The sequence below is a fragment of the Rhinopithecus bieti genome, unplaced genomic scaffold, assembly GCF_001698545.2.
Source record: "Rhinopithecus bieti isolate Rb0 unplaced genomic scaffold, ASM169854v2 scaffold_42745, whole genome shotgun sequence".
Taxonomy (NCBI): Eukaryota; Metazoa; Chordata; class Mammalia; order Primates; family Cercopithecidae; genus Rhinopithecus; species Rhinopithecus bieti.
The window spans coordinates 4106849-4178937 of record NW_016819184.1 but is presented as its reverse complement, the minus strand read 5'-3'; the positions used below and the strand labels follow the sequence as shown (position 1 = coordinate 4178937).

At 43.0% G+C, this 72089-nt stretch overlaps 1 protein-coding gene and 1 pseudogene across 1 annotated transcript; both read right to left on the bottom strand.

Annotated features, from left to right (window-relative positions):
* Positions 1-31252: 31252 nt before the first annotated feature.
* Positions 31253-58843, bottom strand: TEX36 (testis expressed 36). Its single transcript, XM_017858616.1, has 4 exons — positions 58613-58843; positions 37279-37410; positions 36451-36531; positions 31253-31742 (listed from the first exon to the last, which is right to left on the bottom strand). Exons 1-4 carry the CDS (start codon positions 58661-58663, stop codon positions 31509-31511), a joined length of 498 nt encoding a protein of 165 aa, XP_017714105.1. The 5' UTR covers positions 58664-58843; the 3' UTR covers positions 31253-31508.
* Positions 42275-43398, bottom strand: LOC108519535 (fructose-bisphosphate aldolase A pseudogene; annotated as a pseudogene).
* Positions 58844-72089: the final 13246 nt, after the last annotated feature.

Sequence of the window (72089 nt, the reverse complement as noted above, 5' to 3'; positions counted from 1 at the left end):
AATCCCCCTGGCCTTTATAAGCGGGCAAACGTCATACCTAAAAGTAACTGAGTTTATCTTACTTTTACTAGTTACAAAGCGCATCTTTGTTTTTGTTTTTTGTTTTTTGTTTTGAGATGGAGTCTCTCTCCGTCGCCTAGGCTGGAGTGCAGTGGTACGATCTCGGCTCACTGCAACCTCCACCTCCCGGGTTTATGCCATTCTCCTGCCTCAGCCTCCCGAGTAGCTGGGACTACAGGCGCCCGCCAACATGCCCAGCTTATTTTTGTGGTTTTCGTAGAGACAGGGATTCACCGTGTTAGCCAGGATGGTCTTAATCTCCTGACAGCGTGATCCGCCCACCTCCACCTCCCAAAGTGCTGGGATTACAGGCGTGAGCCACCGCACACGGCCTACCTTTGATTTGTTTATCACATCTGCTAAAACTTCCAGAACATGTAGGGTTTTTTACAAACGGGGTGGGGGGAACTATATAAAACAAAAGTAGAAGAAAATGGCTAGATTTCATTTGGGTTGTAAATTTTTTTCAATCATAAATTTTAAAAGATATCTGGATTGTCTCCTGATGTGCACACAGAGATAATTTCCATCATTTTTATATCAATACTAAAGGCAGCCACCAGCCACCCCCACCAAAAGCCTGCTCTGGTCTCTTTGCACCACTGCAGGAGTCCAGTGTTCCAGCTGGAAGAAAAGTCCTGCCGCCTCCAGCCAAGAGACTGAGAGCAGAACAGTAGCAGAGTGTGGTGTTGAGGTGCCCCGCCCAGCTGCCAGGAAAGCTAGAGTCAGTCCCAGCTCTGCCGCTGGGCTGGCACCCTGTTTTGGACAAGACTGTCCTTCTCTAGCTCTCATTTCCCCACTTCCTAAGGGAGGTGCCTGCCTCCCAGCTCCCCAGCCTAGGCTCCTGATACAATGGCCTTCAGCTAGTGCAGGTCCTGCCCACCCTCCAGACCTTAATCTCCAAGAAAGGTTATCTTTGCCAGAATAGATGCAAGTCAAGCGATACTTAAACACTGACTCACAAGCCTGCTGCAGTGACGGTGTTAAAGAGATAAGCCTTGGAGAATATCTGTTATTGGTTGAGTCGAGCCAAGATAGATCATGGAGAAAAGTAAACCCTAAAGCACCGTAAACCTATCACAGAAACAGAGCATCGAAGACAAGCAATGGCGGGAAAGAACAAAATCAACAGGAGGCACCACCACCAAGTGCAGGGGAAGCAGAGGCAAGGGTGCAAATCCTCCAAAGCCATGCAGGCACAGCCTCTGCAGGGCTCCATCCCTGGTACCTGCCCCAGCGCCACCACCCACATTCCCCTCTCCTCATAGTAGAGGTCTCCACCACCATGCCTTCTGCTCCTTGAGAACACAGACCATGCCTCATCATTTTGTGTCTCCAAGCACTTTCTGGATGCTCAGATGTTGAAGTAATTTGTTTTTTGTTTGTTTTTGAGATGGAGTCTTGCTCTGTAGCCCACGCTGGAGTGCAGTGGTGCAGTCTTGGCTCACTGCAACCTCTGCCTCCTAGGTCCAGGTTCAAGCAATTCTCCTGCCTCAGCCTCCTGAGTATCTGGGATTACAGGTGCGCACCACCATGCCCAGCTAATTTTTGTATTTTTACTAGACACAGGGTTTCACCATGTTGGCCAGGCTGGTCTTGAATTCCTGACATCATGATCCACCCACCTCAGCCTCCCAAAGTGCTGGGATTACAGGTGTGAGCCACCTCACCCGACCATTTTTTACTATTTATTTATAAATATATATATATATATGTGTGTGTGTGTGTGTATTATATATACATGTATGTAACACCTAGTTGCATGTATCATTGTAAAAAATTTTCACATCATTAAATATTCTTGTAAAATATGATTTCTCAGTAGCTACAAAATGTTGCGTCTTATACCTAAGCATTCTCTATTTTGCTAGGTATTTAGCTTTGCTCTTTGAGCTGTTATAAGTAACTCTGTAACATGCATCTTTGCCCCTAAATCTTTGTCTGAGCATCTTGTCAGTCCCCTAGGATTTGTCCTTCTTGGGTCAAAAGCTATGAACATTTATAGGGCTGCTGATATATACTACTACATTCCTTACAGGAATGAACCAGCGCTGTCTGAAGTTACCCATCTCAGGTAGGGTACCACTGCTACCCTAGTGCCAGCACTAGGTTTTTAAATTATAATAATAAAAATCTTTGCTCATTTTGTCGAGAGAAATGGAAACTCATTGTTGCTTTAATGGCCTTTTCTTTGATTACTAGTGAAGCTGAACATTTCCTCTTTTGGCTACTGTCCATTTGTAATTTATCTTTTGTGAGTTTTCTGTTCATTCCTTCTTTCCTTCCTCTCTGTCTCCCTCTTTTCCTCTGACATTCAGTGAAGATGTGCTGAGCATCGATTTGTCAGACCATGGCAGACGGAGATCAGGAAGATACAGTCAAGGACTCGCAACACACCCCAGGCCAGAACACTAGCTGGAGCCAGTGACAGTTGCTGCCAGGAGGCAATCACAAGTCAATTTGTTTTTAGTTCTGGTAAAATGCATATAAAATAAAATGTATCATCTTAACTATTTTTAAATATATACTTCAGTAGTGCTAAGATAATTTACATGGCTGTGCAACCCATATCCAGAACACTTTCATCTTGCAAAACTGAAAATCTGTACCCATTAAACCATAATTCCTCAGAACCTCTCCCCCCAGAACCTGGCAACCACCATTCCAGTTTCTATTTCTGTGAATTTGACTACTCTGGGAACCTCAATTAAGTAGAATCATATAGCATGTGTCTTTTTGTGGCTGGTTTATTTTATTTAATATAATATCCTCAAGATTTATCCATGTTGTAGCATGTGTCAGAATTTCCTTCCTTTTTTAAAGTGAAATAGTAATCCATTGTATGGACTGACCACATTTTGTGTATTCACTCATCCATCATGGACACGTTTCTATATTTTGGCTGTTGTGAATTGTGCTGCTATGAAAATAAGTATACAGATACAGTATCCCCAAACACCTGCAAATATCTTCTGTGTATATATTCAAAATATTCTTTGGGGATATATACACTCCTGAGTATATAGAATATATAGAGTAGATATCCAAAGAATATTTTGGATACATACCCAGGAGCGAATTGCTGAGTCATGTGGTAATTCGATGTGTCATTCTTTGAGGAGCCACCGTGTGTAAGCAGTCGCACTATTTTACATTCCCTCCAGTAGAGCACAGGGGCTCCAACTTCTCCATGTCCTCACCAACACTTGGCATTTTCTGTTGTTGTTTTTTTTTTAATAGTAGTCATCCTGACAGATGAGAGGTGATATCTTACTGTACTTTTGATGTGCATGTCCCTAATGATTGGTGACATGTTTTCGTGTGCTGGTGTGGTGTATATCTTCCCAGTGTGTAATTTTTGACATTGCTTTTACCACTTATATTAGTCAGGGCTCTCCAGAGGGACAGAACTAATAGGATATATGTGTATATAAAATTGAGTGTATTAGGGAGAATTGACTCATATGATCACAAAGCGAAGTCCCACGAGAGGCCGTCTGCAAACTGGAAAAGAGAAAAGCCAGCAGTAGCTCAGTCCAAGTCTGAAAGCCTCAAACCCAGGGAAGCCGACAATGTAGCCTTCTGTCTGTGGCCAAAGGCCCAAGAGCGCCCGGAAGCCACTGGTACAAGTCCCAGAGTCCAGAGGTCAAAGAACCTGGAGTCTGATGTCCAAGGACAGGAGGAGTGGGAGGAAGCACCCAGCATGGAAAAAGAAGGAAGCCAGAAGACCCAGCATGCCAGATCATCCCACCTTTCTCCACCTGCTTTGTTCCAGCCTCGCTGGCAGCAGATGGGATGCTGCCATCCACATTGAGGTTAGGTCTTCCTCTCCCAGTCCACTGACTCAAATGCCAGTCTCCTCTGACAACATCCTCACAAACACACCAAGAAACAGTACTTTACCAGCCATGTAGGCAACCTTTAATCCAATCAAGTTGACACCTAGTATTAGCCATCACAAGTCCACCCATTGTCAACCTGTCACTCATACACATCTCCTGAAATCATACTTAATCCCCACATAAAAACAATAATACGGTCATAATTATGCCTAACATAATACAGCTATCCTTCGTACAAGCAGAAGCACACTAATCCTTAACCTAAATGCTATTACATAAAGCAAACAATGCTTAAATGCTGATATGACGTCAATACATTTTATGCTACATGATAAAGGAAAAAGAAAGGAAATAAAATGAAGGTATTTCCTTAGTACAGGTGTACACACGCGCAAACATATTTTTAACAAGATAAGGAGGAAATACTCACGACAATACTCATGACAATTACAGTCCTCATTTCTACAACTGGTCACGTAGTCATAGCTGTTACTAATGACTACTTTATTCTATGCATTCTGTATTCCCTTTGCCTTCAGCAAGTACCTTGGCTGATCATGATTCTTCTCCTGGTAGAGTGACCCAAACCTTCATTCCTGAAAGTCTGGGTCATTTGTTCCTGCCTGGATTGGGTTGTAGTTTCCCATTGGCCTTAGCTTCCAAGATCAGACAAGATGGGGCGCATTCAGCATGGTATGGCCGTAGAGCCATTGACCTTAATCACAGGGCTTGGTAATACTAAGAGACGCCCCGAGAGATCTCATGTGTTCCACACATACTCTTCCTTACCTTCATTGAGGAGTAGTAGTCTGATTTCATCTTGATAGTCCAGGTCAATCACCCCAACCAACACTATAACTCCCTTCTTAACCTGTTGACTTGGAGGCAGGAGGAGCACAGAGTGACCAGGTGGCAGTCTTAACTTCCAGTTCAATGGAATCATTGTTGCACCTCCTGGTGGCAGCATTCCTCCCTCCGGAACGAAGACCTCTAGGCCTGCAGAACATGATGTCACAGTAACAGGAAGCAAAAATTCTGCGAGTGGATCACTAGAGGTGATGGTGAGTGGTGCCATTTTCACTTTCACCCCTTGGTTCCTGGACCTGTGAATCCAGGCTATGGGAGAAACAGGACGATATATTGGAGGCTGATTCAGGGTATACACAACCTTCTGGAAAACTTTGCCCAGCCCTGCAAAATATTGTCACCTAGTTGGTATTGTAATTGTGACTTCAAAAGGCCATTCCACTGTTTTATCAATCCAGCTGCTTCAGGATGATGTAGAACATGGTAAGACTAGTGAACTCCATGAGCATGAGCCCACCGCTGCTCTGGCAGCTGCTGGGATACTGCTCACCCACATTGAGGGTGGGTCTTCCTCTCCTAGTCTACCAACTCAAATGTCAATCTCCTCTGGCAACACCCTCCCAGACACACTTAGAAACAATCGTTTACCAGCCATCTAGGCATCCTTTAATCCAATCCAATTGATACCTCGTATTAACCATCACACAACCATCACATTTAGCACAGCAATACTGGGAGAGATCTGTCTTTCTGCATTAGCGCATGACTGTTTAGTACTATCTGTAACATGAAACTGACTCAGAAATATCCCCAGGATTGACTGGTTTCAAAACGAAAAAAAAAAAAAAAAATGTCTCCTGTTAGTCCCTGATCAACCAAACCCTGCACAGCCCCGAGACAGGAAGGTGGGAGGCCCTGTACGGGACTGATGGGTAAGTCTGAAGAGACTCTGTAAGTGTGAGAAAGGCACTTTGTGTTCATTCTGACTCTTCAAAGTCTTGCTGTGAATGTTGTATCAGCAAATATGTACCCAGGGATTTAATAACACATTAAAGAAAGGATTGGATATAAATTATTCTGAATGGCTGTCTATGCAGTTTGAATCTATAAATAATCAGTCGCCTCTTTGCTTTGGCTCTGGAAAGAGGGCATGGGACATATTAATGGGGATCATCTTATCCTCACCTCAGAGTGGACACACGTGTGAGAGTTGGTGGGATTTACCCATGTGGACAGGTTGGAAGGTTTTCTAAGATGTTGATTTTTTTCCCTCTTGGTATCACTAATTCTCCATGTCTCTGCTTTCAGATTCATCTGCAGTAACTTTTTGATTCTAAGCTGGACAAGCTCTGCAGTCCTGAGTCCCTTCTCCCAGTTGTGAATTGTTACAGGCTCAGAAAGGCAGGTTAATCTTAGTGTTTGTGGAAGCAAAACACATTCTGGCTGTGGAATCTCTTGATCTCCTCCCAAACCATCCCTGCCATTCACTATCCCCCTAAGAACTTCCCTAATGACAGTGAGAGACACTAATGCTCATGTGAATTTTGGCAGGATTCTCCTTTCCCTGAGCTGGGGGCAGGTGCGGCTCCACATAGGTGAGTGTTGGGGGTAGTCAGAGACCAGAGAACAAAGTGGAGAACCCCAGGGGCAGGCATCCTCATGTCCTCCAGTCCTGAGCCTGTTTGGGCTCTGAACCAGACCAAAGGATTTGATTCTCAACCCTGTCCTGCAAAACAGGTCAGAGGGGCCTGAGGAAGAGTTGCAATGGGTCATGACTGGTGGGGCTGATCATAGCCAGTCAGAGGTGCCATGCAGCCCCTGAGGTCTCCATACACTCCCCACTAAGCTTGTTCTGGTGAGCTCATCTTCATTGGAGGTGGGGAATGACCCTTCCTCAAGCTGACTAAATACTCATGAGATGTATAGTTCTGCAGAAAAAAAAAAAAAAAGGCCTGAAAGCAGCAGCAGAAACAGAAAAGATATGAATTTTAAAGGAGTGTTGTCCAGGGCACTTGGGGAAATGGCACAGAGGGTTTTGTGAGAGGGGGCTTGGGGGCAGATCCCGGAGAAAGTGACTGTCCTTTCTGCAAGCAAGCACAGCCATCTAAGAGCAAGCCACCTTTTTGCATAAAGAGATAAGGACGGGGCACAAAGGCAGGCACAGATGTACAAAGGCAAGAGCCGTCAACACAGGAGCCATAACTGCGGAGGAGGCCAGGGTGACCTTGGCCTCTGGAGAACAAACACAAGCAAAACAAAGTTTCCAGGAGACATGCCAGACAATTTAGATAGCAATCTCTCTAGATCTGGCAAGGGCAACACCTCTTCCAGAAAGTCCGTGCTGAGCCCTGCACCTCCCCAGAACTCCTGGTGGCCCCTGGCTCAGCCATTACTCAGCTTTTCTCAGGACACGCAGGCGATATGTGTGCATCCTAATCTCCCACCAGACATGAGCCCCTCCCGGGCAGGACTGCCTTATTCAACCCCGGGTCTAAGCCCAGAGCCAAATGCCGGGCCTAGCACAAAGTAAGTGTTCAATTAAACTTTGGTGACAGGAACTAAAAATAGTTTAGCTCCCCCACCAAATCCAAATGTTTTACTTTGTGGGTGTGCAGTGTGACATGGGAGGCCATTAAAGGGTTTGAGTAGAGGATGGAGAATTGCCCAAATTGAAAGCAAAAGTCAGATTTGATCCAAAGGTTATTTTGATTTTCTGGATCAGTTCATAGTTTAGTTTTAAAATGTTTGTTTCCATCTGGGGGTTGGCAGAATTGTATGTAGTGAAACCCCAGTGACATGTTCTCTTTCAAAAGGAGAAATAAGAGGCAGACTGGAAGGTGAAACATGACACAGTTGTTATAAATTTTTAAGCGAATTTTAACAACTTTATTGAGATGTAATTTACGTAACATGTAGAAGTGTAAATACATGTTCAACTAGACGCAAGCTCACACGCAGAGCCAGGAACAGAACATTGCCAGCGTCTCAGATGCCCAGCCCTGGACTCTTCAGTCTTGGCACCTGACCCAGTGCAAAGCCACTTTCGTGGCAAAGACTTTCTATGTATCTACCAGGCTATGTTTCTCCAACTGATGCCACCTCTGCTACGGGTGAAGGATTTCCTCAGCTCTGAGAACATTCCCTCCGGCCATGGGTTCTGTCGGAGTTGGTATAGTGGACACCAAGGTGTGCAACCCAGACCCCCCGTGCCATGAAGGAGGCATTACCCATCACCTGCTCTCACAGACACCTTCGGGGACCACGGCTGCAGAGAGCCGCCTCATCCAAGGTTACACCCGTTCCTGGGTGAGCCATATCACAGATCAGTGCTGGGGATAAAGGTCAGGCCATCTTAGCCCAACTCAGGACAACTCTGAAGGGCCGTTCCAGCTCAGAGCACACCTGGGGTCAGCCAAGAAGCCACACTTCTACCGTTACCCAGTCCCACTCCCTCCTCCTCCCTTCTACAAGTTCGGTCCCACCAGCCCTCCCTGGTAAACACCCTGCACACTGAACTCCACCTCAGACTCTGCTTGCTGGGGGCCCATCCTGCAACAGTCAGCTCCCCACTCAGCCTTCCTGCCTTCCCTTTCCACAGACGGTGCTGAGTCCCCCTATGTCCCGGGACTGGCATCAGGACTGGCCAATGTTGACAGAAGAGTCATTAACGTTCAGGTGCCTGCTGTGGTGCTGTGCTGTTTACAGAGCACTTTCATGCACATTATCTCATCTCCTTTCTTTGTCTGTGCATTCATTCATTTACTCCTCATTCAACAGACATAGTGAGTGCCTGCTCCATGCAGAAGTGAAGATATAATGAAGAAAAAAACCTTTCCTTCCCCTGGAGAGCTCACAGTCAAGTGCACAAGGCTGATGTCAAACCAGAGAATTCTCCCAGGCATTAAAGCCGTGATGCAGCAGGCACAGAGGCCATGAAGTGGGGAGAAGGAGGGCAATCAGGGAGGGCTTCCCAGGGAGGTGGGAACTTGGAACCAGCAGCTGGAAGCAATGGGATCCAGGGGAGCACTAAATCCAACACCGAACACCACAGTCGGTCCCAGCAGTGCAAGAAACCTGCACACAAACCAAGCTACTCAGAGGTTTCTATTGGTCTAACCCGAGATGGCAGGAAGTCAGAGACGTCTAATGGCCTCGCGCTTCCCTCCGGGCGTGACCTCCCGGAGGCTCCTTCCCACTGGGGCCTGGGAAATAGAAGAGAGGAGACTGAAAAGGGAAGGAGGGTGTTTCCGGAGTGGGCTGGTGGGATCACAAATGAAAGAATAACAGGATCTTGGAAAGCAGCCCCAGGTCCCACCTCAAGCACTGGATTAGTTTAAATCCTTCTTTGCCACTTTCCAGAGTCAACAGGATTTGCTAAATTTTGTATCTCCAGTAGGAGAAGAACCTTGAGAGAAAAAGATTTTTTAAATACATGTAAGTGAGATGTTTTCACTAATCTGATTTTGGGGCATATTGACACTTGTAAAATATTTAAATCCTTAATTGTGCTGTCAGACACACTACTTTATAACATATCTGGATAGAAGAACAATGAACATTAGGTTATGCTTTTAGATGTTACAGAGATGAAAATATATCTTGGCTATTTATCAAATTAATCACCCTATAATCTAAAGACAAATGGGATTCCTAGGGCAGTATTCAGCCAGTAATTTAATACCTAAGTTTTTCTGATCAATAAACCATTGGCCTGTTAGAATATTTAAGTCATGTTTAAGTCAGTCAGAAAAAAAAAAATCTATTAACTTACGTTCTTGAAAGCATGTATTTAATTTAAAACATCATTTTCTATTTAAGCATTGCATTTTACACCATTCTAAAACAACCCTGATCTTTTTTATCTTAATTTTATTAAAAAGAGTGAAACAAATATTTTGAATCAGAACTACATCATAAAGTATTATCGTTTGTTCAACAAATGTACAAGTAAACAATGCCACCACATTGCACAGCTCCAGGGGACACCATTCCCGTTTTGTCCTCAAGAAACATCCAGGTCTGCATGAGTCCTTGGGACACCAAGGGATAAAACAGAGCTCTGGGAGCTGCAGACGCCAGCACAGGGCACTGCAGAGCCCAGAGGAGGATGTCAGTCTCACCCGCGGATTTGAAGGATTTGAAAAGGTGCCAGGTGGCAACACCTAGAATGTCAAAGCCACAAGAGACTCTTCAAAGATTATCCAAATGAGAGATTAAGAGACTTGTCCAGGCTAACCCAAGTGACTGTAAGACTAGAGTCACAGTTTACTGCCTGTCCGAATTTAGCGTGCTTATACTCACGGGTTAAAGGTTATGCAATTTATTGGTGCCTTAAAAAAAAAACTATTAATAAAATGTATTTGAGACCATGTAATGATAAGAAGCATTTGGCACTTGAAGGGAAAAAATGCAAGTGTGCTAATGTAGAATTCTCCCCTATAAAAACATCTGGCTTTGTGTGCTGCCGTGGAAGGGAGCAAAGCTTTAAAGGATTCTATTTGGAGTCACTGCATTAGCTGTGCCTGCTTAATGCTAACAGGCTGCAAAATAGCGCATGTTCCATCGAAAATGATTTCCACCTCAGCACCCTGGACGTGGAAGCACAGTTAATGTCCCACTGTCTATATCTTATTTGTTATTGTGGCCTCTGGTGTGGGCTTGCGGCTGCTGTGCAAAATCTTCCTGGAATCGTATTGCAGCGAACCTTCAGAGAGGAGAACGGAAAGAAAAGAAGCTGCTTTTTAGAAGTTGCTTTCTTTCGGAATGGATGAGTCTCTAATAACACTGACCAGGAAGGGCTTCATTTGTCTTGACTTTTTTCTCCCGATGATGATAATTAGGTTTCCGGACACAGGAAGGAAGTGTGGAATGGAGCATCATTTTGAAGGAATCTTTTAGAAGTGCTTTTCGAGATCATGCATGAGTACGCAGCTGGTAACGAAGAGGCAGCGTTCACCTGCCGTCTCTGTTTTCAAAATCCTTTCTAAAGATTGTTATAGAGTGAAAAGCTGGAGGATTAAAAAAAATAGTAGTTAACTGTCTAGGGAGTGCCTGCTGCGACCCAGACATTGTCACAGACATCCTAGGTGATGCGTGATCACGGAGATTTGTGGCTGTGGTGGGGGGGGACAGAAGAGTTCTTGAGCACTGGACGACACATGTGCCAGGCACGGAGTTTCATGCTTTATATCCACTACCTTATCTATTCCTCACAACATCCTCTTGAGGAAAATAGAAGTGTGAGCTCCATTTGACAGGTGAGAAAGCTGAGGTTAAGAAAAGCTATTTCATTGACCAGTCACATGACTTACACCCAGTCTCTCAGTCACAAAGCTCCGTGGCCTCTCTGTAGTTAGGAATTTGTGCATGGCAAATTGCAAGTAAGCCATCAGTCAGAGTCTGATATTTCAGCCTGATCTACATCATAACTGCAATTAAGCTGGGCTGCAGAGACCAGCACTGGTCACTCACAAAAAAAGGACTGACTATGTGGTGTACAAGGAACACCCCATGATGGAGACGATCTGACATTCATACAAGATATTTTGAAAAAACAATTTGTAATCAGAAAAACCCCAGGTTCTGAGAAGCCTGTTTCCTCATCTTTCTTGAAGAAATTGAGGTGACTTCAAATTTACCCAATGAATTAGTTCATTTTAATGTCAGAATGCATGGGGGGAAGTTCTAAGGCGAAAGAAAAATCAGTGTAATTGCTTCTTTTTTCAAAATCACATATCACTTTGTTCATTATGAAATAATGAAGCATTATTTAATCCCATTATGAAATAAATGAGATTGAGTAAATAGCATATCTGCATTCACTCGGTGATATAAAGTCAGGAAATGTTTATCCCACTGACATTTAAAAACAGCAGCTCGATTTTTCTTAGTAATGAAATTGTAGGTGTTTTCATTACAAAAATATATTTTATAATAAATACAAATACGGCATTGTTAAATTAACTGTTAGGGATGAAGGCCTTCCCAGCTGGCTGGGTTTTGAAATGTAGATTCACTTCTTCAAAACCGAAGTCTATCCATCATGAAACAAAATCATCAATGAAATTTGTTTAAGTCACTGTGAGAGACTAGGGTTAGGTCTGCGAGGTCCTATTCCAATATGTACACCTGCCCTCTGGATGAAATTTTTTTTTTAAGTCACTGAGAGATTAGGGTTAGGTCTGCGAGGCCCGATTTCAGTATGTACACCTGCCCTCTTGTGGTATGCGTCTGTATGATCACGTACCATGCATTTTTAAGACCGTAAGAAATACAATATTCCAAGTGGCTGTCTATAAGCCAAGCCATAGGGGTCTAGTGCTCAAATAGTTCTGATTCTTTACAAAAAGTGTTTTCTAGACGCCTCCTCTGCTAGACATTAAAAATCTCAATGTGCTCATATTTAATGACAGCAGTACTGAAATGAAATTCTTTTATTGGCATTTTATTATTTATTTTATTTCAGCTACTAGGGGTGCATAACAAATTACCCCAGAACTTCATGGTGTAAAACGTCCATTCTATGAGTCAGGAATTCAGACAGGGGATGGATTATCTGAGGTCTCAGGAAGAAGGCTTAAATTCTAGGGACTGGATACACTCGAAGGCTTGTTTACTCCAGTGGTGGATGAGACTGACTATAGGTGGGGAGCTCGGTTTTTCTCAGTGCATGTGGGCTAGTGTGGGCTTCTTCAGAGCACAGTGGCTGTGTTGCAAAGGTGAATGTCCTGAGAGAGCGCGAGGCAGAAGCTGTATTCATTTTTATGACCCAGCCTCAGGAATTAGACATGGTCACTTCTGCCATATTCTACCGGACACAAAGGGTCAGTTGTCATTTAGTATGGGAGGGGACTGCCTAAGGACACGAATACGGGGAAGTGTGGGTCATTCGGGCATCTGGAAGGCTGACTGCCACGCGTGCCAATGGGAAACTAGTGTCTGTTAGTGGGATGGCACCCGGTCCTAACGAACTCTCCATCCAACTGTGGGCCAGTGTGGAGGGTCGACGTCCCCTCCCCTTCCCACTTCCACTGGAATGTCTCCGGGAAGACGATCAAGGGGAGAAGTCCTAATAGAGGAAATCACCCCAGAGAAGAGACCCAGTCTTCCAGGATGTGGCTCTGGAGTTAAAAAGGGAGGCCAGAGGCGGGGCTGTGGCGCAGATGGACAGGAGGGTCAGGCTCCAGGGAAGGGCGGGAATGACGCTTCTCCCTCTGCTCCCGTCTCAGAGTTCCTTCCCCATCCCCACTTCTGCCTGCTTTTTGAAAAAGTCCTATCAAGGACTTCGGGGAGAAATACGAAAGACTAATAAACATTTTTGAAAAATCTTCAATCTCACCAGTAACCCTGGAAACAGACACTGAAGCAACTAATCAGCCAAGCTGAAAGGATTTTATTAGGCAGGAAAGGTATGGTCAGAGTGCTTTCTCCAATGACTACAACTGCATTGGATCAGCACATTGACTGCTGCCTATAATTATCTGAGTACATCTCAAGCCTTAATTCAGGTTTTTTTAAGTGAGTATTTTGACTCCTAAAAAATAGCTGGTATTTAGGAACACCACTGCTGACATTTTGATCACTACTCATGAGCTATTTCAGGAGCCCACCGCGTAACCCCACACCCTCGGGGTGTGCCTCGGCTGTATGACAGAGGAGAGCTCTGTCCTGATCTTGAACATTCTGTGTCATCGCCGGAATGAGAGAAAAGCATATTTTTGGGGTATGTTCTCTTAGAGGCAGGAATGATCAACCATAGGAGCCAGAGGAGGATGCAATTCATTCTCCTTGGGTTTGGAGGAATTTAATAAAACGGAGTGACCGGGGCAGCCCTGGGATGTGTGAGGATCCAGAGAAGAGGGATTGCACCTGGGTCTTGAATAACAGGTGAATAGGATTTTTTTCTAGGACCTCCCTTCTGGTGGGGTAGCGGGAGAAGCATTCTAGGTACAGAGAACAGCATGGCCAAGGTCCAGCGATGTCAATGAGTGCTCTATGTGTGGGAAGTGGCAGGGGCCTAGTGCACTGGTTGGTGACACAGAAAGGGAGTGTTTGGAAGCAAGTGAGGCCGCTTGTGGAGGCTGGTACAGAGTGGTTAGGGGTCATGCCGGGAGGATGCACTTGATCCACTGGTGGGGAGCCTGGCATGGTCTTTTAAGCAGGAACACCAGGCAGTCAGGTGTTTTAGGAGAAGCCCTCAGCATGGTGGCATGTGGAGGAGAGAGAGGATAGGACAGAAGATGGCAGCAAAAAGCTGGAAGTGAGGGGGATCTGGGGCAGTGTGTGTGGGAGTGGAAAGAAGGAAATGATGAAAGAGACTGTCCTCAGGCTGAATGGCAGGGTATAGGCAAGGGGCATCTGTGAGAACTCCCAGGCTTGGGGCTTTGGTGACTACCTAGATGGCAGTGTCTTTAACCAGACAGAATGTGGACTCTGGAGAGAAGAGTGGTCTTGGGGAGAGCTGGCGCTCACATTTGGACTGGCTGAGTTGATGTGCTCATGAGATGTCTGGGGAGCAAGTCCAGCAGAAAACAACCTTGGGTGTGCCTCGGGATATTTATCTGGTGAAATCCTCTTGGCTTATCTGTGTCTTTTATCCACTGAGATGCACAGTCCTAAGGGAAAAGACTCTCCTTCTTTGTCCCACATCTCCTGTGCCTAGTACAGGGCCTGGCACCTTGGAAGGTTCAGTAGACTTAGCTGGATAAATGGCTCTCTACATAAGGGACTGGCCCACAAAATGCATTCAGGAAGAGGAAGCGTAGGGAGGGAAGAGGGCCAAGAGCGTAACTCTGAGGACCACCTTTTGAGGAATGCTTAGAAGAGAAGCCAGTAAAAGTGATGGGAAAGAAGAGAAAGAGTGGGAGAACGAGCCCAGCTGGTATATCTGTCACCAGCTGCATGAGCTGCTCAGCTACAGTCCCTGTTCCACCTGGCAGTATGGGCTGGGGTGGGGCAGAAATGGTTCCATCCACTTTTGTGTAGGATCCCCTCCCAGTGGACAGCCAGGTGAATAAACCAGCTCATGTCTCTTGAGCGATTTTCTTACCAAACATCAGAAGTAATTATGGCCAGGTGTAGTGGCTCAATCCTGTAATCCCAGCACTTTGGGAGGCCAAGACAGGTGGATCATTTGAAGTCAGGAATTCAAGACCAGCCTGGCCAACACATGAAACCCCAGCTCTACTGAAAATACAAAAATTAGCTGGGCAGCAGTGTCGTGCGCCTGTAATCCCAGCTACTCCGGAGGCTGAGGCAGGAGAATCGCTTCAGCCTGTGAGGTAGAGGTTGTGGTGAGCCGAGATTGTGCCACTGCACTCCAATCTGGGTGACAGAATGAGACCCTATCTCAAAAAAAAAAAAAAGAATTATATGCATACTTCATTGCCTCATCTTTCCATTTTGTCTCTCCAGAGGGAAAATTCCCTAAAGGCTGTTAATTACCTGAAAGAATTCAATAGGTGGAAAGAACTGATGAGAGATGACTTTTTGTTAATGGTGGCAACTATGGAAATCCGTAGGACACAACATCTCTCCAGATGAAAGCCAAGAAACCCAGTCTGGTGATACTTGGTTGAATGTATTGGGCTACAGCTGATTTGCTTGACACTGGATGCCTCCTGTAATGCTCTTCGTTCTGAGTAATGACATCTGCTAAATAATTAGCTAATTGTTTTGCCAATCGATTTTTAAAAAACATTCTGCGGTAAAACCAATATAGCAGGAGAAAATTTAGAAAACAGAAGGAAAGCGATCTCCCCAAATCCTGCCCCCAACACAAAGGCTCCGACAGCGATGGTTCACTTCCAGTCCCTCCGCCATAAGCAGGCGGCTTTTTACTTGTAAACACCATGTACCTTGTATCCTGCTTTTTTCCCACTGAACATTATCTGATTCTTTTTTATGAGCAATGAAATTTGATACGAGGTGCTGCTCACATGATGTTTGGAAAAGACCGTTGTTGGAAGGATTGGTGAGTACTTTCTAAGCCCCATCGACTTCAGGGAATCAGGAAATTAAACTTTTTATTTATTGGTCTTTGACTTTCCCATAAATGGACACAGTTCTACATTGTTTGATTGCATTGTAAAAGCAGACGCCTGGCGAACAAAGGCATGCCGATGAGTAATTAGGCATTAAGCGGGAGGCAGGGAGCTCTTTATGGGACCCTTAGTACCCACCCCGCTGCCTCTAGGGTTCAAGTCTACTCCTCAGCATTGGATACCTTTACTTTCTTGGATTTAAAAAAAAAAAAAAAAGTACAGTTTTTTTAGGAGCTGGGAGGTTGTTTCTGGCTTTGTTTTGCTTTTGCCCAAATGTTTAAAAACAATGAGCTGACCTTTGTATATTCATTTAAGGAAGAGGATAAAGGATGTTTGTTACATACACGATTTTTTAAAAATTCTGTTGTCTGGACCTTATTAATCTTGTGTAGCACTTGAGTGATTGGGGACTTAAAATATAGAGAGTGTGCTTCCTTCTGCAGAGCCGGCGGAAGCCAGGTCCCAACTCTGCAACATCTCTCTTTGATGCCAAGGAGGGGAGATGATCTGACCTCATTTACCTCCACACATTTGATGTCATTCCGGAGAGGGTATGTTGTTATGACAAGTTCCTCGGCGAGCTCACTGAGGTTGTTAGTCTTGATCAGAGTACTGACAGGGGAGCAGTTTTTGCTTTGGGCACTTTTCCTTGTGAAATGCATCTCTTCATCTGCTTAGTCCAGAGCAAACTTCTTATCTTCTCTCCCTGTGATCACAGCTATTAAATAAATAACAAAGGCGACTCTATCTTCTCAGAAGAAAAACGAAAGAGTTCTTTTCTGCCTTGGTAAAATGTTATCATTTCTGCAGACACATCTTTGCTTGCGTGCTGCAACTTTGTAGAACAAAATGATAGTTGCTGCCTGCTAGAATGGATAGCGGCCATTTTGTTAAAAATCAGAAGGTTAAAAAATGCCCAGATCTGCCAACAATGGCTTAGTGTTTGGCTGTGTTGAGAACATCCACCAGTCCATTAGTGCAATACGTCATCATTGAGGGTAGAGAGAATGAAGTACTGTGACAAGGTAAAGGTGAAACGATAGATGGTGAGCCCCTGTCCCCAAGGCATGGAGCTTGGGAGGAAGATGAAGCTGTACAAAGATGCTTAACACACAAGTGGGCTGTGCTCGGGGCTGTGAGGGAGCTCAGAGAAGAAGGTAACATTTCCTCCAGCTGGGGCCAGGATGGAATGACGAGGCCTTCCCTTAAGCAAGGCAGGGAAAGGGATTAAGGCCACACCAGACCCACTACTGACCTAACATTCCTTGGTTTCCTGGGAAGCAGTAGAATCTACCGATAGTGCATGAGAAGTGCAACTAGGAACTTGATTTTGTGAAGATTTAACAGCCAAGAGTCTTGCCAAGAAGCGGGCACCACCACGTTGCTCCGTGCATTTAGAAGAGATCCACAAAGGTCATCCTGCAGGCCTCACTGACTAGCCATTGGAATCTTCTAGGTAGCCAGACTCTGACCCTGCATCTAGCACTTTGAAAAACGTTGTGCATTCATTTTCTCATGCAATCCTTAATTGTACAAGGTAGGTCCTATCATTAGCCCCAGTAGAAGGATATGAAAACTAAGACTTAGAACTAGCTTGCCCAAGGTCACAAAGATATCAAGTAACTGAGCTGGGCACCAAAGCTCTCCTCTCAACCAGTAGGCCAAGACCAGCCTTGACAACTGTCCATGGCAAAGGCATTTCAGAATGCTCTTTGCTAGTTCCCCTGCAACAGTGCTCTGCATACCAGGCAGGGCATCGCGTGCTGGGGTACGAAGGTACAGCGGATGGGGGAAGTGCACCATCTTTCTCTTGTCCCCCAGCACTGCCATCCTCTTGGCCTGAGAACTCAGCAACATCACAGTGTCCATGCACGTCCTTGGGGCTCTGCCTGCTTTCTCACAGTTTCTCCTGTTCTCCACTCACTCCAGACTCCAGCCAGTGCCCAGTTAATGGTTTAAATGAACTGGAATGGTGGGTTCCACTTCCAGCCCAGACTGGAACCCAGCCATCCAGGGCTCTTTCAACCTGTCTGCTTGGTGATTGGGCAGCCTGAATTTCTAGGACACTTCATTTTTTGTTTTTTGAGACAAGGTCAAGCTCTGCCACCCAGCCTGGAGTGCAGTGGCACAATCACAGCTCACTGCAGTGTCAACTTCCTGGGCTCAAGCAATCCTGCCACCTCCGCTTCCTGAGTAGCTGGGACTACAGGTGCACACTACCACGCCTGGCTAATTTTTTAAATTTATTGTAGAGATGAGATCTCGCCATGTTGCCCAGGCTGGTCTGGAACCCCTGGACCCAAGTGATACCCCTGTCTCGGCCTCCCAAAGTGCTGGGATTACAGGCATGAATGAGTCACCACACGTGGCCTTCAAATGTTTACACATTGTGTTTGCTGAATTATTTTATATGGATGACTCATTAAATGAATAACCAAATGAGATTCAATTTTGATACCTTCATAAAAGTTCCAAATGAGTTCACAAATATGAACTTTCTAAACCCATGTTCCAGTTCTGTAAATCTACCCCACACATTGTGACCCACCATCATATCAGTGGCAGTCCCCCAACCAGCTCAGCCCCCGCCCCCATCCCCACTCAGGCCAGTTCTCACTTTCTGCAGTCACGTCCCTCTCACCCTCACTTCCCTGCCGGTGTACTTGTGTGTGGATGAGCTAAGAACACTCAGCATGAGATGTGCCCTCTTCAATGTTAAGTGTATAATACGTTACTGTTGACTGGGGGTGCAATGTGGTAGAGGAGATTTCTAGAGCTTATTCGTCGTACTTAAATGAACCCTTATACCCATTGATTGATAACTCCCCATTTTCCCCTCCCCCAGGCCCCAGATCACCTCCATTCCAGTCTTTGATTTTATGAATTTGACTATTTTAAACATCTCAGATAAGTGGAATTATAGGCCAGGTGCAGTGGCTCATGCTGGTAATCCCAGCATTTTGGGAGACAGAGGCAGGTAAATCGCTTGAGCCCAGGAGTTTGAGACCAGTCGAGGCAACTGGCAAGACCCCGTCTCTACAAAAAATTAAAAATAAAAATTAGTCTGGCGTGGTGGTAGACAGCTATGGTCTCAACTACCTGGGTGGCTGAGGTGGGAGGATCACCTGAGCCTGAGAAGTCGAGGCTGCAATGAACCATGATATCGCCACTGCACTCCAGCCTGAGTGACAGGGTGAGACCCTGTCTCAAAAAAAAAAAAAAGTATAATTATGCAGTGTGTGTTCTTACGTGTCTGATATTTCACTTAACATAAGATCTTCAAAGTCTGTTCATGTCGCAGATTGCAGGGTTTCCATCCTTTTTAAGACTAGATGAGATCCCACTGTATGTATGTACCACATTTTCTTTATCCGTTCACCTGTTGACTGGATGTCCAGGTCAGTTTCACATGTGAGCCATTGCAAACAGTGCTGCAGCGAACATGGGAGTGCAGACATCCCTTTGAGACCCTGATTTCATGTCTTTTAGGTATACATTTCCCCCAGTCCTACCAGCAGTTGTCAGCCTGGCTGACCCTAGAATCACTTAGAGAGCTTTTCAAAAATGCTGAGGCTGGCTCCACCCCCAGGAACCTGACTCAGCTGGTCCAGTGGGACCCCTGTGGTGGGCTCCCCAGGAGACTTGCCAGGCAGTGGACTCAAGAACCTTGACCCCATCCATCTCATGGCACAGTCTCCTTGCTTTTCCCCACAAGAACGATTTCCACTTCAGTCTTCATTTTCTCCTGCCCCTACTCGTGAGCTGCTGGGTTCTCTTAGAAAAATCCCACAGCGGGACCACAAACCTCTACAAATCCAGACCACTGCCCTGCTGCTGGGCTCCCTCCAGCTTCCTCTTGGTTATGGCATTCTCTTAAAATGACGATGCCACAGGCTGCCCATCTTCCTCCGGGTTTCATCTCAGGTGCCTCATTCTCAGCTGAAGACCTCTCTCCACCTCCCTCAGACACTCCAGAGAAATCCCCAACAGCCTCCCTCCCCACTCTCAAGTTTCTTTCATCTCTCCCCATCCACTTGAGCCATATGACAACCCCTCCCCTCCCCATCCCCACTGCGAGAAGTGGGTCTCCCTTCCAGGTGCAGGTCCCTCCCCATGCTGCCCCTGCTCCCCTTCTCTCCTCCCCCATCCTCAGGCAGCCTCAGCCTGGGCATTCCCATTCCCTTCTTTGCCTTGGTCTTTAAACACCACTCATTCCTATGTTTAAAAAAAAAAATCCTAAAACAGAAAGAGAGAGAGAGAGAGAAGCGAGAGGGATTCAGAAGACAGAAGCAGAGAGATGGGAGTGAGAGAAGGTCTAGAGAAGGTCTCAGCTCAACGCTGAAGCTGGAGAGGGAAAAGAAACAGATTCCCCCTGGACCCCCAGAAGGAAAACCAGCCCTACACCCTGATTTTTGTCCAGTGAGACCCACTGTGTACTTCTGACCCCAGAATTACCAGATAATAAACTTATGTTGTTGTAAACAAACAAACAAACAAACAAATTTTGCTGACTCTATTTCTCCATCAAGCTATCGCTGTATCTCCTCTCTACGAGTCTAGTCCTGAGCTAAGCCACCGTGCCCAGCTGTCAGCTAGAGATTTCCCTCTGCCTCCCCTGGCACCTTGAACTCAGCTGGTCTGCAGCCACACTCACCTGCTATCCCGAACTGATCCCTCTACTGTGTCCGTGTGCAGGTCAGTGCACTCCAGCAGGGGCTGCATGAAGCCTAACGTCACCCATCAGCATCACTAAGACTTCATGTTCTCCACTCTAAGGTGGAAATGCGTCACCCTCCTTCTGTCTGCTGAATAAACCCATCATCCCTCTCTATTACACTATTAATTCTTCATTTTACCTATCATTAGGCTTTCAGTAAATAAATAAGTGAAGCCAGAATAACTGCCTCTTTCCATAAATAATCAAAATGTGTTTAGTGCTTTAGTAAACAGTTCGTTTTCTAATTTTCCTTTAATTAGCAGAGAAAGAATTCAAATCAATCACTTATCTGTCAGATAAAAAATTAGATTCAGCTTTTGTTCTTACACATATATCCAAATTTTAATGTACACAAGAAACACAAATTCATAATTGTTCTGTAAGATCATATGTATCCAATACTAAACACATTTCTATATGGTCTTCTCCCTTTTATCACAGCTTAATAAAATTATAATGATGACTTTTCAAAGTCTCATTGCCTGATCCACATTTACACAGCATCCCTAGCTCCAAATCTCTGCTATTGCAAGGGGCCTACTGCATCTCACTGCCTGACAGTCTATGCTGGATGCACCACAGGCAGCATTGGGGTCTATTACCACTCATGCGTTAACCTAGAAGCCAGCACAGTACTTCACATAGAGGTAGGGCTGTGATAAAAAATTGTCACTGAATGATGAGTAAATACGTAAAGTCTTTGGGCATGTCTTACATCGTGTTCATACCAATACACATGATACTGTGGCTACATCACCTGTCCCAAAGGGAATGGGGCAATAGAGAGTGGAAGGGTGTGTCATGAGGCTGAGGGTGGGAGGGACTGTGGCCATATTGAGGAATGAGCCGTAAAACAGCCCAGATTCAGTTGGCAAACATGATTGCTTTAACCCAGACTCTCCTGGTTGATTGAAGATATCCAGCAGAGTCAAATCCTTTCTCTAAACATCTAGAATGTCACGAATATGAGGCAGTGCTTTCAATACAAAATATTCTTTGGAGAAACAATAAGATTTCTCCTGTAGGATTATGTTGAGACTTCTCAATCCTCTTTGGGAACCATAACAGCAGATGTTGGAGAGGGATTGGATATGCCACTCACGGCTGGTACCGGTCATGGAATCTTAGACAGAGGCTATAAACAGCAGAAGAATGTTTAAAATGGCTTCAGTGATTCTCCTTCAGGCCAAAGGAATTACAACCACGTGTTCTCAGCAGAGAAGGCATAGTATTCCGCTGTGGTCACTTATTATCCTGTCAGTAGCTATATGGAACGTGGATAAGGAGTAAAGCTGTTCTTTCCGTTCGGAACTGGGACTGTCCCCTGCAGATGTTGCAGCCAGATCAGCGCCCAAGTGGAGCAGAAATCATTGTTCTTGGACTGAACATTCTGATGCTAGCTCCTATTTCGCAGGAGGAGAGGAAGAAGGGAAGAAAATAGGATTTGTGTTCTTGTGCCTGTATTACCCAATTTGGGAACTTACAGATCTGTTTAATTTCGATTGGGAGAGAGAATAAAGCATTTGAGGTTATTTCGGTTACTCTGTGCGGAAATCACACGCTACACCTAACAGATTCAACAATTTCATAGAGCCGTAGTCAAGCGCGTGAGTTACAATTTTATTCATTCCATTTATTCAGTGAGTCAGGCTCTGACAGGGGGTTGATTTGTTGTTTAATATTTGGGGGGATTATTTTGGTATAGCCGTAACATGTTTACTTAAATACCGTGTGTTAAATGAGACGTTTTGGTTTGTTTTGATGGGTACTTATGAAGGCAATATACAGCACTTCACACTTAGCATTTTCCCATCCTCAACATGGCACCAGGATTAGCGCAATGACTGCCCTGTGTGTTTGGGAACAGCCAGGTTTGTTTCACCCAGAGAAAGGCAGGACTAGAAGACAGGGCTACTGCCAAAGCAGAGCTGAACTGAAGGGGATCTTTCCAAAACACTGGGTCCCAGTGCCATGCTAGGACCAAAGACTGTGGGTGGCAGCAAAGAGCCCAAAGGAGAAAATTGATTCTTCTTGCTTGTTTTGTGGTTCTTAGGGTGTTACCATAACAGCATGGATTCTTCCCTGTACTCAACAGAACATATGGGAAGCCTATAGTTAGCTCATCATTTCAACCCTTCCTCCCCCACACCCATCTCTCCCCCCTCCCCCGGGAATCTTCAATATGGGACCAATTTTTCTGTAGGTGAACAAAAAAAAAATTTAATTGGGATGAAATGTCCTTTTCTCCTGAACTGTAGGCCAGCTGTGATAGGTCCTGAACTTTGACTGAAGTTGCAATTGGCCACTAAACTGCAACATAGAAATTGTTCCTAGAAAGGCTGTAGAATTAGCCAGGGCAGGAGAAATGTCGTCACAACACCTGATTCCTGTGCCTGGCCACCCAAACAGAAATGGCTTGGGCCAAAGGCAGCCACGAGATACTCTAACAAAAAGAAGGCACGAGGCAACTTTTAAGTCATGGTCCTAAATGCTAAAGCAGACCAAATGAGAATGCACTTCTGTAAAAATAGGCAGCATTTAAAAGTTGGTTTCATATAGGAAATCATCACTTTGCCCTTCTAACCATCATGTCTGAGGGCCTTTACATCTGATTTTTGCAAATATAAATTAGATACTCAATAGTTATGCAGATGCCTGCTACATGCACGAACAGTGACTGAAGATTCCTAGTATGGGTCTAGAATGGGTACTAGACAGCCTCGCTATGAAACGGTATTACTCTCGGGTGTCATTTTAATGTCTAAGTCATCTCTCAGATGGCACAAGTCCCACTCTAATGCATTAAAACAGAAGAAATCTATAAACACCTTCATGTATTTGATTAGTAAGTTGGGGGTTCTTTAACTGGCTGTTTATTCCTCTGTTCAGAACAACACATTAAAACAAGGAACCAACAGCAGCAAGTCACTGACATTGTGCCAATTTATCAAAGACTTTTATTTTTGTAAAGTGGGCTCTTGTACTGGGGCATCTACACTAGAGTTCCCAGGACCTACCCCTCCATTCCTATGCAGTATCCTTTTGTTTTTGACTCACTGGATTGAGAATTGTGAGGTGGTTGGACAGTGTTATTTCTTTTGTAGAAAGCTACTAAGAAAGACTGGTTTTAAGGGGAGGTTATCTAATTTGTGTTTTCATAGGTGGTAAATATACCTTTCCCACTCATCAATCTCTGTGTCCCTCCACATAATTGCAGATTTGGTTCTGTATGTCTTTTGGGTAATTTTTTGAATTTCACTTCCCATAAATTGAATTATGTGTCACTCCTGTTAGAGACTGTTGGTGTTTAGGCAGAGAAAGGAGAGAAGAGGCAGAAGGCTCCACAAGCAAGGATTTTGTGAGGACTCCCTGGGAGAAGAAAAGAAAATGCACCTGGTGGAGAACAAAGCTCCTACATGTCGAAGGCAAAGGCAGGGCCTTGCAGAGAACTTACCACAGACAGAGATAAAGTCATGTAACCCTGTGCGTCAGATATAAGCTTGAGAGTTATGCACATTGCAGGCACCTGATGTCACAAACCTGCCTGTTAAACGGCATTCTGCTAAACCACAACAAAAACAGTGTCTCTTTGAAACAGAGGACAGGAGAGAAGCTACCAAGATTCCCTCAGAAAGAGGAATGAAAAATGGAAACTACGACGCTTGCTGATTTAATATATGTGAAATGTCTTTTGATATTCTCTTTATTTGTGTCATTTTTTAAGATTTCATTTTAGTGACCACAAAATCCCTTAGCCTATATTTCCTAAAGTATGGGAGGGAGTTTAGGTAGCTGCCAGGTGCAACATTAAATAATATTGACTTACATGTTAAGAAAGGTGTTTTATTTTCTTCTTCTTTTTTTTTTTCTATTCTATGTCAAACCTTCTGTTTAGGCTAAGGAGAAAATCTTGGGTTTGGTGGTCATATGTCCAACACCTCTCTAATAGTTACTAATTCCCTATTTCAGCAAATCAAGACCAGGCCTCAGACAAGAGGTCTTTAGGAGGCAACAAAGTCCAGCTGGAATTTAATCATCCTGGTTGGTTGGTTGGTTTTTCCATTTTATTTACTTTTAGATTGCCTTCTATCTATGACAAGTGATCCCAATTTTCTAAGTAATGGAAGATAGACGGGATCAAATTGGGCACAGGTCAGTTCGGCTACAAATGTTCTCTGTTCCAGGGGTGCTGGCATGGAGGCAGTGAATTTGAGAAGAGGCATGGTCCGGGGCATTTGACAGGGTTATTCACAGAGGTTCTCTGCCAGGGCAGTCCTCAGCACATTCTCTGTGCAAAGTGATGAACTAGATCTGTGTCAGTGACAAAGTAGATGAATTGACAGTTATCACTTGGGTCAGGAGGGCAGGGCAGTGTCCCAGAAAGGTGGCAGTAGACAGACTGGGAGCCCCTACCCCAAAGAGGAGCTAGTGGCTACATCTGGGGCAGTCTTTTCTGCCTCTCACCCACCCTCATGCAGACAGTGTGAGAAGAACATACATACTGCCCACAGGTGAGCTATCAAGGATCCTCAAAAAGCAACTGTAATGTCAGCACGTTGGAGGCTGAGGTGGACCGATCATTTGAGGTCAGGAGTTTGAGACTAGCCTGGCTAGTATGGTGAAACCCCGTCTCTGCTAAAAATACAAAAAATTAGCCAGGCGTGGTGGCGGGCGCCTGTAATCCCAGCTACTCGGGAGGCTGAGGCAGGATAGTGGTGTGAACCCCAGAGGCGGAGCTTGCAGTGAGCAGAGATCGCACCTCTGCACTCCAGCCTGGGCAACAGAGTGAGACTCCATTTCAAAAAAAAAAAAAAAAACAGAAACAATAAAACAAAACAAAACAAAATACAAAATTAGCTGGGCATGGTGGCACGCACCTGTAATCCCAGATACTCAGGAGGCTGAGGCTAGAAAATTGCCTAAACCCAGGAGGCAGAGATTGCAGTGAGCCCAGATCTTGCCACTGCACTCCAGTCTGGGCGACAGAGGGAGACTTCACCTAAAAAAACAGAACAAACAAACCAAAAAAACCAACATGAGCATAAAATCAAGTCATAAAATGTTCACACCATGCAATAAAGACAAATAGACACAACAATACCCAAGGAAGCAAAGCGGGTGGAGAAAAATAAGAAGCTACAGAAATAAGTAAAATCATTATCAGGCAGAATCAAATATTACACCCACAAACAAAAACTAAATAGAGACTTTGGAAATTAAACTGCTGTTTGGTTATAGGAAAACGTCTATAGATTGGCTAAATAGCAGAATGGATCATTGAAGAGCCACTTAGTAAACTGGAAGATGAAGTTTGGGGATTCTCCCAGAAACCAGTGCAAATGGATAAGTAGACAAAAAATATAAAGGAATACTTAAGAGTTGAGGAAGATAGAGCCAGGTATTTAAGTAACCATCTAAGAAGCATTCTCGAAGAAAATAGAGCAGAGAAAATAATCAGAGATATAACTGAAAAAAAATTCTATAGCTAAAAGAAAATGGAAAATAAAAAGACAATACTGAAAATGAAATACCCTACCTAATTCCCAAGTGTGCATATTATGTAAATATCAGACATGATTAGCTAATTAGGAAGCTAGATATAATCTAATTTTATAGCCAGCAAAACACACACACATGTAAAACTGTGAAGAAAATCTGAATAAGGCCTGTGAATTGCACCAACATCAATTTCTTGGTTATGATATTTGTGGCACACAGAATTCTAAGATGCCCTTTAATGAACCTCACTCTTGTATAATCCCCTGCCCTTGAGTGTGGCAGCACCTGTGAATATGATGTCGTATCAATTCCATGATTATGTTATGTTATATGGCAAAAGGGATTTTTCAGATGAATTAAGGTCTCAACTCAACCTTAAAATACGAAGATTATCCTGGTTGGGCCAAGCCCAATCAGGTGATCCCCTTAAAAATAGGGCACCAAACCCTTCCTCATGAAAGAGATTGCAAAACGTGCAAGGGATTCCACTCGAAGTTTTCTATTGTTGGCATTGGAGATGGAGGGGGCCGTGTAGCAAAGAATGCAGCAACTCATAGGAGTTGAGAAGGTCCCCAGCTAACAGCAAATGAGGAAGCAAGGAATCTCAGTCCTCCAACCACAAGGAACTGAACTGTGCCACAACCACATAGACATGAAAGAGAACCCCCGGCCTCTGATGAGAGTGCACCTCGATTTTAGCCTGTGAGACCTTGAGCAGAAGACATCACCACGTGCACCCAGACTTCTGGCCTGCAGAGCTGTGTGTTAAGTAGTTTTGTTATAAGCCACTAAGTTTGTCGTCACTTGTGACACAGTACTATAGTTTTAATATTTTCCCTCCAAATTCATGTTAACACTTCATTTCCAATGTGACAGCATTGAGAGGCGGGACCTTTAGGAGGTGATTGGGTTATAAGGGGTCTGTTCTTATGAATGGATTCATCCATTCGTGGATCCATGGTTAATAGGTTATCATGGAAGGGGGACTGGTGCCTTGATAATAAGAGAAAGAAAGACCTGAGAGAGCATGTTGGCATGCCCAGCCCCCTCTCCATGGGAAATCCTGTTCACCCTGGGAACTCTGAAGGGAGTCCTCACAGCGGGAAGGTCCTCACCAGATGCAGCCCCTTGGCTCCGGACTTCTCAGCCTCCACAACTGTAATAAATAAGTTTCTTTTCCTTATAAATTACAGATGTAATTTATAATTTTAAATTGTCATTCCAGATATCCTATTCTAAGTAACAGAAAATGGACTAATATGCACAGCAATAGAAAATGAATATTCTATTTTACCAGAGTTATGCCAGATATTAGCATTGGAGAAAACTGGGTAAAAAATAGGCAGAACCTTTCTGCAGAATTTTTTTTTTGCAACTTTCTATGGCCCTATAATTATTCCCTCTAAAAAAAAGATTGCATAAAAGGGAGATTGTGGATTCTTGTCAAATACATGTAAAACAGTGACAGAAATTGACTATGTGTTAAGCCTCAAGAACGTTTTAAAATTTTCAGGAAGCAGAAATCATACAAATCTTAATCACTGACCACAATGCAGAAATTATTTAATTAATAAAATATTGACAATGAAAAATAACAACAAAAGAAAAAATTAAATACACTTGTTAATAATTATTGAATTAAGAAAGAAAACAGACTGGGAGCCCAGAGGCTCACACCAATAATCCCAGTATTTGAGGAGGCCTGGATAGGAGGATCTTGAGCTCAGGAATTTGAGACCATCTGGGCAACATGGTGAAACTCTGTCTCCACAAAAGATACAATACAGCCAGGCATGGTGGCATGCACCTGTAGTTCCAGCTACTTGGGAGGCTGAGGGGGGAGGATCACTTGAGCCCCGGAGGTCAAGGTTGCAGTGCAGTGAGACATGATTATGCCACTGCACACCAGCCTGGGCAACAGAGCAAGACCCTGTCTCAAGACCAACAAAACAAAACAAAACAAAAAATAAAAAGTAAGAAAACAACTTCAAGCTACTCGGGAGGCTGAGGCATGAGAATGGCGTAAACCTGAGAGGCGGAGCTTGCAGTGAGCTGAGATCCGGCCACTGCACTCCAGCCTGGGGGACAGAGCGAGACTCCGTCTCAAACAAAAGAAAAAAAATGAACAGTAACAAGAAATAACAAGAGCACCATGATGTGTCTATGTATAGTGGCATTCTGAGGGAGTAGCCTTGACTACATTTACAAGAAAACAGGAAAGACTGGAAATAATTGAGTTATGTTTTCACCTTGAGAAGCTAGAAAAAGAAAATCAAAATAAGCTCAGGAAAGGAATTAGTAAACATGAAAGTATACATTAATGAGATCAAAAGCAAACAACAGCAACAAAAATGCAGAGTTGGTAAACAGAGCAAAGGCATGTAAACATTCAAAATGTCAAAGGACAGGATGTGACTTTAAGAGCCTTAGAAAAGAGAACTGTATTAAAACACCAACATTTTACAAAGTCATGTAAAACAAATGGTTTCCTCTAAAATAAAATGATCAAAATTAGAAAAAAAAAAAAAAAGGAAGTGCCATACAGACCAATCTCCATAAAAATAAACGGCAAAGACATGCCAAGATTTGCACCCGAAAACAGCCCCAGGTCCAGGAGTTTTCCTGGCAAATCCTATAGGTATTTGCAATTTATACAAGCAGTGTCAGAGGATAGAAAAGGAGAGAAAGCTGCCTTCAACTGAAAGCTAAAATAATAATTGCAGAAGTTTAAAAACTAAAAGACTGCAAGTAAGATAATTGCATATCGAATTCTGAATGTATCGGAAGCATAATACCTCATAACAACTAGAGTTTGTCCCAAGAATGCTAGAATGGCTGAAGTTTAGAAAATCCATTGATATACCTTATTATATTAACAGATTAATATAGAAAAATATAAGATTATCTCAATAAACACCAGAACATTATTTGCTATAATGTCCCTCCATATGTACAACCATAGCACAAACTCAGAATTATTTAATAATCTTAAGCAAAGGAGGTCCTAAGCACGACATGAAATCCTGAAGCCATTAAATAAAAATTTCATTCATTTTACTGTGTTAAAATATGGAGGGCTTTTCTATGATGTATACTACACCAAAGCAAGATATTAACAGTAGAGGAAACTGTGGAGATAAGCGGGGAGAGTGTGGTATACAGGAACTCTGAACTTTCCAATTTTTCTGTAAACCTAAAACTGCTCTGAGAAATAAAGTTTATAAGCAAAGAGGAATAAAAAACAACAAAATAGATAAAATACTTGAAATATATTTGACACGAAGGGTTAACACCTTAATCTATAAAGAAATCAGGACCGGGCATGGTGGCTCATGCCTCTAATCCCAGCAGAGGAGGAACGCTTGAGGCCAGGAGTTCGAGACCAGCCTGGGCAACAAAGGGAGATCTCATATATATATAAAAAAATTTTTTTAATTAGCTGAGTGTGGTGGCATGCTCCTGTAGTTCTCACTACATAGGAGAATCACTTGAGACTAAGAGTTTGAGGCTGCAGCGAGCTATGATGGCACCACTGCACTCCAGCCTGGGCAACAGAGCTAGATCCTATCTCTTAAAAAGAAAAGAAAAAGAAAAAAAAGAAAATGAAGATATATACTCTCTGTAATAATATTCAAATTGTACCTGAGGTCCTATCCAATGCAATAAGATGGGAAAAATATAAATGTTGGAAATGACATAAAATAATTATTATTTTACAAATGATATAATTTTCCATTTAGAAAATCCAGAAGAGAATCAACTGAAATATTATTAGAAATTTCTTTTATTTTATTAGAATATTTATTTATTTATTATTAGAAGTTTAGCCGGGTCGCCAAGTAGAAGATTCATATACAGAAACCAATAGCTTTCTCATACGTCTGCCAAAACCAATCTAAAAGTGCAACTAAAACATTCAAAATAGCCACAGAATTTCAAAATATACAGGAATAAACATGGAAAAGAAACACATCAGATCCATGTGAGGAAAATTATAAACTTTACTGAAGGACATAAAGTAAATTCAAACAAAGGGGAAGATGCAGTATAAAGGTGTCCGTTTTCCCATAAATTAAAAGCTAAATTTGGGGAGATGCCTATCACATTGGCAATGTTATTTTTGTTGTTGTTTGTTTGTTTACTTTGCAAGTTTATTCTAAAATTTATGTACAGAAAAAATATCCAAGATAAACAAGAAAATTTTGGTAAGGAATAATGGGGACACTGCTCAGTCTATACAAAGGAAATAGAGGAGGCCACTGCATGGGAAAAGATACTCAACTTCACTAATAATTAGAGAAATGCAAAATAAGAAAATAACAAGGTCCCTTTTTTCCACTTAAATATCCTTAAATATTTAAATGATAATGTGAGAGGGGAAAAAACAGAAATTCACAGATACTGTTAGTAGGAGTTCAATTAGTCCAGTCTTTTTCAAAACCAACGGTATTATTTCTGAACACCTTGTGCATTACTATCAACCAAGCACTAAAAAAGTAACTTTTCAGAGTCTATCCACTCCAGAGGTGCAGGGAAACATGTATCCAGAGAGGCTGATCAAGCACGTTCATGTACCACTGTGTCTAACAGCAAAAACACTAGAAATTATTCAAATGTCTATTAAGATAATTATTTAAAACAGAGTGAATTTGTATTTGGGAATATAGGCAGTGATTTTTTAAAAAATCAGTCTATTCTTATAACACTGCAAAAATTCCAAGACACATTATTAAGTATCAAAAGAAAGCTGTAGAAGGTCAGGCGCGGTGGCTCATGCCTGTAATCTCAGCACTTTGGGAGGCCGAGGTGGGAGGATCACTTGGGGCCAGGAATTCAAGAACAGCCTGGCCAAGAAGGTGAGACCTCATCTCTACTAAAAATACAAAAATTAGCCCAGCGTGGTGATGCACACCTGTAATCCCAGCTACTGGGAAGGCTGAGGCAGGAGAATCGCTTGAACCCAGGAGGCAGAGGTTGCAGTGAGTCAAGATCGTACCACTGCACTCCAGCTTGGGAGACAGACTGTCTCAAAAAAAAAAAAAAAAAAAAAAAGTAGAATATTTTGCACTGTGTAACATAGTAATGTTAAAATTTGTGTGTTTATGCACATGTATATGATTATAAATGCAGATTAAAAACAAGTAATTAACTTACTTCTGAGGGCATACAGGATTGGAGATGTGGTGAAATCAGGAGGACTTTTGTTTCCTCTGTATGGTTTGAAATTTCAAAATGAAAATGTGACCATATAAGGATGTACTTGTTAAAATTCCCCAAAAGTAAACGTGGCCATCCGAAAAGTTTATTTACACATGTGTATGTCATCACATATTTATTTCACAAAGATCTGAATGCTTTTGACCTTATAAAATCATAAAAGCACTTAAAAAATTAAATAGTAGTGCTGGATCAGAAAACGTATGCTTTTAGGATGTCTGATGAAATACCAATATTAAAATCCATCAAAATCTTCTGGGAGGATTAGGACTCCAGTGAAGAAATAACCTTTTGTCAATAGTGAACCTTACCTTGGGCTTCTTTTCAAAACTCTGTATATCTTCGCTCAGGGAGAAATGTTAAAGTGTTCCATATCTCTTTATAGCATCGTGGAAAGCGTCTGAAACTTGAGACCACCACAGCTTCTTTACGCACATATGATATTTGGTTATTTGAAAAACCATCAAGACAAGATGGAACATAGTCACATGCCCAGAGATTAAAATTTCTTGAAACATGTTGCCTCTTATCTGGAGCGATCTTCTTACGTCCCATGCCCTGGAGAAGAATTACAAAATTAGAAGGAAAATATTTAAGGTCACATAGTTTTTTGTTTGTTTGTCTGTCTGTCTGTTTGTTTGTTTGTTTTGAAACAGAGTCTTTGTCTGTCGCCCAGGCTGGAGTTAAGTGGCACGATCTCAGCTCCCTGCAACCTCTGCCTCCCGGGTTCAAGCAATTCTCACGCCTTAGCCTGCTGAGTAGCTGGAACTACAGGTGGATGCCACCACGCCTGGCTAAGTTTTTGTATATTTAGTAGAGACAGGGTTTTGCCATGTTGCCCAGGTTGGTCTTGAACTCCTAAGCTCAGGCAATCTGCCCACCTCAGCCTCCCAAAGTGCTAGGATTACAGGCGTGAGCCACCGTGCCCAGCCTCAGTCACATAGTTCTGAGGTCTTTCTTAAAATCAGTTACTTGACATGTATACGTTGAAATGCACCCTATGACGACTGTCTCGAGGTCTCCTTACCAACCTGTTGAAGGTTATGAATTGACAGTCACAAAACCCTGGCAGGGTTCTGTTACTGTCCTCACAGTCTTCTGGTTTCCTTCACCCCAACACCCCCGACCCTCCCTGCTCCCCAGTACTCAGTGGGACCAATGATGACTCCTTCTCTGAAAAGTCTGAGGAGGCCTAATTCTTTCCCATCCCTAAGGGCTCCCCTGAAGGACCCAGCACCTTTGGGTACTGGCCCACAGGCTTCCTCATTGACTCTCAGCACCTTACATGTGAACCTAACAATTACTGTGTACTCAAAATTGTACATTCTGTTTGATCACAACTAGATGAAAACCAAGAACAAAAACACTACACTGACATGAATGACTGAGAGGAAATGGATGTTACATGACATAGACTTCACATCAGTAAAGTGAGGTTTCTGTGATGAAGGGTCAGTGTCAGATTCGCGGCAGGGGATGCAAGGCACATTTCAATTAGAGTAATTTGAGGACAGTCTATAAAGGGACTATCTACATATGTGTGGGTATGTGTAGGGACACCCCGAGGGGCTGTGCAATGGCTCCAGGACTGAGAGGACTGGGGAGGAAAGTACTCCACATAGATCAGCCCCCGGAACCAGAGTGGGGAGAAGAGGAGGAGAGTGGCACTGGAGGAACAAGTGTATGACGTGGGGCACAAGGTCCAAGTCAGCTTCTAAAGAATGACTTGAGGATACTCCAGCAAATTGAAAAACAAGCAAAAGAAAAGGCATGATGAAAGTCGGGGAAAGAGCTGCAAGGAAAGTAGCAAGTAAAATTTATGGATGAAATCTAAATGCTTGCTAATAATGTGACTATGAAATGTATTGAATTGCACAAATTCACAAAATGAAAAGGAGGGAGGGAAACAGAAAGACAGACAGAAAAGAATTTGCAACTGAAATTCCAGGATTTCAACTTGATTAGGGAAATCAGGGCGAGGTCTTTGAGCTCCCAGCTGAAGTCCAGGAATGGCACCTACAGAACTTGGAGGAATACGACCTGGCCACCAACACAGCAGCCCTGAAGCAGGAAGTGAGATAAAGCATGCTGGAAGACTTACCTTATTCTTGGCGAAAAGCTATAGTTATTAATTTTTATACATAGAGTAATATAGTGTTAACATAATTATTAAATATTTATACTTGAGGGCAAGTACTCATAGAATATCAATAGAAGTCAGAGTGAGCGAATAAACTCAATCAGTCCAGCAAAGTCATGAGAAGAAGAAAAAAAGAAATAAAATATAAGCATAATAAATAGGAAACATAAAAGTGAGATGGCAGAAATAAAACCAAAAGCATAAATTGTCATAATAATGTGAATGGGCTAAATTCTCACATAAAGAAATAGATTCTTGGATTTTTTTTTTAAAAACTATGCTGCATTCTACTTATCATAGAAGACAAATGCAAAGCAAAGTGACTACAAATTATGGAGACAAAGGAATGGGCCATAACATAAAGAACAAACATTAGCAAAAAGAGAATAATAGTGACAATGCTAGTATCATAACGTAGATAGAATTTATGGCTGAAAGCATTAACGCATATAAAGAGAAACACTTTATATTGATAAATGGCAAAAGCCATCATGAAAATAAAACAACAAAAATTTTTGATGCAGAAAGATATGGTATTAAACTACATAGGCAAAAAAGCTTTAGAAACTCAAGAATATCTTAGAAACAGAAATTGACAGATCAATACAAAAATTAAGACAAGCATGACAAAGATTTAAATAATTCACAGTCCTAAATTAATAAATACAAAAAACTTTGTAGCCAACAAATATGGGGGAATATATATTATTTGTAAACAGCCATGACACACTTGTTAAAGTTAATCACATACTAGACAACAAAGATAATCTCATATTTCAAAAAGTGAAAGTCTTAGATTATACTCTTTGAAATTTACCATAACCCATAAAACTAGATATTAGCAATGAATAGATTATTTCTAAAATTTTAACCATATAGATAATTCAAAACATTCTTCCAATTTTTTAGGAAAAGGGAACTTAAAATTAAAGCATAGGCTATTTGAAAGCAAATAATAATGAGACCTTAATTGGAAAACCTTTGGGATGTAGTCAAACCAATAATCTTAAAGACTACTTATAGTTTTAATAAATTATTAACAAAACAATTGCAAGTATGTGAACCAAACATTCAACTGAAATAAAATTTTAAAGGAACAACAAAGTAAGGCTACTTTGAGAGATGTTATACCAGTACATTTGAAATGAATTAGGTAAGTTTTAGGCAAATATATATCAGCAAAATCTACCCAAGAAGAGGTAGAAAGTTTGAATAGATTAATAATCAAGAACAAAAGAAAAGTAATAAAAAACTTACTCTAAAAAATATATCAAACCCAAGTTATTTCATAGGCAAATTCTGTCTAACCTTCATTAAACTGAAAATCCAAATGTTATATAAGCTATTCCAGAACACAGAGAACATTGGAAAGCTTCCGAGGCTTTCTAGAAGACCATCATAACCTTAGCAAAATGCAAGTGGTACAATCCTGTTTATATCATTAACAAATATACATTTATGTCTGTACATTTGCATGTGAATTGGAAAAATTCTCAGATTTTGCCCACAAAACCATTACTAGCAGTGAATCATCAAGGTCAGATTGTGAGGAGGGAAAATAAGGGTGTGAATTTATTTTAATTTTATACAATTCTGAATTATTTCAGTTTTAAAGGACATATGTTGCTTTGGTTATTTGAAAAACAATATTAAGCACTCCATTTACAGAAGCGGGCGAAGTGGGTATTCTGGTTCTGTTTTCAACATTGTGCCAGAAGAAAACCAGATTTTTTGGGTTAAGGCACTTCTATTTAGTTAAGACATTGTAGTCTAGAAGAAAGAGGGATTTGGGGCAAGTTGTTTAACTTTACTGGATCTCAATTTGCTCATCTCTAAATTGAGATGATAAGTGTAATGAGCCTGTAGGATTGTTGTGAAGATTGAATACAATAATATGAGATGTTGGTATATGGCAGATGCTTTCTAAATGGTGGGCCATTAATAACATCTTCATCATCATGGACTTTCAGCTTCCATGAGGATTTGCAGATATCACTTGATACAGCTTTCTACCTAATAGGTTTCCCTGTGCTGTGCAGTCTGGTAGCCCCGAGCCATATGTAGCCACTGAGCACTTGAAATGTGAGTTGTCTAAGTTGAGATGTTATGTAAGTGTAAAATACCACCTAGATTTTAAAGACTCGGTTTGGAAGGAGGAATATAAAATATCTCATTAATTTTTTATATTGATTACATGTTGAATGGACAATTTGGAATTATTGGGCTAAATAAATTATTTTTGTTTGCTTGAGATAGGATCTCACTCTGACACCCAGGCTGGAGTGCAGCGTTCGTGATCACACCTCACTGCAGCCTTGAACTCCTGGGCTCAGGTGAACCTCTTGCCTCAATCTTCTGAGTAGCTGGGACAATAGGCATGCACCACCACACCTGGCTAATTTTTTAATGTTTTGTAGACACGGGGTCTTACTAGGTAGCCCAGACTGGTCTCAAGCTCCTGACCTCAAATGATCCTCCCATCTCAGCCTCCCAAAGTGCTGGGATTTCAGGGGTCAGCCACTGCTCCCAGCCAATAAAATATGTTATTAAAGTAAATTTCACCTGTTTCTTTGTACTTAATGTAACCACTAAAACATTTAAAATTATGCATACAGTTTGCACTACATTGCTATCACATAGTGCTGTGTTAACCACCATTGTGTCAGACTTCATGTTCTCCAGTGAAGGAGAACTCACCACCTGCCGAGAAAAGGCAACTCCAGTCACGAGGAAATCCTTCCTTCTATTACGTAAGCTCCTCCTACTTCTGACTTTTCCTTGTGGATCCTGGCTCTGCTATCCAGAGACATGCATAGCAGTCCCTCCTTCCCACGGCAGATCCTCACAAGAAAGCTCGCAAAAGAGACAATTTATGGGAAGGCACTTGGAGAAGGATGAAGCGCACATACACCTAGGCAGAACACTGGTGTCGATCTTGAAAGCGGTGTGGAATTCTGAGAGCTTCCAACATTTTTTTAAATCTGTTATGAGTCTTGTTTAAGACCTCGCTTTGTTTTGACCTTGTTCCAGTTTTGAGGCCAGTCCTCTATCTTGAACACACCCCAGAAAATCAAGATCCCTTGTTTTGTTCCCTGTTTTATTAATAAATTGGAAAGAAATACTCACCGAGTCAAGGTAGCATCCAGAGTTCTCCAATCTGTGCCGATTGTCATGCACGGAGAAGGGGAACTGGTTATTCACTGCTTGCTGGAAAAGTGGGATGGAAGAGAAAGGGTACACATTAGAACCCTGCTTGCTTTCAGAACTGGGATCGGGTGATGTGGAAGGAAGATGGATGAGGTAAAGTGGCCTCTAAGAAAGACAATGAAACCTGGCCCCCGAGATGGAGCAGACACAGGACCGGGAGGATATCCACGTGCTCGCCAGCCCGGGGCTTTGAAACCCCACCTTATTTCCAGCTTCCTGAAAGTCATAAAAATTCTCTTTCAAAACACCTTATTTGGAGGCAAGGATGGAAAAGCGGATAAGCTCACAGAGCCAAAAGCTGGGAAGGACTTTTGAGGCTGTGTAGACCAACTCTGTCATCTGGCCAGTAGGAGTCCCAGGAGATGAGAGCCCTGGCCCAAGGCCTCACTGCGGGGGGGACCCTGGCAGGTATGAAATGGACCCTTGCTTCTCCTTCGTGCCACTGCAGGGCCTTGAAGTAGCTCAGGAATTGACCGGGGAGGCAGGAGGTGCATGTTAATGAGCTGTGGGCAGGAAGGATGTTGCTTCCTGTTCATGGAGGAGTCTGACTTGATTGTCCATAGCAGGAGGTCGTTCCTGCTGGAGAGCACCAGGGTACGGGGTGGGGATACTACCAACCCTTAGGGTCCAAGGAGAGTAAATGCGCAGTTTCTTACAAGGAAGAATTGCTTGGCCCAACGTGCCAGCCTTGCTGCCCCCAGGGAGGTCCACAGGAGCACATGGCTGTGGCCAGTGTTCAGGACTCACCTTCTCCCGGACTTTGTATATGGGTGGCAGCTTCCCCTCTACTTGCCGAGGCGAGTGTGGACTCTGGGGCTCTTTTAACGTAGCACTGGTGTTGGATTCTGATGTCTTTTGCATTAGCCCGATGTGAGGGAACTGGAAGAACAGCACACGCCTTGATTAAAACCAGACACATTCGAATCTACAAGCCAAGTATCAGGGCTTCGTCTGTACAGTGATTAAAATGCAATTTGGGTGCTTTTGGCATGCAATGGAAATGGCATAATTTTTGTAATTTTCAAGTATTCTTTCCAAGACAAAAAACATTGTAATGGCCCAGAGCCATCACTGCCGGTTGTTTCAAGTTACAGAGGCCACCCCTGCTGTGCTGGAGCCTGGAAATGTTTCCACAGCCTGGTAAGGAGGGTGTGGTCCTCAGAGAGTGAGCAGACACATTCTGAGAAGACAGAAATGTGTTATTTGAGATCCTTCCTGTGGTCAGGGAGTTCCCAGTACTGAGGACCTAAGAGCCAACCCACGTTTATGGAGATGAGCCAACCTGCAGCAACGTAGGTATGAGGTGGCCCTAAGACCATGGGAAGGGGAGGAACAGAGAGTCCCAAATGATTCTCCGCTGGTAATGTGGGATGGTATAGGGGAGGTAACGTCTAGGAGGGAAAAAGAGGGGATAGAAGGCTGTGAAGCAAGAAAAATGAAGACAATGAGGATTATCTAGAATGTGTCCTTGCAATCTCCCAACAAAAGACTGGGAAGGAAACAGGACTGGGCAGAAGGGGATGGTTCCAACAAGGGCCTCTGTTGACCCGGCTGGGAGCTCTGGACATTGGGTGGCCCCTCAGAGTTGGGGAGAGGGGATCCAGTCTCTGTGCACCAAGCAATGAGGCATTGGATTTATTCCTGGGCTACCCCTAGAAGAGGGGGTGACCCTAGGGAGGCAGCTCTCTTCAGCCAACAGATCTCTAGGTGTGGGCAGTGAGGGCCACCCTCCCAGCAACTGGAGTGATGAGTCTTTCATTCCTGAAGCGGGATGTGGCTGGCTCTTGATGGACAGAGAAACTCACCCCAATTTTATTTGAATGGCACCTCTTAAAAGCCACCCCAACAAAGTGAGCTCTGAAGCAGGACTCTCTAGGAGGAAATGCATGGAAATTAAAAAGACAAGACCCAATTCAATGAAAATTCCCATAAAGGGAGAAGGAAGCATAATGTGGTTGGGTCAGAGGCCAGACATTCAGAGGTCCTGAGTCCAGCCCCAGCTCTCTCTCCTATCTCCTAGGTGAGCCTGATGAGAGAGACTAAACTTTCTCAAGCCTCAGTTTCCCTATCTGTAAAATGGGAGTAATAATACCTACCTGATCTGGCAGATTTGATACAAAGAGGAAATGTATACACTCCAATAGTGTGAATAGTTTGCAAATGTTTTTGGCTAAATAGCAGTCATATTTTCATTATCCATTCGTCCACTGATGAACACTTAGGTTGATTCTATGTCTTTGCTATGGTGAATAGTGCTGCAATAAACATGCAAGTGCAGGTATCCCTCTGATACATTGATTTTTTTCTTAGTAGAGACTCAGTAATAGCATTGCTGGATCAAATGGTACTTTCTCTTTTTAGTGTTTTGAGAAATCTCCATACTATCTTCGACAGTGGCTCTACTAGTTTACATTTCCAGCAAAAGTGTGTAAGAGTTCCCTTTTCTCCCCATCCTTGCCAACATCTGTTATTTTTTGTCTTTTTAGTAATAGCTATTCTGACTGGGATAAGATGATATCTCATTGTGGTTTTTATTTGCATTCCCCTGATGATTAGTTCGGCATGTTTTCATATACCTGTTTCCTATTTGTATGTCTTCTTTTTTAAAATATAAAATTTTGTATGTGTACATAGTAGCTGTATATATTTATGGGGTACATAAGATGCTTTGATACAGGCATACAGTGTGTAATAATCACATCAGGGTAAATGGAGGATCCATCACCTCCAGCATTTATCATTTCTTTGTGTTACAATCCAATTCTACTTTTAGTTTAAAATGTACAATAGATTATTACTGACTATAGTCACCCTGTCGTGCTATCAAATACTAGATCTTATTCATTCTAACTATATTTTTGTTCCATTTTCCATCCCCACTTCCCCCACCGCTACCTTTCCTAGCCTCTGATAACCATCATTCCACTGTCTATGAGTTCAACCTGTTTTAATATCCAGCTTCTACAAAGGAGTGAGAACATGGGAAAAGTTTGTCTTTCTGCGCCTGGCTTACTTAACAACATGTCCTCCGGTTCCATTTACATTGTTGCAAATGACAGAATCTCATTCATTTTTATGACGGACAAGTACTTCATTTTGTATGTGTACCACATGTCTTTATCCATTCATCTATTGATAGACACTTAGGTTACTTCCAAATCTTGGCTGTTGTGAATAGTGCTGCAGTAAACATGGGAGTGCAGATATCTCTTCAGTATACTGATTTCCTTTCTTTTGGGTATATACCTAGCAATGGGATTGCTGAATCACATGGTAGTTTTATTTTTAGTTTTTTGAGGGACCTCTGTACTATTCTCCATAGTGGCTAATATGGTTTGGTTCTGTGTACCCACGCAAATCTCATCTTGAATTAGAATCCCCAAATGTCAGAAGAGGCACCTGGTGGGAGGTGATTGGATCATGGGGGTGGATTTCTCCCTTGCTGTTTTCATGATAATGAGTGAGTTCTCATGAGATCTGATGGTTTAAAAGTGTGGCACATCTCCCTTTTCTCACTGTCTCTCCTGCCGCCATGTAAGATGTGCCTTGCTTCCCTTTCACCTTCTGCCATGATTGTAAGTTTCCTGAGGCCTCCCCAACCATGCAGAACTGTGAATCAATTAAACCTCTTTTCTTTATAAATTACCAGTCTCAGGTAGTTCTTTATAGAATTGTGAAAACAGACCAATACAGTGGCTATCCTAATTTATCTTTCCACCAGCAGTGTACAGGTGTTCTCTTTTCTTGATATCCTCACCAGCATTTGTGATTGCCTGTCTTTAGGATAAAAGCCATTTTAACTGGGGTGAGGTGATATCTCATTGTGGCTTGGACTTACATTTATCTGATGATCAATGATGTTGAGTACCTTTTCATATACCTGTTTGCCATTTGTATGTCTTCTTTTCAGAAATGTCTGTTCATGTCCTTTGCCCACTTTTTAATGGAATTACTTGGTTTTTTGGTTGTGGTGGTGGTGGCTGTTTTGTTTTTGTTTTTTACTGTTGAGTTGTTTGAGTTCCCTGTATATTCTGGATATTAGTCACCTGTCAGATGAATGGTTTGCAAATATTTTCTCCCACTCAACAAATTGTCTGTTTACTCTTTTGATTGTTTCCTTTGCTGTGCAGAAGCTTTTTGATTTAATATAGTTCCATTTGTCTGTTTTCATTTTTGTTGTTTATGCTTTTGAGATCTTAGTCATAAATTTTTTGCCAAAAGCAAAGTTCAGAAGACTTTTCTCTAGGTTTTCTTCTAGTGTTTTTTACAGCTTCAGGTCTTATATTTAAGTCTTCAATTCATTTTGAGTTGATTTTTGTATATGGTGAGAGATAGGGGTCCAGTTTCATTCTTCTGTGTGTGGCTATCCAATTCTTTCAGTATCATTTATTGAACAGAGTGCTACTTCCCTGATATAAGTTCATACTGGCTGTGTCAAAGATCAGTTTTCTGGGTTCTCTATTCTGTTCCATTGGTTTGTGTGTCTAATTTTATAAAAATGCCATGCTGTTTTGGTTACTATAGTCTTGTAATAAGTGATGCCTCCAGCTTTGTTCATTTTGCTCAGGATTCCTTTGGTTATTCTGGCTCTTTTTTATTCCATATGAATTTTAAGATTGTTTTTCTAATTCTGTGAAGAATGACATTGATATTTTGATAGAGTTTGCATTGAACCTGTAGATTGCTTTGAGCAATATGGTCATTTTAATGATATGTCTTCCAACCCAGGAGCATAAGATGTTTTTCCATTTGTTTGTGTCATCTTTAATTTCTTTCATCAGTGTTTTATAGTTTTCTTATAAAGATATTTTACCTCCCTGGTTAGATTTATTCTTATATATTTTTGTATATATAAATGAAATTGCCTTCTTGATTTCCTTCTTAGTTAGGTCATTGCTGATATATATAAAAGCTACTGCTTTTTGTATGTTGATTTTGTATCCTGCAACTTTACTGAATATATTTATCAAATTTAAGTGGGTTTTTTTTTTGGTAGAGTCTTTAGGTTTTTCTAGATATAATATCATATCATCAGCAGAAAGAGACAGTTTCACTTCTTCTTTTCGAATTTGGATGCCTTTTATTTCTTTCTTTTGACTGATTGTTCTGGCTAGGACTTCTAGTACTATGTTGAGTAGGAATGGTGAAAGTGAGAATCCTTGTCTTGTTCCAGTTCTGAGAGCAAAGGCTTTCAACTTCATTCAGTATGATGTTAGCTGTGGGTTGGTTGTATATGGTCTTTATTATTTTGACTTATGTTCCTTCTATGCCTAGTTTGTTAAGAGTGTTTATCGTAAAGGGATGTTGAATTTTATCAAATGCTTTTTCTATGTCTATTGAGATAATCATATGGTTTTTGTCCTTCATTTTGTTGGTGTGATGTGTTATGTTTTTTGATTTGTGTGTATTGGAGCATCCTTGCGTCCCTAGTATAAATCCCACTTGATCACAGTATATTGTCTTTTTGATGTGCTATTGCATTTAGTTTGCTGGTATTTTGTTGAGAAATTTTGTATTTATGTTCATCGGGGATATTGGCTGTAGTTTTCTCCCTGCACCATGCCCCTGGCCTTAAATAGCTGTTTATTGGCAGTGTGCTGGAAAGGGTGATGGAGTTAGCATTGACAGACGACATCACACACCACTGTCACGAGGGAGGCAAGAACACAGGCAAGCCAACCTGGAGCCCTGAGGAGGAGGCCCCCTCTTCAAGAGAGTGGGGCAGGGAGCGGGGCCTGGAGTGTTAGGGACAGCCTGGGAACACCTCTGCTTGATAGACGTGGTTAGAGATGAAGGCGTGGTTAGAGATGAAGAGGGCCTGACTGCTCGGGGTGTACTTTCCTTGACAGGCCAGGCTGTTGGCCAGGACGCGCTTAGACTTACTTCTCCTGGGCAGCCTTCAGGTTCTCCTTCTTCCCACCCCAGGCTTTCAGGGCAGAGGACTGCAGGGCTCGGCTGTAGGAGAAGGTCACAGGGGGCACTTGTTAATAGCATTGAGATTGATGGATGCCTCTTCCTCACTTTGGCCTCCAGACAGGAAGGTGATCCCAGGGACGGGGCGGGGGATGGGCACTGTGGGACACAGCACTGTGACAGTCGCCATGGCAATCTCCCAGTGAGAAAACTTGTGGGTGCAGGCATGGCCTGGGATGACCATGTTGGGGTTCAGCAAGGTGCCTTCCAGTTAGATATGTTGACCACTCAGAGCCTTGTAGACAGCAGTCAGCACCTTCTTGGTCACATGCTGGCAGCACTTCAAGTCATGGTCCCCATCGGTGAGGATCTCAGGCTCTGCAATGGGCACAATGCCATTCTGCTAGCAGATGCTGGCATAATGGGCCAGGACGTTGGCATTTGCCATGATGGCAAGGACTGAGGGAGTGTGTTCCCCAATCTTCAGAACACAATGCTACTTGGCAAAGTCAGCTCCATCCTTCTTGTACTGGGCACAGCACTCAGATAGCCCATACAACTCTTGGGTGGTGGTCTCACCATTTGTCCCTGCCAGGGGGACCATGCCCTTGTCTACCTTGATGCCCAAAACACCGCCCTTGGATATGATAACTTGGGGGAAAGGACACCCATCATCCTTCTTCTGATAGAGTGTCTCATGGAAAAGGATGACGCCCCCAGTGCAGGGGTTCATGCAGTCGTCAGCTGTCAGCAGCAGCTGACGGTAGAAGTGCCAGTTCTCTTCAGTGCTCTCGGTGCCAAGGGACTGCAGCCGCTTGGCAATGCTCCCAGGGACTCATCTACAGCCAGGATGTCCTTGCCCAGTGCCATGACGCGGTACGCGATGTCAGACAGCTCCTTCTTCTGCTCCAGGGTCAATGCTGGATATTAGTAAGGCATGGTGCTGGTGGTGGCAAGTTCCAGTTCTTCAGAGGAAATTTCTTCCTTGGAAATCCAGACGGAGGCCCTTGGTTGTCAAGAGAAATAAATCTTTGACCAGGAATCTCCTAAAATAACCAAGAGTCTGTGGACGGAGTGTGGTTGGGGCACCCCTGCATACCCTGTAGTTGTCTTTTTTTGTTGTGCCTATCTCTGACTTTGGTATCAGTGTGATGCTGATTGACCTCATAGAATGAATTAGGAAGAATTCCCTCCTTTTTAATATTTTGAAATAGTTTCAAGACAATTGGTATTTGGTTTTTGTTTGGTAAAATTCAGCTGTGAATCCAACCAGTTCTGGACTTTTCTCTGTTGGAAGATTTTTTTTTTTTTTTTTTTTTTTTTTTTTTTTTTTTTTTTTTTTTTTTTTAGTTACTGATTCAGTCTCACTATTCAGTATTGCTCTGTTCAGATTTTCATTCCTTCCTGATTCAATCTTGGTAAGTTGCATGCTTTCAGGAATTTATTTATTTCCTCTGGGCTTCCCAGTTTGTCAGCATATAGTTGTTCTCAGTAGTCTCCAGTGATCTTTTATATTTCTGTGGTCTTATTTGTAATGTCTCCTCTTTCATTTCTGATTTTGTTTTTTTGGGTTTTCTCTCTTGTGGCTAGTCTAGCAAGGAGTTTATCAATTTTGTTTTTCTTTTTAAAAGAATCAACTTTTAATTTCATTGATCCTTTGTATTTTCTTTTAGTCTCTGTTTCATTTAGTTCTGGCTCTGGTCTTTATTATTTATTTTCTTCTGCTAACGCTGGGTTTGGTTTATTCTTGCTTTTCTAGTTCCTTGGGGTACATTGTTGATAGTTAATTTATGTAATCTTTTTACCATTTTTGATGTAGGTGTTTATTGCTATAAATTTTCCTCTGCTTGGCAGGGCACGGTGGCTCATGCCTGTAATCCCAGAACTTTGAGAGGCTAAGGTGGGTGGATCACCTGAGGTCAGGAGTTCAAGACCAGCCTGGCCAACATGGTGAAACCCCATCTCTACTAAAAATACAAAAGTTGTGAGGTGCAGTGGCTCACGCCTGTAATCCCAACACTTTGGGAGGCCAAGGCAGGTGGATCACGAGGTCAAGAGATCGAGTCCATCTTGGCCAACATGATGAAACTCTGTCTCTACTAAAAATACAAAAATTAGCTTGGTGTGGTGGCACGCACCTGTAGTCCCATCCACTCAGGAGGCTGAGGCAGGAGAATCACTTGAACCCGGGAAATGGAGGTTGCAATGAGCAGAGATTGCACCACTACACTCCAGCCTGGCAACAGAGTGAGACTCCATCTCAAAAAAATAAAAATAAATAAATACAAAACTTAGCTGGGCATGGTGGCAGGCACCTGTAATCCCAGCTACTCGGGAGGCTGAGGCAGGAGAATCTCTTGAACTTGGGAAGCAGAGGTTGCAGTGAGCCAAGATCATGCCAATGCACTCTAGCCTGGGCAACAAGAGTGAAACTCTGTCTCAAAAAAAAAAAAAAAAAATTCTTCTGCTCTTGCTCTATCCCAAAGGTTTGGGTATGTAGAGTTTCCATTTTCATTTGTTTTAAGAATTTTAAAAATTTTTATCTTTTTAAAATTTATTTAATTTTATTTTAAGTTCCGGGATACAAGTGGAGGACAGGCAGGCTTGTTACATAGGTAAACGTGTGCCATGGTGGTTTGCTGCACCTATCAACTCATCACCTAGGTATTAAGCCCTGCATGCATTAGCTATTTTTCCTGATGCTCTCTCTCTCCCACCCCCAATACAGGCCCCAGTGTGTGTTGTTTCCTTCCCCATGTCCATGTGTTCTCATTTTTCAGCTCCCATTTATAAGTGAGAACATGTTAGTGTTCGGTTTTCTGTTCCTGTATTAGTTTGCAGAAGATAATGGACTCCAGCTCCATCCAGGTCCCTGCAAAGGACATGATCTCATTCCTTTTTATGGCTGCATAATATTCTGTGGTGTACATGTACATTTTCTTTATCCAGTCTGTCACTGATGGACGTTTGGGTTGACTCCATGTCTTTGCTATTGTGAATAGTGCTGCAAGAACATATGCATGCATGTATCTTTTTAATAGAATGATTTCTATTCCTTTGGGTATATACCCAGTAACAGGATTGCTGGATCAAGTGGTATTTCTGGTTCTAGGTCTTTGAGGAATCACCCACTGTCTTCCACAATGGTTGAACTAATTTACATTCCCATTCCCACCAACAGTGTAAAAGCATTCCTATTTCTCCATAGCCTCACTAGCAAATGTTGTTTCTTGACTTTTTAATAATTGCCGTTCTGACTGGCATCAGATAGTATCTCATTGTGGTTTTGATTTGCATTTCTCTAATGATTAGTGATGCTGAGCTTTTTTTCATATGTTTGTTGGCCACATAAATGTCTTCTTTTGGCAAGTATCTGTTCGTGTCCCTTGCCCACTTTTTAATGGTTTTTTTTTTCTTGTAACTTTGTTTAAATTCATTGCAGATTCTGGTTATTAGACCTTTATCAGATGGATAGATTGCAAAAAAATTCTCTCATTCTGTAGGTTGCCTGTTCATTCCGATGATAGTTTATTTTGGTGTGCAGAAGTTCTTTAGTTTAATTAGATCTCATTTGTCAAGTTTTGCTTTTGTTGCAATTGCTTTTGACATTTTAATCATGCAATATTTGTTTGCCCTTTCCTATGTCCTGAATGGTGTTGCCTACATTTTCTTCTAGGGTTTTCATAGTTTTGGGTTTTATATTTCAGTCTTTAATCCATCTTGAGTTAATTGTTTTATAAGGAAGGGGTCCAGTTTCAATTTTTTGCATATTACTAGCCAGTTCTCCCAGCACCATTTATTAAATAGGGAATACTTTTCCCATTGCTTGTTTTTTTCAGGTTTGTTGAAGATCAGTGGGTTGTAGATGTGCAGTCTTTTTTCCAAGCTATCTTTTTTGTTCCATTGGTCTATGTGTCTGTTTTTGTACTAGTATCATGCTGTTTTGGTTACTCTAGCCTTGTAGTATAGTTTGAAGTCGGGTAGCATGATGCCTCCAGTTTTGTTCTGAGACTATGGGGTTTTCTAAATATGGGATCATGTCATCTGCAGACAGTTTGACTTCCTCTCTTCCTATTTGAATACACTTTATTTCTTTCTCTTGCCTGATTGCCGTGTCCAGAACTTCCAAATACTATGTTGAATAGGAATGGTGAGAGGGGGCATCCTTGTCTTGTGCTGGTTTTCAAGGGGAATGCTTCCAGTTTTTGCCCATCCAGTATGACATTCACTGTGGGTTTGTCATAAATGGCTCTTATAATTTTGATGTATGTTCCACCAGTACCTAGTTTATTGAGTTTTTAACATGAAAGGATGTTGAATTTTATTAAAGGTCTTTTCTGTGTCTATTGAGATAATCGTGTGTTTTTTGTCTTTAGTTCTGTTCATGTGATGAATTACATTTATTGATTTGCATACATTGAACCAGCCTTGCATCCTGGGGATGAAGCTGACTTGATCATGGTGGATAAAGCTTTTTGATGTGCTGCTGGATTCAGTTTGCCAGTATTTTATTGAGCATTTTTGCATGGATGTTCATCATGGATATTGGCTTTAAGTTTTCTTTTTTTATTGTATCTCTGCCAGGTTTTGGTATCAGGATGATGTTGGCCTCATGAGTTAAGAAGAAGTACCTCCTTTTCAATTATTTGGAATAGTTTCAGGAGAGAAATGATACCAGCTCTTTTTTGTACCTCTGGTAGAATTCAGCTGTAAATCCATCTGGTCCTGGGCTTTGTATAGTTGGTAGGCTATTAATTACTGTTTCAATCTCAGAACTGTTATTGGTCTATTCAGGGATTCAACTTCTTCCTGATTTAATGTTGGGAGAGTGTATGTGTCCAGGAATTCATCCATTTCTTCTAGATTTTCTAGTTTATTTTCATAGAGGTATTTATAATATTCTCTGATGGTTGGTTATATTTCTGTGGGGTCAGTGGTCATGTCCCCTTTATCATATTTCATTGTGTCTATTTGATTCTTCTCTCTTTTCTTCTTTATTAGTCTAGCTAGTGGTCTATTTTATTAATTTTTTCAAAAAAAACCACCTGCTGGCTTCACTGATTTTTTGAAACATTTTTTGTATCTCTGTCTCCTTCAGTTTCACTCTGATCTTGGTAATTTCTTGTCTTCTGCTAGCTTTGGGGTTCATGTGCTCTTAGTTCTCCAGTTCTTTTAGTTGTGATGTTAGGGTGTCAATTTGAGATCTTTCTAGCTTTTTGAGGTGGGCATTTGGTGCTATAAATTTCCTTCTTAACACTGTTTTAGCTGTGTCCCGGAGATTCTGGTACATTGTCTCTTCGTTCTCACTGATTTCAAAGAACTACTTGATTTCTGCCTTAATTTTATTATTTTTCCCAGAGTCATTCAAGAGCAAATTGTTCAAATTCTATGTAGTTGTGTGGTTTTGAGTGAGTTTCTTGATCTTGAGTTATAATTCGACTGCACTGTGGTCTGAAAGACAGTTTGTTATTATTTCAATTCTTTTGCATTTGCTGAGGAGTGTTTACTTCCCATTATGTGATCAGTTTTAGAGTAAATGCCATGTGGTACTGAGAAGAATGTATATTCTGCTGTTTTTGGGTGGAGACTTCTGTAGATATCTATCAGGTTCCCTTGATCCAGAGCTGAGTTTGAGTCTTCAATATTCTCATTAATTTTCTGTCTCAGTGATCTAATATTGACAGTGGGGTGTTAAGGCCTCCCAGTATTATTGTGTGGGAGTCTAAGTCTCTTTGTAGGTCTCCAAGAACTTGTTTTATGAATCTCAGTGCTCCTGTATTGGGTGCATGTATTTTTAGATTAGCTCTTCTTGTTGAATTGATCCCTTTACCATTATTTAATGCCCTTCTTTGTCTTTTCTGATCTTTGTTGGTTTAAAGTCTGTTTTTTCCAGAAACTAGGATCACATCTCCTGTTTTATTCTGATTTCCATTTGGTAAAATTTTCTTCATCCCTTTATTTTGAGGCTATGTGTGTCTTTGCACATGAGATGGGTCTCTTGAATACAGCACACCAGTGGGTCTTGATTCTTTATCCAGCTTTCCATTCTGTGTCTTTTAATTGAGGCATTTAGCCCATTTACATTTAAGGTTAATGTTATCTATTAATGTGATCCCGTCATCATGATGCTAGCGGGTTATTTTTGCAGACTTGTTGATGTAGTTGCTTTATAGTGTCATTGGTCTTTGTACTTCAGTGGCTGGTAATGGTTTTTCCTTTTCATATGCAGTATTTCCTTCAGGAGCTCTTGCAAGGTAGGCCTGGTGGTGGTGAATTCTCTCCGCATTTGCTTGTCTGAAAAGGATTTTATTTTTCCTTCACTTATGAAGCTTAGTTTAGCAAGGTATGAAATTCTGAGTTGGAAATTTTTTGCTTTAAGAATGTTGAGGCTGGGCATGGTGGCTTATGCCTGTAATTCCAGCACTTTGGGAGGCCAAAGTGGGCTGATCACCTGAGGTCAGGAGTTCAAGACCAGCCTGGTCAACATGGTGAAACCCCATGTCTAATATAAATACAAAATTAGCTGGGCATGGTGTCAGGTGCCTGTAATCCCAGCTACTCAGGAGGCTGAGGTAGGAGAATCAATTGAACCCAGGAAGTGGAGGTGGCAGTGAGCCAAGATCACACCATTACACTCCAGCCTGGGCAACAAGAGAGAGACTCTGTCTCAAAAAAAAAAAAAAAAAAAGTTGAGTATTGACCCCCAGTCTCTTCTGGCTTATAGGGTTTCTGCTGAAAGGTCTTCTGTTAGTCTGATGGGCTTCCATTTGTAAGTGACCTGGCCTTTCTGGCTGCCCTTAACATTTTTTCCTTCATTTCCACATTGGAGAATCTGATGATTATGTGTGTTGGGGTTGATCTTCTTGTGGAATATCTTACTGGGGCTCTCTGGGTTTCCTGAATTTGAATCTTGGCTTGTCTTTTTAGGCTGGGGAAATTCTGGATGATATCCTGAAGTATGTTTTCCAACTTGGTTCTGTTCTCTCTTTCTCTTTCAGGTACCCCAATCAGTCATAGGTTTGGTCTTTTTACATAATCCCACATTTCTCAGAGGTTTTGTTCATTCCTTTTCATTATTTTTCTCTATTCTTGTCTGCCTGTCTTATTTCACCAAGACAGTCTTCAAGCTCTGAACTTCTTTCCTCTTCTTGGTCTATTTGGTTATTGATACTTGTGGTTGCATTGTGAAGTTTTCATGTTGAGTTTTTCAGCTCCATCAGGTCATTTATGTTTCTCTCTAAACTGATTATTCTGATCAACAGCTCCTGTAATGTTTTATCATGGTTCTTAGTTTCTTTGCATTGTATTAGAACATGATCCTTTAGCTCAGTGAAGTTTGTTATTACTCACCTTCTGAAGCCTACTTCTATGAATTCATCCATCTCAGCTTCTGCCCAGTTCTGTGCCCTTGGTGGAGAGGTGTTGCGATAATTTAGAGGAGAAAAGGCACTCTGACTTTTTGAGTTTTCAGCATTTTTTTCATTAATTCTTTCTCATTTTGTGAGTTTTCTAGCTTCAATCTTTGAGACTGCTGACCTTTGGATGGAATTTTTATGGGGACTTTTGTTGAGGCTATTGTTGTTGTTGCATTCTGTTTGTCTTTCCTTTAACAGTCAGGCCCATCTTCCATAGGACTGCTGCAGTTTGCTGGGGGCCCATTCCAGACCCTATTCACCTGGGTCCCTCCAGCACCTGGAATTATCACCAGTGGAGGCTGAAGAACAGCAAAGGTGGCAGCCTGCTCCTTTCTTTGGGATCTCTGTCCCAGAGGGGCACTGACCTGATGCGAGCAGGAACACTCCTGTATAACCTGACTGAGGGTTCCCACCCACTCAGGAGGCATGGGATCCAGGGCTCTGCTTAATGAAGCATTCTCGCTGCCCCTTGGCAAAGGGGATGCATTGGGTTGGGGGAATCTCTGCTCGTCCAGATTGCCTGGGTTCCTCAGAGCCAGCAGGGGAGAAGACTAAGTCTGCTGATCTAGGGAGACCATAACCACCCCTCCCCACAGGGGCTCAGTCCCAGGGAGATAAAAGTTTTGTCCCTAAACCCCTGGCTGGAGCTGCTGAAATTCATGCAGGGAGGCCTCATCCAGTGAAGAGGGATGGGCCAGGGTCCAGCTTGAAGAGGCAGTCTGGCCACGATCTGCCACACCTGCTATGCTGTGCTATGGGGAATTCCTCCTGGGTCCAAATGGTCCAGTCTCTCCAGCACCAGCAGGGTAAAAATGGCAGACTGGAGCTACAGTGATGGCAGCCACCCCTCCCCCTGGGAGCTCAGTTGTCTTAGCAGGCAGCCACAGTGATGACAGCTGCCCCTCTCCTGGGGAGTTCAGTCGTCTTAGGCAGCAGGCACCCACGGTGATGATGGCCACCTCTCCCCACTGGGTAGTCTTAGGCAGTCCCCACCAAGTGGCTGCTGAGAATCTGCACAGCTCTGTGCTTGGGACCCGAGGCCCTGGTGGCGTGGGCTCATGAGGGGGATCTCCTGATCCATGTGTTGCACAGATCTATGGAAAAAGCATGGTTTCCCAGGCAGGGCAGGATGATCACTCACCACCCTTCTTGGCTGGGGGTGGGAACTCCACCCCATGTGGCTCCCAGGTGGGCCAACACACCACCCTACTTTTCCTTGCTTTCTGTGGGTCATGCCAATGACCTAGTCAGTCTCAAAGACAGGATCAGGATACCTCAGTCGCCAGTGCAGGATTCATTCACCATTTTCATTCTTCTCAGTGGGAACCTCCAACCACAGCTGTTTCTAGTTGGCCATCTTGGCCCCTCCCACCTAATTTTATCTAAATTTCTTCGTTGACCCAATGGTCATTCAGGAGCATGTTGTTTAATTTCTATGTATTTGCATAGTTTCCAAAGTTCATCCTGGTATTGATTTCTAGTTTTATTCTATTGTGGTCTGAGAAGACACGTGATGATTTTAATTTTTTTAAACTGTTGAGACTGGTTTTGTGACCTGACATATGGTCTATCCTGGAGAATGTTCATACGCTGATGAAAATAATGTATATTCTCCAGTTGTTTGATAGAAAGAACTGTAAATGCCTGTTGGGTCCATTTGGCCTAAAGTTCAGTTTAAATCTAGTGTTTCTTTGTCGACTTTCTTTCTAGATTATCTATCTAATGCTGGGATTAGCGAATTGAAGACCTCCACTGTTATTGCATTGCAGTCCATTTATTTGGGTCTTATAATATTTGCCTCATGAATGTGGGTGCTCCAGTGTGGGATAGCCATATATTTAGAACTGTTATATCCTCTTGCTGGATTGATCCACTTATCATTATAATGACCTTCTTTGTATTTCTTTTTTTATTGTTCTTGACATACAGACTGTTTTATCTAAGTGTAGCTACTGCTGTGCACTTTTGTTTTCCATTTGCATGGAATATATTTTTATCATGACTTTATTTTCAGTCTATATGTCTTCACTGGTAAAGTGAGTTTCTTGTCAGCAGCATATAGTTGGATCTTTTTTTAAATTCCATTCAGCCAGCCATTCTATATCTTTTAAATGGATAATTTAATGTCTCTGTTCAAAGTTATTATTGATATGTGAGGCTTTGTTCCTATCATATTATTAAATGGTTTTCTTATTCTTTACATCTTCTTTCTTCCTTTCTTTTTATCTTACTGATTGTCATTGTGATTTGGTGGATTTCTTTAGTGGTACGATTTGAATCCTTTCTCTTCCTCCTTTGTATGATTGTTTTACTAGTGAGTTTTATACTTTTGTATGTTCTTATGATGGCAAATATTGTCCTTTCACTTCCAGGGATCCTTGAGCATTTCTCAAAAGGTCAATCTAGTGGTAAAAAAGTCCCTCCCTCAGCATTTGCTTGTCTGGGAAAGACTATTTCTCCTTCAGTTGTAAAGGAGGTTTTTGCTGGAAATAGCATCTTGACTGGCAGTTTTTTCTTTCAGCGTTTTGAATATACCATCCCATTGTCTTATGACCTGTGAGGTTTCTGCTGAGAAACCTAATGTTAGTCTGATGGAGTTTCCTTTATTTATGACTAATGCTTTTCCTTTGCTTTTTAAAAAATTTGCTCTTTATCTTTGACTTTAGATAGTCTGACTATAATGTTTCATGGAGAAGACCTTTTTGTATTGTATCTGCCTGGGGACTGTTGAATTTCTTGTACTAGAATGTTTAAATCTCTTTCTAGACTTAGGAAGTTTTTATCTATTATTGTGTTAAACAGGTTTTCTAATCCTTTCTTTGTCTCTTTTCTCTGGAGGATACTAATAACTTAAATGTTTGATCTCTTTATGTTATCCAAAATGTAACAAAGACCTTGCTTATACTTTTCAATTCTTTTTTATTTATTTTTGTCTGACTGGATTATTTCAAAAGACCTGTCTTCAAGTTCTGAGATTCTTCTGCCTGATCAAATCTATTGTTGAAACTTTCAAATGTATTTTGTATTTCCTTCCATGAGTTCTTCAATTTCAGAAGTTCTATTTGGTTCTCTTTTTTTCTAAATATCTGTCTCCTTGGCAAATTTATCATGCATATACCAAATTATTTTTCTGATTTCTTTGTACTATTTTTCAGAATTCTCTTGTATCTCACCAAGCTTCTTTAAAATGAATATTTTCTCTCTCTTTTTTTTTCCTTTTTTATTTTGAGACAGAGTCTCACTCTATTGCTTAGGCTAAAGTGCAGTGGTGCGATCTTGGCTCACTGCAACCTCTGCCACCTGGACTCAATTGATCCTTCTGCCTCAGCCTCCCAAGTAGGTGGGATTACAGACATGTGCCATCATGCCCAGCTAATTTTTGTATTGCTAGTAGAGATGGGGTTTTGCCATGTTGGCCAGGCTGGTCTTGAACTCCTGACGTCAAGTAATCTGCCCACCTCAGCCTCCCAAAGTGCTGGGATTACAGGCATGAGCCACTGCACCCAGCCCCTAAAATGAGTATTTTCAATTCTTTATCTGGGATTTGGGAAATTTCTTTTTGATTAAGATCTATTGCTGGTGAATTATTTTGTCTCTTGGAAGTGTATTTCCCTGCTTTTTCATGTTTATTCTGTCCTTACATTGCTATCTGCACATCTGGTATAACAGTCTCTTCTTCCTAATTTTAAATTTACTTTCATAAGGGAGGACATTTTCCTGAAGATGTTTCTATGGTTTCAGTTAGGTAGGGTACTTTGGCTTCGATTCTGCATGCATGTAGTCATGTAGGCTCTATATGATTTCTTTGTCTGTAACCACAATGATTGGTACCTGTGATTTCCTCAGTGGGTTACAGTGTGGTTAACAAGAGAGGCTGTGATGAAGTTGTGCTGGGGACTGAGACGCCAGGTAGGTCAGTCTTCAGGCCCCAGTGGTGGCAGCAGTTAGCTGAGCATGTCTATCTTTGTGCTTCAGAGTAGTATAAGCTGGCGCCTGTTTTGGCAGTTCCTGGTGGGCCAATTCTTGGGCCTCCAGGTGGCTTGCTTGGATACCAGTAGTGGCAGCAGTGAACCAGGCAGGTGGGTGGGTTCTCAGGCCCCTAGGCAGCTGGTGTGGCATGGGTGATGGCAGTAGCAGTGGCAGGATGATTTTTTGGGTCCTGAGTGGTGTGCATTGATGTTGGCAGTGGTTGTGATGGGTTGGGCAGGCCAGTCTCTAGGACTGCAGGTGATGCTTTTATATAGGAACCAGCTGAGATGGTAGTGGCCAGGAGTTTAGGCCCAATCTGAATTCCCTGGGAGGAGTGTACTCAAGGTGGTGGATGGGTTGGGCAAGCCTAAGGACCTGAGGCCATGTGTTCTGTCATGGAAGAGGAGCCAAAGCCAGGCTGGGTGGGCTTGCGCTCAGTCCCCCGAAATACGACAGCAGGCACCAGCCATCGTGAGCGGTAGCGGGCCCCAGGTGGAGTGCTCAGCTGAGAGGTGGTAGCAGCTGTGCTGAGGCCCTGTCACTGGAGGGAGGGGTTGTCTTTGGTGGCCACAGCCTGGGCTGGTGGATGGGGAACACACATCCCTCTTATGCTCCAGTCCTGCCAGGGTTTGCCCTCTAACCTTGGCAGTAGTCCATGCCTAGCTTGCCCCCCTTGGCTCTGGCTACAGGAGCACCCCCCAAAGCTGACAACTTAGTCCCAGTGTCAGTCTGTGCTGTGCTTACATCCCAGTCTCCTGGCAGTGCTCACTTCACAGCACCAGCAGCTGCAGCTGCAGCCTGTGCTTCACTTGCTTCTTAGCCTCAACTGTGGAAATCCTCTCAGCTCACTCCTCAGTCCCAATAGCAACGGCCCAAGTTTCCTTAATGCCTCAGTCCAGATGCTGCTGGGCCCCAGGACAGTGTGCAGTCTGCCAAAAGCTAGGTTTGAAAATGGCACCTTGCTATAGCAGCTTGGGTCTCAGAAAGAAACCCAGCACGACCTTCCTCCCTAGAGGAGTTCCATCCCACAGTCTCTGGGAGACTGTCTATGTTAGTTTCAGGGATGAAGGGGTCGAGAAGTTCTCTGTGGCCAGAATTACACATTTCCACAGTGGGCATGTGGGCTGCCGGAAGTCTCTCACTTACCCTTTCCACATGTTGGGAAGTCACTCCTGGCTCCCAGCCGATCCCGGCCAGGCAGACTGCCTTTTTCCCTTCTCTTTCCCCACTTACAGTGTTTCCTGTCACTTCTCTGTTGAATTCCAGCGTTCTGTCTTGGATAACGTATTTGAAGTGTGACTGCCTGTACACTATTTTGGTTCTTCTAAGTAGGGGAGGCGGGCACGCAATGCTTCTAGTCAGCCATCTTGACACCCCTCCCCTGCCTTATTATTTTACAGTAGCTTTTGGTTGCTTTCTTCTCTGCTTCCTGTCACATCCCCCAACCCCAGATAACAATATTAACAACTAAGCACTCATACGATCACATACAAACTCCTATACCTGTGAGAAGATTTACACTGTTTTACAAAAATCAGATTATATCATACATACTACTTTGCACCTTGCTTTCCTCTCTTAACAATATATTCTAGAAATGTGTTCAAAGTCAACCTATATCTTTCTCATTCATCCTATCTTCTATTTTTAAAATATTTTCCAAAGAAATCTTTTTAGAGGTAAATATAAATAATACAAAGGGCCTTCGGGCTCTGAACCTTTTCCTTCACCCTTCCAACAGGCTGACTGAGTCAACACTTCGCTCTGGGAAGCTGTGGAAAATCAGGCTGGTGGTTGGGAGGCTGTTCTAACATCAAGAATGATGTCTCTCACCAGTTAAATGACAACTGACTTGGGTTCATTTGTATTCAGCAAGTCTGTAGACTAAATCACTGTAAAAAATGGCTCTAGCATTTTAATTTCACTCTTTTAAAATATATATTTAATGGCTATAACATGATAGCTGTGAAATAAACCCTTCTGTTAGATATTGTAACCGTGAAATATAGCTTTTTAACTAGTTGGCGATGAAATTTTTGCTGCGTTCAATCACTCAATGACTGAAATATTAAATAGGAAGGGGCAAGTGTGTGGAAAAAGTCTTTCCTACCTGGCAATAGCCAGATTACAACCATCAAGGTCAACTGCAAATTGACTGTCATCTCTAATGTGGCAATTACTGTCCTCCCAAATGGGCTGCTGCTGACTCAAAGCCAACAATTTCTTTAATTTTTCCTTCCTCATCTACAAGTTACTTTGGGAAACTTCATGATCAGCACTATTCTTTTCATGCTCTTAGGTGCTGACAGCAGAAAGGATTTTTGCCAAATGCTCAAGCCAAGCTTTGGGGAGCAGTGCCCTTCTACCTAAAACCCAGGGACTGGGCTACGTTTCTGGGCTCTTGACAGAAGGATGAAATAAAATTTCTACCTATGAAATGTTGATTCTCACTTTCCCCCCTACTTCAGAACTCAAGTTCTTCATTCAGAGCAGCCATGTGCTTGGTGAAAATAAAAACCTCCTCAGACTCCCTTGCAGCTAAATTGGCCATGTGACACAGTGAGATGAAAGCAGAGATCTAGGGAGCAGGCTCCGGGGAAAGCAGGAAAGTATTGTTTTCCTGATAAAAAGGGGCAGACTTAGGTGACAGCTGCCTTCCATCTTTTTGTCCTTTGACCTTCCTCTTATTTTCCTGTCTGAGTTGTGGACTCACTGTCTGGAGCTGGAGTCACCCCACACTAAGGATGGCAAAACAGAACACTGAAAAGGCAGCTGCTGGTGACTCCCTTGAGCAGCTGTACCAGCCTGGGATGGCCAACTGCTAGGTTTCATTGTTACTTAAATATAAATCCCTATTTGGTTAAGACACTATAGTCACTTTATTCAGCCTTTTATAAAATTCAGTCTAACAATTCTGATACATAGGTAATAGCTAGAGGGCAAGCTACTTAGTCTGAGCGACTTACACTTTTCTCTTCATGGGAATTTAGCTTTATGGAGTTGATATTAGTTCCCATTTTACTTTGGCTGCCAGGGAACTCAGAGTCAAATGTGGTGCCCAAATATCTACCATATAATCCTAGAAATATACCCAATATTATGCCTATGTTATATGTGTTCTCAGACTCAGCCTCTTCTCCTTCTAAAGTACTTATAAAACTGGTTATAACTTTCTATTTGCTCTATACTGTATTATTTTATTGCGTACATATTCCATGCTTTAAATTTTTGTGGAATGAAACAAAGTATACACTTGTGTGTATACACATATATGTACACTTATATACAAAGTGTATATATGTTAAGTGGTTTCTATGTGCTCACTCATTGTACTGAGCACTTGTTAATGAATCATGAATCCCTCACTATGGTCTTCTATCCTTGGTACATTATGCTCCCATTTTACAGACAAAGAAACTGAGACTTAGAAAGACTAAGCTGCTTAGCCAAGCTTACATCCAAGTGGGTAGATCAGGTTTTTAAAGCCTTCAGACCCAAATTTGCTGAAGTGTTTTCTGTTATTCTTTGAAACAAATTAAAATGTAACAATTTTTTACCTATTGCTACCCTAAAAGAAGTTGGCATCAGATTTTCTCTGATTATGTCTCTCATTGCAAGTCTACATCTGTGATTTCCCCTTAACATTCTTTTTGTCAATAAATTGTAGAAATTAGAAATGGGACAGGCTTGTCAGCCATGAAATATACATGTTTAAGAGCAAAGGAGAGAAGTGCTTGGCCGACAAGGCTAAGACCTCACACTAGTGACCCTAATGTTTCTTGAAGATGGTGGAAGAGTGACAGATCCCACAGGCGCTGTAAGTGACATCAGAAGAGCAAGGGCTGGGGGGAGAGCGTGAAGCTGGAAAGGGAAAGTTTTCAAGAGATGAAGATGAGTAAATGATGCGTTCTCAGACTCTTCTCATTTCATAGGCAGGAGGGGCTAAAGGAATCGGATTGGGAGCCAACAAGAATTTGTTTAGAGGTTTCTAGTACAATATAATTACTTCAACAAATATTTATTGAGTGCCTCCTATGATCCAGATCCTGTTCTAGGCACTGGGGATACATCAGTGACTAAAATAGACAAAAATCCCACCTCCATGAAGCTTATATTCTAGCAAGGGGAGAAAAATAACATAGATAAGAGAATACGTTCTGTAGTACGTTAGAAAATAGATGTTAAGGGGCCGGGCGCGGTGGCTCAAGCCTGTAATCCCAGCACTTTGGGAGGCCGAGACGGGTGGATCGCGAGGTCAGGAGATCGAGACCAACCTAGCTAACACAGTGAAACCCCGTCTCTACTAAAAAATACAAAAAACTAGCCGGGCGAGTTGGCGGGCGCCTGTACTCCCAGCTACTTGGGAGGCTGAGGCAGGAGAATGGCGTAAACCCGGGAGGCGGAGCTTGCAATGAGCTGAGATCCGGCCACTGCACTCCAGCCTGGGCGACAGAGCGAGACTCCGTCTTAAAAAAAAAAAAAAAAAAAGAAAAAAAGAAAATAGATGTTAAGGAAGAAAGAAAAAGTAGAGTGGGAATTACTGCTTAGGAGACATTCACAAGGTTCCAGCATGCTGAGCAGTTTACCTGCATTATTTCATTCAATCTTCGCAAGAATGTTAGGGGATTCCCATTTCACAGATGAAGAAACTGAGGTTGAGTAAAGTGAAGTGATTTGTCAAAGGTCATGCTTCAGTAATAGCAGAAGCAGGATCTGAACTCCTCAGACCGTTGACTACACCCATGTAGCATGAGAAAGGCATCAGGGGCCACCATCTTCCTTACCCATCTCCCATCCTTGTCTGAAGGTGGGTTGAAGCGTCGTCCTTTAGTCATTCTCTTCAGGAAGCTGAATGTGGCTGAGGTTGGCTGCCTCACCTCTCTATACGCTCTACGTGTCTGGGAAGCTGCTTTATAAACTTCATAAGTTCTACACGTCTGGGAATTTGCTCCTCCTCCTCGTTCCTGATCTTTACTTCTCAGCCTCTACCAGGAGGGGAAGGTGTGGGTGCCCATTGTTGCCATGGAATGGGAACTCACCCATCACAATGGGTGAAGGAGTCTTCTAAGCCCTCTGAGGATTCCTGCCACTGGTTTCTTGCAGCTGTGACTCCCCAGGGTAAGAGGCAAAGAGCCACCAGGTCCCAGCTGAGGAAGCCCTGTGGTCAGCTCAGACAGGTGAGGACAAGATGATTTGGGGGTAATGGCAAACATTTTGTACCCTCTCAATTTTTGAATGAATAATGTTTGAGTTGGATGTCCCCATGGCAACCGTATGCTCCAACCTGTTAGTTTTCAGAGAAGTAAGTCGAGTCCCAGGCTGGGGGTGGCCTTGTCTGCATCAGTGGCACTGCTGCACCCAGTACCCATGCTGCCTACTGTCTCCTTCTGTGGCAGCCTCTGTGTCTCAGCTCAGACCCAACCTCAGGACTCACTCACAACCACTCTTACCTGCCTGGCACAGCATTGAGGCCACAAGGAAGTAACACTCATGAATAGTTATTATATGCCAAGTGCTGTGTTAAACTAAACATTCACCTGTTTTTATTTTTTCTTCATGACAACATTCAACATTTACAAATAGGAAACAAGGGTCATAGAGCAACGGATGGGACGCCACAAGTCCCAGCAAGGTCATGGGCCAGTTCTAGAGCTCATGATCCTTGCCAAGGGCCACTGGCCTCCCCAGGGCTGCGAAGGCTGCTCCTGAAATCTGGCATTTCTCTCAGGGCCTGGACACACTTCCTGCCTCCCTTCTACTCAGTAAGGTGTTTTCCGCTTTTCTTTCTTTTTCCTGTTTTAATGTTGTGTCTTGCCTATTCTCTTGGCTATTCCATGTGAATACAAGAGTAAACATGTACAGGACAACCTGTCCAGCTGCTCTCTCACTCGGAAATTATGTCCTCCATCCTTTCCTCCCCCAGTTACCTCCCTGGGTTTTCCAACGAGAGTTGCCGTAGTAGTGATACAGGACCTTATCTACGGTCAGCACTGAAGGACCAGAGGTGGCCCCTAGATGTGACGCCAGAGATGCATAGGTCCTCTTGCACTATGACGCCAAAAGCCACATGGTAAGGAGAGGAGGAAAAGATGGTGGGCTGCCTCTTTTGGTGTTGCAAAGCTGCTGCACCAGGCGATCTGTCATGTGTGTAGTAAACCCTTCCAGGAATTCTACTACCTGTTGACAAGCCCGGTGCAACAGACACAGTATATTTCGCCTTTACCAGGCATTGCCCACTGCTCTCCAAAGCCCAGGTGCAAAGAAATACTCCCAGCAGCAGCAGTGCAAGGGAGTCCTGTCATCTCACAGCCTTGCCAAGATACACTATATTGATTACGATCAAATTTGACTGGGACAGGAAACCCGAACGAACAGGGGCTTAAACACGATAGACATTTATTCTCTCTGCATAAAAGAAGTCCAGAGGGAAGTAGTCCAGGCTCGCTATAGTGGCTCTGCTGTTTGGGATGCTCAGAGATGAGGCTCCCTCCCACCTCCCACCGCTCACCAGCCCTAGGGGACAGCTGTCATCTTGTGGCCCCAGATGGCATCTGCATTCCAGGTAGCAGAATGCAGGAAGGGAAGTAGAGGGGAAAGGGCGTGTCCCCATGGATCATATTGGGCCAACCCCAGTTGACTCAGCTGCTTCCTCCTAAGGAGGGTCCCTGGCAGCTGCCATACAACACTTCCTCTTGTGGGCCAGGACTTCAACCACATGGTCAGGCCTCACTGTAAAGGGGGCTGCATAGTAGGCTTTGTCCTGGTGGGATGATTGCCCAGCCTAAAGTTTAGTCACCATGGAAGAGACAGAGAAGCAAAATCAAAGTACAGCCCGAAGGCTCTGCCACCCCAGCGGGTGTTCTCTTGTCTTTAATTTGATCATTTAATTCCCCAAATTCTAACAAGAATAAGGCTAACTTCATTCCAACTAGCCTGGCTGGGGCAGGGGAGGATGCATAGTGCTGTCTACTTTCCAGCGTTGTGCTCACATAGCACCTTACAAATACTCTGCAAACTCTAATGTGCTTTGCAAAAAAACTAAGGAAGAACACATGAAAGGCACTTCAATGTTTACTAAGTACTTTTATATTCATTGTTTTCTACAACTTTCACAACAACCCTAAGACATGTGCTGGTTATCTTTCTTTTGTGTGTACCCCTCTCCCATTCATTCTCCCTCCATTCCCTGTTCTGCAGCCTGGAGTCTAAGCTGTAAAGGTTGTATCCCCTATTCCCCTGTGCTTTGGTTCTTTTGCTTTTTAATTTATTATTATTATTTTTTGAGACAGAGTTTCATTCTTGTTGCCCAGGCTGGAGTGCAGTGACACGGTCTCGGCTCACTGCAACCTCTGCCTCCTGGGTTCAAGTGATTCTCCTGCCTCAGTCTCCCAAGTGGCTGGGATTACAGGTGCCAACCAACCACACCTGACTAATTTTTGTATTTTTAGTAGAGACAGGGTTTCACCATGTTGGCCAGGCTGGTCTCGAACTCCTGATCTCAGCTGATCCACCCCCACCTCGGTCTCCCAAAGTGCTGGGATTACAGGCGTGAGCCACCGCGTCCAGCCCATGCTTTGGCTCTGGTTGGATTCATCCCATAGGAAATGCAGTGGGAATCAGAAGGGCAGAAGGAGATAGGCAGTGGTGTGCTCATAAGTGGTTCACAACCAGCTCTCCAGAGGAAAAGCATCCTGATTTGTAGTGGCATCTGCCAATTTCCGTGCATAAATACTTCCACCGTGGTGGCTTTCAAGCTACTGACATCGCTGAACATGGAGTTGGGAAGAGATGTACATAACACATTCTGATACATCACAGGTTCAAAGTATTGGCCCCCCAGGCTCTATCCCTACCAGACCAGAATTTGGAAGGAACTGTGTTTGTCTACTTATGTCCATGGCTCCTGCCGGGCAGCCCCTTCCCCACAGCCACAGTTCTCCCTGTTCACAGTGCCCTCTCCCTAATACTTTGGCCCAGGGATAGACAGACTTCCTGCTCTTGCTGGTCCCAGGAAGCCGCACCATTTCTTGTCAGTTCCTGTAACCCTGCCCACATCTGTGAGAGGAGACCCTTCATTAAGGTGTCTTCTGTCTTGGAGTGTGTCACTGGTTTCACTGCAGGGACGCAGACTGAAACTGAAGCAGGTGTTAGTAACTGTCTTACCTACAGACGAGGAAACTGAGCCTCCATGAAGTGAGGTGACTCACCCACAGTCACACAGCTAATATATGGCAGAGCCCACAGCAGAACCCAGATGTACAGAGGCCAAGTTCAGTGCCAGCATAAAACAGGTTTTGTTTTAATGCACTTGCTTGATGCTGTTAAATTATTGAGCAGTGATTTTATAAGAGGATTCCTTTTAATTCCCTTTCCTTAACCTGCACAAAATAGGGCCTGCTGAAATGCCTAGCGCTTCAACAAGGTGAGCTCTTGTAGGCCAGGGGCCAAATGACGGACATCATGTGCCACCAACACCACACAGATGAAGGTGGTGGACCAGGGCAGAGTTCTGGTTCTCCTGGACCCTAAGATGAAAGCTAAAGTCAGAAAGGAGGGAGGAAGACAATGACGACATTTAAAACCTAAAAACAGTGGCCATTTCCAAGTCAGTACTTCACATGCATTCACTTTGTCTCCACCGATGGAGCAGAAAATCTCTTAGAACTGAAACTTCATTTTCAAATATATTTCGCCTCTCCTCTGTTATTCGCCTATGCTCTGTTAAACAAGGTATATGACCGCTGGTTAAGGTATGTTCCAATTTTCTCCTTTTGAATGATTGTTCAAAATCCTAACAAATTTGTCCAAGAAAATCAAAACTGAACAAAGACCCCTGGCCAGAAAAAAATGAAATGCTGCTACTTCTCTTCAGCTAGGATTTCTTAGCCACAGGTTGGAGCAGGGATGCTCATGGTGGCTGTTATTATTTTCAGAGGTTTAAATTACTGGGCTGTACTTTGTAACCCACCGTTCCGAAAACAAGTCCTGTAGCACTGAGGGTACTCAGACCATCAGGGCCAAGAACGCCCGAGGGTCAAGTTCGGTGCTGCCACACGCTCGCACGTAGTGGTCCAAACCGCCAGCTAGGGACTGTCTGCAAAGGCAACACTGAGCCAATCATTTATTCAACAAATATCACTGCACATTTGCCATGTGTCACTGCTGTTTTTAGACAGCACTAAGGCAATCGCCAAAAATCAGTTCTTTATAAATAGCAAATCATGAATTTAGCAATACATTCAATGACCAGTACCTCAAAACTATCGATTAACCAAAAATTATTTTCATTGGACTACCTACAACATTTACAGGACATTGTTTTGTCCAGTATATTTTTTGACATGACAATTTTTGTGTACTTTGAATTTTAAGTCTTTTTTCTTAAAGGTAGTGCAGGGTAAATGCACCTACGTCTTCCACGTATTTCCAGGGCAGCATGCCATTCCTCGTTTTAATGAATGATTTGCTGTCTTTTGTGGGAGAGGAAGCGGTAGAAGTAGGGGGACTTTGCAGGAATGTTCTCATGTGTGTGTCTGCACGTGCCTACCCACAAGTCCACCCACAAACACTCAGCTCCCACACATGCAGGCATGTTACAGTTTGTCAGTCTACCAAATGAAAGATTCATTTTCATGTTTACGTCCACAAATCCTGGACAATTAAACATGCATATGGGGAAGGCCAATCCATTTGTACATAAAATGTTGACCACCTGAGAAATACTTAGGTATCTTAACTGTAAAGCACATTTTGCGTTCACCTTGTAAGGCTGAATCTGGATTCTTTCTGCAAATAACAACCAAATTGAAGTGACTCAGCTGCAATTATTTATGATGATATATGATTCATACGGTGCTAGTAGAAATTGTCATGAATACACAGCACATTTGTATGCTGCCATCTTGAAAAGTATTCATGCATCTGTAACATAAAGCACATTTTTTGTTACCCTATGTTGCAAACTATATGGAAAATTAACTGTATCTCTCTCGCTCCTATGCAAGGGAATAATTCCTGGATCAAGACAAGAAAGACAAAACCAGCTGAAAGATAAGAAGGATAAGTTGGCCCACTAGAACTTTTTTTTTTTTTTTTGAGATGGAGTTTCACTCGTGTTGCCCAGGCTGGAGTGCAATGGTGCGATCTCGGGTCACTGCAACCTCCGCCTCCCAGGTACAAGCGATTCTCCTATCTCAGCCTCCCAAGTCGCTCAGATTACAGACATGCGCCATCACCCCCAGCTATTTTTTTTTTTTTTTTTTTGTATTTAGTAGAGATGGGGTTTCACTATGTTAGTCAGGCTGGTTTTGAACCCCTGACCTCAGGTGATCCACCCGCCTTGGCCTCCCAAAGTGCTGGGATTACAGGCATGTGCCACCAGGCCCAGTTAGAACGTTTATCAAATTGAAAGGTAGAAACTAACTGTAACATTTACAAAACTTCTTGACTCTGCTGATGCTCATGACACCCCATATTCAAATTTCACAAGACATTGTCATTGTAATGACTGAATTTTTGACACCCTTGCCAAAACAGGAATTGCTATAAACCGTCCAGATCATTTCTAGAAAAGCTTTTGGTTAATTGATAACTTGGAGAATTGGTCACCCGGAGAAGCACTGTGACATAGTAAATTGTACTGGATACAGTGACAGGCACAGTAAATACAGTCACTGACCTCATGAAGCTGAGGTAAGGGAGATAGACATTATTACACAAATAATTGTTATGGCTGTGAGGGGTCCAGGGTGCTCCAGGAGCCTGTGACAGTGAATGAATGTGAAAGACGATGAAGAAATGAAGAATGACATCAGCAAACCAAGGAAGATGGAGAGTGTCCCAGGCAGATGGACTGACTGCTGCAGCCCTGACGTTGGAAGGAGCTTGGCTCACTCAAGACCCCAAGAGGAGGCCAGGTGTGGTGGCTCACACCTGTAATCCCAGCACTTTGGGAGGCAAGGTGGGTGGATCACGAGGTCAGGAGATGAAGACCCTCCTGGCCAACATGGTGAAATACTGTTTCTACTAAAAATACCAAAATTAGCTGGGCCTGGTGGCAGGCACCTGTAATCCCAGTTACTTGTGGGGCTGAGGCAGGAGAATCACTTGAACCCGGGAGGTGGAGGTCACACTGAGCCAAGATCACACCACTGCACTCCAGCCTGGTGACAGAGCTAGACTCCGTCTCAAAAAAAAAAAGAACCCAGAGAGAGGCCGGAGGGGAGCTTTGATGCCATCAAGAAGGGCATGGGTGAGAGCCAGACTGGAGGAAGGACCAGAGAGGGAGATCATTCAGGCAGCCCGAGAAATGTGGACAGGCACCTTGCCCTCTGTGACCTGGACCAACTGACCATGCCAGTAGGAGGCAGAAATGCAGGGAGTGAGCAACAACAGCAACAAAATCAGTTGCGAGCTTTTGGCCTTTTGAGAAAAAGCACCTTAGAACTAAGACTCGTGCTAAAATACAGCAGGTGTGTTGAGTGTATCTGTTCTTTCTCTAAATTCTGATAAAGGTGGAAATATGGAGTTGGATTTCTGTTTCTCCGCTTGTTTTGAGTTTTATTCCTATTTCCACTTGTGTGTTTCAGTGTTTGTTGAGGTTTACATGAAGACTTTATGCTATTGTTTTCACCCCCTGGAAAGACAGCTGCTTTTGTCCCCTCCCGGTTTGAACGGGCTAGTCCTCCGAAAACACAGACTAAAAGACAGCAGTAATTACATGTGTGGTTCAAAATGAAGAGCACTAAAATGGAAAATGCCAGCCTCTAGAATTGTCAAGCAAAATGGCAAAATAAATACCTATTTTTCAGCAGAAGAGAAAATGAACAGTGTCTTAGAACATGACAGAAAGTTGATCTCTACCCCACACAGGGACAGAATTAGGGCAGGCAGGGTTCCTAAACGAAGACGAGATCTGCAGGCCTTTAAAAACCTCTCTTATCCTCTTATTTTGTACTATAAAACATAATGGAGATTTCATCAACTTGGCAGGAAATCGCAAGCTCATAAAAGAGCCTTGTTACAAAGATAATAAGAAGACAAAGTCATAAAAGGCAGACTTGGGCTGAGTGCTGGCTTTAGGCTTCACTTTCTCCAACTCTACAGGGATCTAGGGTTCATCAACTCAGTTAATCGTGTGGATGGCCACCAATACAATATGTCCTTTCTTGATCCTGCTCTTTGTTCACATTCCGGGGCATTTGCCAATGGGGTGTGCCTTGGAAAGGTGAACGGGAAATGTACGCCACATTGAGCCTTACCATGTTGCCTTCTGCACACTCAGCTAAGTAAACAATACCCTAATGGAGAGCCGGTAGGGCTGCCATCAAAACCTGTGTAGACACTTCCCTTCACTCCAGGGATGACTGGCTGGTTCTTTGTGGCCATCAGCCTCCCCTCTGGCTTCAGTGCATCTTGTCACCAAAACATCAGCTGTCTTTTTTTTTTTCCTACCCCTCTCATGTTTGCTTTGGCTGTAAGGTAGGGGAACCCTCCTGCTAGGACCTCCCTGCTCCAGTTGTGGACCTGGGACTAGCAGCATCAATATCACCTGGGAATCTATTAGAAATGCAGGCTCTCAGGCCCCAGCCAGACCTACTGAATCACAATCTGTGCTTTAACAAGATGCTCCAGGTGATTCATGCACTCATTAAAGTTTGAGAAGCATCTCCTTATGGACTCGGGAGATGCACCTGGGCTGTGTCTACGTCAATACCACCTCGGTTCTTCTAAGGAAGAAGACGCATTGCTGGTACCCCTTGGGCACATTTGACCTGGTGCCTGCAGATGAGCACTGGAGCCTTGTCTGAACCTGCTACCTCTAATTGGACAGCGGTTACTGTGCTCCTAAACTTTTAAAGATTCAGAAGCCAAAGTGAGGGGCCAAAAGAGTGAGTTTGCATTGTGTTTACCTAGGTTTTCCCTCAGGAGCTTAAAACCTTTTTAGACTGTACCATACCCACCTTCCTGTGTATCTGATATGCAAGGAGGGACGTGGATAATGTTTTCCCCTGGAGGATCCTGAGACATGCTGTTTCTTTGCAGAGTTACATAAACATGTTGCAGTGTGGCTGTCTTAATGTTTAATTTAGATTGCTGCCCCATTGATTCAACCGTGGCTCAGGCATATGAGAGTAAACCAGATTCATGGTTTTGCCATGCCACGGTCCAGTCGTTTTGACTGTACAAGAACGACCACATAAGGGCTATGCGCCTAATTAAGCACTTAGTCAATAACCCACTCCCTCTGGACTGAGTCATTTGCTTCATCCACTGCGGAAACGAGATCAAGCTGGGCAGTGAATGTGGGTAATTCATGCAGGAAGAACGCATTTAAGGTGAGAGTGGATTGATTGGAATTAGTTATTTCAGACAGCAGAGAAAGAGAGACCGAGAGAGTGTGTGTGCGCATGTACGTGTGCATTCCCTCCCCAGGTGATTCCAATATTCCTTTACGAACAGCAAGGCAAGGTCAAGTCCAGCCTCCAGGAGTGCAAGTACCTGTGGGGACTATTTTGTGCCAGCATCCCAATGTGGAGGTGTTGATGCCACCGTGCCGGGCCCAGAGATTTGGGGAGAGTCTGTCATTGATGTGCACACAGCTCACTACTGTATGATTTTTTTAAAGTAATTTGATGTGTCTAATTGTTCTGCAGTGAGATAAGAATGTTCCATTTTATCTGAAGTCACAAGACAGCTTATTGACCACACTGTCTTACTGGTACAGCACATAATAGCATTGTTAGGGGAAATGTCAGCGAACTCACTGAAGGGTGGAAAAACATGAAATCAAATTTCTCACATGACAATAGCCCAAATATTCACTGGGCTATCGCTTCCACTGAATGTGGCTGAGGCTTCTTTTCAGGCTGATTTGTTTCGCCACGGTACAGTGTCCATCTAGCCAACCCAACCGGCAGTCACACATTTTAGCAAGTCCTCCACGCTTCCTCCTCCCAGGAAGAGGTCTGCACACTCTTCCCTATGCTTTACCAGTCTCTTTGCAGAGAATTCATTTTCATAACATCCCGAGCGTCCTAAGACTTCATGTGTATTCTTTCATCAGCCATCTGCTAGGGGAGATGCATCCATAAGACATCTTCCTTCGCTGGCATAATTAAAAGAGATTCTCTCCCTTCGAATGTTGTGTTACATTTATATTCAAAGTTATTTTGCTCTCTCTTTGCCCTTGCCCTCAAGGAATTGTGGGAATTCAAGTTAATAGGCTTTTAATGGTTCTGTGATAACTGTGATTATAAACTGTGAATCAGATCGGGGGAGCATCCAAGTTCAGCTGCATCTCACACAAAAAGACACCACCATTGCTTTTGATCCTTAGTGGAGATTTGGTTTTCACTGTTCAGACACCACCATCCTTAGGGGAAAAAAAAAGAAGAAGAAGAAGAAAGGTACCTCATTTGCGTTGCAATTGCTTTGATAACAATTTTAAAGCTTTTAACTACACATTCTCCTTTTGATATGTTAGTGGTATTTAGAAACACATCCTGTTGCTAAAAATTAAATTTCAAAGTCTACGATTGTATTTCCTGCTTCCTTTTAGAGGGGAAGATGCTGGGTTTATTTAAAACACATGCAACATGTTGGACACACACACACACACACACACACACACACAGTGCCTCCAACCTTTCACCGCCAAATATTTAGAAATAAATTTTTACTGTGTTCTCTGAACATAAAATTACTGCTTTGAGGCTAGTTAATGAAAATATACTTTTCTTTGAAACATGTTGTCTTTACTAAATGAGCCTGTCCTTGTGAGTCCATACATGAATTGATTGTGAGCCTCCTTGAAAAAAGAGGCATTCTGATCATTGTTGCCAGATGTCTCAAGAAAGCCTGCCAGGCTGGGGCTAGAAACGCAGCCTTAAAATAGTAGGCACGTAATTGCACCATCAGCCAATTAGGGCCCTGAGAGCAAATTAGCACTCACTCCCATTGGCCAGAATAGCTATGACTTTTGCATGGCTGGCCCAGGGACATTCCAGCAAGCATCTCCTACTTTGGCCAATTGTTGCTGGCATCTGAAAAGGCCACAATAAATGATTGGCCCTCAGTTTTAAAAAGCTGCTTTGCTGAAACACCTCAGCTCACTTCCCAGGAAAATCGTTATGGCCATTTCTAGAGACCAAGCCATTGTCTAGACAAATTAACCTGTGCGGTTGGAATACGTAATTCTGAATGGCAGGGCCCTTGCTAACATTGGCCTTTGGAGAGAAGGTCTTGCTCTCGCGCAGGGAAGTCCTTACCTACAGGCCCTTCTTCAGGGATTGTCCAGTAGAAAACCCACGAGATCGAAAGCCGAGTAATTGAGTGACAGACGCACTGCCTTCTTGAATGGGCACTGTCTCAAATTGGAGATTGCATTCACCCCAGCTTAAAGAGACATTTGAATGAGAAGCAGTGGGAAGGAATAGACCCTGAAAGACCAGTTCGTCTGTAAAGAACAAAGCGCTGCTGTAGCAGGAAGTCTCACCTACAGAGGTTGGCTCTCACTTTAGGTACTGTTCACAGGAGCCGCCAGGCCTGGCATCAGGACCAAGAATTAAGAAATTACCTTTGGCAGCAAAAAGTAATTGGGTAGCAATGGCTCCAAAAAAGCCTTGCAAATATCCATATCTTATGATCCAGCAATTCTACTCCTGAGAGTTTACCCCAAGAAAATACCCAAGTATTTGCACAAAGATTTATCCCTGAGTATGCTCATTGCAGCATTTGTTAAGGAAAAAAATGGGAACAATCAATAGTAGTCCTCCCGTTATCTGAGGGAGAGATGCTCCAAGACCCCAGTGGATGCCTAAAACTGCGGATGGTACAGACGATCCCAACATAGAATGATTCCACTTGTGAGTTTTCAACTTTACAGTGGTGCAAAAGTGAGACCCAGACAGTAGGCTCCTGGACTGACGATGGTGTTCAACCTAAGATATGTTAAATTTACAATAAGTTTATCTAGATGTTGCCCCATTGTAAGTTGAGGAACATCTGTTTATATTATTTTCTATACATACATACTATACATTCTATACATACATATGATAAAGTTTAACTTATAAATTAGACACAGTAAGAGACTAAAAACAACTAATAATAAAATGGAGCAACTATAACAATATACTATAGTAAAATTACATGAATGTGTTTTCTCTCTTCCTCTGCCAAAATACTGTATTATTTTGGACCACAATTGACCTTGAGTAACTAAAACTGCAGAATTAAAAGAAAAGTAAATACATAAATAGAATAATCCTTTTTTTGTAAATATATATCCACATATTATGGGAAAACTGCACATTACACAAATATTTAGAATTATTTGTTTCTTTTTTCTTCATTGAGCATTTCCAAATTTCCATAAGGAACATATTTGTATTGTGGTCAGAAACAAACTTTAACGATTTTTTTAAAAAGAAGGTATGGCAAACCAAGTAATGTATGATCAATGTCTTGCCACAATTCAAGACTCAGACAATTAGAAGGATGTATGAATTAAGCTACAAAACACAGAGAACTGGTGATGGTCTGCAAAGAATAGAGATGACCAGACTGGCTTACGGTCAAATCATAAATTTGCATGTGTTCCAGAAAAGTGTTCTACTGGTAATCCTCCAAATTGTATCAGGTGCTTAAAATACCACAGTGCATAATAGGTGATCCCCATTCAAGGGCTCAAACCCTGACCGAGGGATGCATGCACATTTCCACAGAAGCACTGTCATTCCACCCTGTGGCAGGCAGAGAAGTTCTCCTGTCAGCTCCTATGGATACTACTTTAATAAGCCTTGCAATACGGAATGTGAAATCATAGAGAGCTTAAAGACTGCTGAGACATGATGCTTGGCCTCACCCCAGACTCTTAAGACGGAAGCCTTACAGTCAAACAATGAGTAATAATAAAGCTCCAAGTTCCAGTAAAATTCCCGATAAGATCTTTAAGCAGGAAGACCATGACCAGCTAAAGTGTCTTCATGGGTTCCTCTAAACATAGTCATGAAATTTTCAAAGCTTCCACCCTCAGGAATCAGACTCAAAAGAAATAAATTGTGTGTGTGTGTGTGTGTGTGTGTGTGTGTGTCATATAAATCCTCTCCATTACTGAAAGCTTTTGTCATGATTTCTTTAGTATCCAGTGCTAATTTTTACAGCAAATAGACAGCCTGACAGATTCTTCCCTAAGGGGTTAAGGCAGGTCCCAAGGGCACTGGCCAAGTGATCCAGACCAGGGTTGGGTCACAGGGGCCAGATCTGAATTTATAGGGCACTCATGGGGGACTTGGAGGCAGGAGGAACTGGTAGCATGGAGGTCATTTGGGGCTTGCCTTGCCAGCATCCACCATCCCTCTTTTTCCAGCAATAACTCCCTCTCCATCTCCCCTCATTGTCATTCCATATGGCTTAAGTGGAGTTGATTCTGCCCTTGCTCCAATGCCAGCCAATCAGAGCAGCCCATTCCCCTGGCAGGAATGTTTGCTTCTGCAGTGGGTACATGACCCAAATCAGAGCAAATTAAACTCCGTTCTAGACTCTTATTTGGGCAGAGAATCTCAATCTTTCCTGACAGATTTGAATCTAAAAGCACATGGGCTGGCATTTCTGCTGCCACCTTCCCACGCCCATGCCTCAAGAATGAGGCCAACTCTTGGAGGAGGCTGTGGGAGGAGCTGAGGGGTCTTGGGTCCTGGCAACTCAAGCTGAACCTGCACCTGAACCCGGCAGTACCCCTGAACCTTTCTGCACATGAACCAATAAAGTTTCCTTCTTGCTGTTAAGAGGGAATGAAGATTGAAGGAGAAGCTAGGAAAGAAAGAAGACTTGGCCTCCCAGGCTGAGTGTGAGAGGATGCTATGGAGATTTGCCATACTGGACAAGTTTCTTTCCAGTGGGAAAGAGAGAGATGGGGCCACTGGAGGGTGGAGGGAAAGGAAAAACCAGGCTCTGCTCTCCCAGGATCAGAGGCTCCTACCAGTGTCCAGGCTAAAGCCTCCAAAGCCAGGACCACATGCCTCTCCCCAACCCATGTTTCTGACCCATCCCCTGCTGTCCACCAATGCTGAGCACGTCTCAGTCCTCCACCACGCTTAGCCTCTGCAAGACAGGGTCTCCTGGTATTGGCTGTCCCCAGGAGAGCAGGTAGGAAGCTGAGCCCCACTGTGGGTGGGGAGAGGAGAGGGGGAATTCCAACTCCCTGGTCCCTGTGGACCCTCCAACCCCAGCCCACCCACTTTGGGTTTGATCTCACCC

Bases quoted from the DNA above. Each gene is read 5' to 3' on its own strand.
- TEX36 (XM_017858616.1), bottom strand. From the start codon at position 58,663: ATGACTAAAGGACGACGCTTCAACCCACCTTCAGACAAGGATGGGAGA. The intron at 37,411-58,612 runs GTAAGGAAGATG...CTGTTCTTCCAG, and splicing joins CAGACAAGGATGGGAGATGG to TTCCCTCACATCGGGCTAAT. The intron at 36,532-37,278 runs GTGAGTCCTGAA...CCACTTTTCCAG, and splicing joins TATACAAAGTCCGGGAGAAG to CAAGCAGTGAATAACCAGTT.